Raw genomic sequence first — 65,945 nt, forward strand, 5'->3', positions numbered from 1 at the left:
AATCCTCCTGCCTCAGCCTCTTGAGTGCTAGGGTTACAGGTGTGTACACTACACCCAGCTACAGTATTCTTAATACTCTTAGGAATGTACAAGTGAGGACCCAGTAAGGAAAGCAAAACAGGTCTAGGGAGTGAAGGGCACTGTGACCTTGGGGGGGGGGCTTTGACTGTATTTTAAAGCTGCAATTTTCTCAAAATTATGATTTTCTTGTCTCTTTCCTACCAATCTTTGTTTCTTCCATCCTACCTGTCACAGCATCTGTAACCAAATTCTAGTCCCTCACCTTCTGGCTGTGTCTGCTGGCAAGTCATTCCCAGACTCAAATCAGCTGACTCCAGGATAAACTGAGGCACGGGAGCCTTCAAGAAGCGATGATAATGGTACCTGCCTTGCAGAACATATGAGTGGTTTAAGGATGAAATCTACCCAAAGGGCTTAGCCCAGCACCCAGCACAGAGGTCTCTCATAACCAAGCGCAGGCTTGGGCATCACCAGGCCCTAGCCTGTTCTAGCCCTGTTTCCTCCTGCACTCTGTGTACCTTCCCCAAACCTTGGTTTCCTCATATACAAATCAATACAGAGGTCTTCCCTGGAGTTGTGAGGATGCTTACATATGGCTCAAGTTGATGACAAGACAGGTTAGACCTGCAATTCATTCACTCGAGTGGATGCTGGAGAGGGCTTTTATTTCATTGTTCCTGAGGATTAGATCCAGGGCCTTTGCTACACTTCCAATCCTTTGTATCTTTTATTTTGAAACAAGGTCTTGCTAAGTTGCCCAGGATGAGCTCAAACATGTAATCCTCCTGCCTCAGCCACCCAAAGTTTTAGGATTACAGGTGTACACCACCACAACCAGTTCCATCTTTATTATTTAATGCATTACCCACACTATCTGTACTGTACCTGGCACTTAGCACATACTCAATAATTATTTGTGGAAGCAAAGACAGAAGGGACAGTGGGAGGAGAAAACAGAAGTGGTATTATGAGCAGCAAAAGAGAAGGTACTGGGGATTGAACCTGGTTCTCCAAAGAATCACAGGCATCTCATGAGCTCTGGCTCAGTCTCCCAGTCACCTTGCATCAACCCACTAGGGTGCACAATTTGCTTGTATCACACTGTCTCCAACCAAAGTGCTGCATGCCACATCCTGGAGAGCCCCGCCTGTCACAGCCTATATTTCCAAGAAATGTCACATTCACCCTGAGGCCACAGAGGGAGGTCATTCAGAGGCCGAGTTCCAGTGGGAATTTTCTGGTTTGTTTTCATGGTACTGAGGATTGAACTCAGGTCCTTCTCACCAGGCTACATCCTCCATCCTTTTTGAGGCAGAGCCTCACTAAGTTACTAGGTAGCCCTGACTGGGATCAAATTTGGAATCTTCCTGCCTGAACCTTCCAGAGTGCTGAGATTACAGGTGCATGCTGCCATGCCTGGCTCCTGTGGGGATTTTGTGCATGTGTATGTGTGTGGGAGGAAGTAACATTTTATTGGCCCAGTGAAGCCTGCGCATTGGAATCCTGACTGAAGGAAAGTTTACCAAAAGTTCCACAGAGGATACCTCTGGAACTGTACCAGCACAGAGAATGACCAAGGATTAGTGGCTGAGCAGAGACTTGGGACTGCACCACAGAGGGAAGAGGACTCTGAGCAAAGCGACTGTGACAACTGGACAAAACAATTGTCCCTCTGTTGCAAGGCACTACCTCTTAGGACAAGGAGCAGGGTTTGAGTTACATCAACAGTTTTCCCAAACTGTTTTCCAGAGTTCACTAACCAATGCCCTGCAGCTGGTTCTTAGCTTTGTCCTTGGTGCCATTTTAGCTAAGCGCTGTATCCTAGCCCATGTGGCTGTTATCACAAACTACCACAGGCTGCGCAACTTATAAACAATAGACATTTATTTCTCGAAGTTCTGGAGGTTGGGAGTGGGCGAGGAGGGCACCAGCACAGCTGGGATCTGGAGAGGGCCCTTTCCTGGTTAGAAGATGGCCACCTTCCTGCTGCTTCTGCCCCTGGGTCTCTGGAATCTAAGGACACTAATGCCACTCAGGAGGACACCATCATCACACCCCAAAGGCCTCACCTCAAAATACCATCATCGAGGCATGGGAGTGGGGGCACAAACGTTGTCTATTGTGTGTAAGTTTATTTGTTCTCCTATAAAATCCCAAGGTTGCCGAGCCTAGTATATGAAGAGGAGATTTCCTGTTCCCATGGAGAATGGTTTGAACTTGAATTTGACTCTCTGCTGATGAGCTACTGTCTCTTGGGAGGAAGGAGATGGCTTGTGGTCTTCCAGTGCAGATCAGAGAAAGACCAGTACAAGCATCCTTACAGTTGGAGGCCACAAGTCTTCCTATCTCCTCGAGAGGGTTTCTGCCAGCAGCCACGGAGCCTGACTTGGCCACCTGCCCCCCATACACATCTGCGCCCTAGGTGGGCTCTGCGAGGGGACCTCTATCTTGTCTGGGCTTCTTCTCTCTGCTGATGCTAAACTCCGAGATCCGGGTTGCAGCAGGCTCCCAGGGTCCCAGACATGGAGCAGGCTGTGTCCTGCTCATGGATGGTGGCCGATGCTTTTCTGTTTTCAGCATTTCTGTCTAACAGAGGCACCACTGGTGAGGCTAGGAGAGTAAGGAAAGAGCAGAAGAGGGGGCTCAGTCGTCCTCATCCTCGTCCTCGTCGTCGGCATCTTTGTTGGGGGCGCACCTCTGGAAACACTGCACCACAGTGGCCAGGAAGAAGCTGGAGATGATGGCGGCAATGGACACAACCACGCCCGAGAAGATGATGATGCACAGGTCCGTGAGCGACAGGCTGAACTTGCACTCGCTGAAGCTGGCCTCAGACAGCTCGCGCAGGGCCACCCGCCGGCTCTCAGTGGGCAGGGAGCACTGGATCCCATCCAGGCCTGTGGGGCGAGGGTGGAACAAGATAGGTTTAGGACACAGCTCATGACTGTCCAGCAGTTCCTGAGGTGGGTACCCCTCATGGGGAGCAGAGCAAGCGATCCCTCCAAAAGAAAAGGAGGGAAAGCTGGTCTGAGTGGAATTTAAATCCTTCTTACAACTTTTTACTTGGTGGCACTGGGGGCTGAAGCCAGGGCCTCACATACGTTCAGCAAGTGTTGGACCTCTTGAGCTACAGCCCCAGGTCGGAAATCTTTTTTTTGTTTGTTTGTTTGTTTGTTTTTTGAAAGCCTTAGGGTAATCTTCATGGGAAAAATCAGAACATGCTGATCTTGACCTATTTTTTTTCCCAATCCTGGGGACTGAACCCAGGACCTTTACAGTGAGCTGCACCTCCCATCCCTTTGTTGTTGTTGTTTTCCTTTTCTTTTCTTTTTTAAACACTAAATCACTAAATCATTAAGTTGCCCAAGCTGGGCTCAAACTTGTGATCATCCTACCTCAGCCTCCCAGAGTGCTGGGCTGACAAGTGTGTACCACCACGCCTGGCTAAGACTTAGTACTGTTCTGATCTGAAATTATTCAGGGCAGGGAAAGAACAGCACCATACTCTGTCTAGGGTTCAGAAATCTGTAGAATTCATTCCAGACCTGGGTAATAGTCAACCATGGTGGGGGAGCCAGGCGGCAGCAGGTGCCGGTGGGTAACCACGAAGTGTCAGCCAATGAAAGGACCCTACAGTCTGCAGTGCAGCTTCCCCAGCTGGGTGCCACCCTTCTTTTCCCTGTCCTCAGGGCAGAAAGGAACAGGGGATCTGCACAGCACTGTAGATACCCCATGGGTGGCTCCTTGACAGCAGCGGGAAAGTGTAGCTACGAGGTCTCCTTGGACAGGTGCAGAGGATACAGCTGGTGGCGGCCTCCTCATGGTACTCAGTGCTCAACAGCCGGGGTGCAGATTCTATATGCTGAAGTCACCTGAAGTCTGTGCTACAGTGCAGGACCCCCAGTGACACCCCTAGAGCAAGGCACCCAGGAGCTCAAGGCAGGGACCCCAAGGTTGCATTTTTAATAATGGGGCACTGCTGCTGGGCCCGAGGTGGGCTCTGTGAGGGATCATTGAAAAGCACTGTTCCCTAGCTGTCCAGGGGGAGTGTAAGGGGTCTGAGACCTTCCAGGACACTTATCCCCAGTACGGACAGCATGCCTCTTAGATTCTTTTATCTCCTGGGAGGTCTGTAAGGGTTCACATGAAGGGAGCACAACAGAGTTAAGAAGTTTGAAATCCTCCAGTCTAGAAATACAAGACACATGTGCTGATTACGTGCTCCACAATCACACCGCGCCACCACACCACAGTGTACACCACACAGAACTTCCTGTTTGAAGCACTTCACATCCATGAATTGTGTAACCCCTCCAAAGCGTCCAGGGGACAGGTCCCAATCTCATCCTCATTTCTGGGTGAGGAACCGGCTCAGATAGGAAGGAACCATCACAGAGAGAGGATGTAACTTGCCCGGAGCTGCACTATAGTACATATGCAGGTGAGCCTGGGGTCCAACTCACCCAAATCAGGGCCCAGAGTCCTGGGCAATAGCCACAATGGCTCCAAAAGGAAGAAAAGGGAAAGAAAGACCACGGAGCAAGGGGCCTGGGAGGAGGGGTGGCCTGCGTTCTTGGAAGAAAGCCAGGGCCTGCCTGTGAGTGGGAGCCACAAAAGGTGCAGATGTGGTGAATTTAAGACACTTTAGAGTCACCTCCAATGACTCTTCCCTCATCACGAAGCTGTTCTCTGAGGGAACCCTGTCTGCCATCAAGTGAAGAAGATAGCTGCACAAACTGCAGGTAGGTGAGTCCACTCTTCCCTCCATTTAGATGAGCCTCATGGGAGATTTGCCTGAGACTCAGAGAAACTGAGCACTGTGAGACATGGCACTTACTCATTCATTCAACAAACATGTATTCAGCAATTTGCCTGTGCCAAGTGATTGATACAAAGCAAACAAGGCTCCTAAGCTCTCAGAGTATAAGTTCTAGTGGGAGAAGATAGACATTTGTTCATTCATTCATTCATCCACAGCCTGGCAGGTGAAGGCCTATAATCCCACCACTGGGGAGACTGAGGGCAGAGGATCACCAAGAATTCAAGGCCAGCCTGAACTATGTAGTGAGACCCTGTCATAAAAACAAAACAAAACAAAAACATTCAGGCTTGTGAAACACAGCAGCAGACAGAGCAGGAGAGAATTTTCTGTGATCCAGCCTGGTAGAGGTGGATACATGTTAAGATGAAGCCTCTGACAGCCAGGGCTTCTGAGTGAACACTATGAACATAACCCCATCCCCACCACCAGAGTTCACTGGACATGAACCAAAAACACAGACTTGGGAAGGGTTGAGCCACCAGGACTGCTTGTTACCAAGCACAATCTACCCATCTTGACTGACACATGTACAATATAAACTGTACAAACCCAAAAGACTGCCATGATTCTACATAGCTCAGAAGTAAGAGTACGTGTGAAATTCAGATACAAGCTGGATGTGATAGTGCATCCCTATAATCCCAGCATTCTAGGAGGCTGAGGGAAGAGGATCACAATTTTGAGTCTACCCTGGGCAACTTGGTGACTTAGTGAAACCCTGTTTCAAAATATATAAAAGACTGGGGATGTTGCTCAGTGAGAAGGATCTAGGTTCAATCTCCCATACTGCAAAACAGAAAAGAAAAAGAAAAAGTAGATAGAGCTAATGAGCTTAGTTCTTCTGTTTCTGATCTGGAGCAAGAAAGCAAAATGATCACAGCAGTGGCAACAGTGAGTCACACTGAGCTCACTATGTGTAGACACTGGGGCTCTAAGCGCTGCGTACAGGGTTGGGATTATAGCTCAGTGGATAACACTTGCCTGGCGTGCACAAGGCCCTGGGTTTAATCCCCTAGCACTGCAAAGGAAGAAGAATATTCCAAGAAAAGGCTGCCTAACTCTAATTCTCAGACACCCCTGTGAGGTAGGTACTCCTGTGCACATTTTATGGGTGAGAAAAGTGAAGCACAGCTTCAGGGCAGCAAAGCTAGGATTTGAGCCCAGGCACCCAGCTCTGGAGGCTGATTCACACCCTTGGGTGATAAAGTGCCCTTCCCCAGTGGAAGAAATGGGAGATATGAGGACACCGTTTTGACTTTAAGCTTCAATTGAGACTGCCTCTGGCTTCCCACCACCTCGCAGGAAAACGTCCACTTGCTCTCTTTTTTTGGTGCTGCTTGGTTCCAAAGAGCTGACCTTCAATTCACTTCCAGCACTATCTGAGAGTCAAAATGACCTCTTCACATCTTGCTAACAAATCAGCCTGTCTCAGCATGAGCAGCCCTGTGGATCCCCCAGCACCTTTGAAAGCTTTGGGGTTCTTGCGAGTTTTTCCTTTTCTGGCTCAGCAACAGAAGACAGAGGAAGACCAGTTTTCTGGTCCCTTCTGTGCTGGCCCATGGCTTTAGGGGTGCACAGCCAACCCACTGGTGCTTTCCAAGCCATGGGAACTACTGCCTGGCAACCAGACTCCTCACTCTTCTCCTTAAATCATGCCTGCTTATATAGATCCAAGCACTGGATGGACCACAGCCCAGAGGACTTCCACAGTTCACACCCAACCACAATTTCTGATTGCTGCTTTTTCTTCAAGAGGCCCAACTTGTGCTTACTTCCCAGCATTTTAAGTGCATGCAAATACAGGAGGAATGGTTTCATCAGTAGTTACATGGGGGCTTCCCTGCAGTCACTGATTTCTTCAGTGGAAAAGTGGAAAAACCAACTAACTTCTGCCTCTGCTTAACAGCCCACCCCCAGCCACAGACCTCTTGAAAATAACAGCAGACATGAGGTCCAGGGCGTTTCTAGAGCCAAAAGATTACCTGCAACCCTTAAACTGGCAACAGGTCATGAGTTAGCCAGGAAATCCTCATCTTTCCTGAGCAATATTAACTGGGAAACAACCACCACACACACAAGGCCACGGTGTTGCCATTTAAATCCAGGCTTCACTGGCCGTGACTCTTTCAGTCAATTTTGATTTCCACAATGCTCTTTGTACTTTGAGATTAGTCTTGGCATTTTTACAAAGTGACGATTTTAGAAAATGTCATGTCACATTTCTCTGTGGCTGGAAGAAAAGGACTTGTTTGGAAAATGCTACACACAAGCCTATCAGGGGTGAGGGACTGGGGCCGAAGCTGGGTGCACCTATCATGATAAGATCCACTGACTGAATGGCCTTCTGCAGCTCACAAAGGACAGGGAAATAAGATGACTGGGACAAAGAGCCAGTCAGTCAGCAGCCTTGCAGAAGGGGGGCTGCAAAAGCACCTGAGACTGCAGAGTTCTGGAGTTGGGGTATCTGACTTTCCGGTCCTTTATTCTCTCCTGCAGAATCTTGTTTTGCTTTGGTTTTTGGTATCGGGTATTTGAACTCACAACCTTGCATTTGTCAGGCAGGTGCTGTGCCACTCAGCCACATCCCTGGCCCTCTCCTGCAGAATCTTACTGTAGACCAGGGTTTCTCAGTCTCAGCACTGGACATTGGGACTGCAAGGCTCTTGGCAGTGGGGAACTATCCCATGCCCTCAAGGTTTAATTTTTGTTTTGTTTTGGTTTGGTTTTTTGAGACAGTGTTTCATTATGTAGTTCAGACTAGTCTTAAACTATTTAGCATTGACTGGCTTTGAACTTGCAGCAATCCTCCTGCCTCAGCCTCTGAGTGCTGGGATTACAGACATATACCAAGGACGATATTGATGATCTCTAACCTTTAGCTGCCAGATTCCAAGGCACTCCCTGCTCAGTGTGGCAGTCAACACTGTCTCCAGGTCTGTCAACACCTCCTAGATGGGGAAACTAGTCTCCTGGGGAGAGAACCACTGGTTTAAGTTCAAATGCTATGCTAAGGAGATTGTCCTTATGGACAGAAAGTTTTTCTTTTTGGTGATACTGGGGAATGAACCTAGAGCTTTCACCTCAAGCTAAATCCACAGCACTTTTCTATTTTTTATTTGAGACAGAGTCTCATTAAGTTACTAAGATGCTTAAATACATGACCCTCCCATTCCAGCATCCCTGAGTACTGGGATTACAGGCATGCACCATCATGCACATCAGGTTTCTCAGCACCCTACAACAGTCACAGTTCCATTCCCGGGTCTGGAACCGAATGAATGAATGAATGAATGAAGTATAGAGTCAGAAAAGGGGGGGGCTGGAGGTTTAGCTCAGCGGCATAAGCACCTGCCTTGGAAGCAGGCAGTCGTGAGTTCAATCCCCGGTACTGATAAAAAAACGAAAAAGCCAAAAAAAAAAAAAAAAAAAAAATAGAGTCAGAAAAGGGAGGCATACCACCACACAGCTGCTTTCTTGCCTCTACCTTCTAGGGTGCCAGTTCCCCCCTTCCCAGCCGGAATGGATCTTTTAGAGACTGTATTAGTCGCCTGCCCATTGCAGGGGCAGAACACCTGAGGTATACAATTTAAAGAGGGGTTTACATTGGCTCATGGTTTCAGAGGGTTTGTCCATGATGCACTGGCTTGGAAGCAAGAAGGGCATGGTAAAGGACAGCTGCTCACACTGGCATTCAGGAAGCAGAAAGGGTGAGAAAGAGCCAGAAAGGAAGGGGTCAGGGGCCAGCTGTAGTCCCCAAGGTCACGCCCCCATGACCCACTGAGACACACCCAGATAGATATGCATCCTACGCTCCCAGGCATCTCTCAAAACAATCAAGCTGACAATCAAGATTCACTATCACACAGAGAAGCTTGTATCTCAGCACACTGCTCAACACCCCCTGTCCTATGCCCCCATCTCTCCTAAAATTAAATTCCTAGTCCTCATCACCTCCTCTGTACCCCTTCACTCTGTTGCCTTTCCTCACACTCCTCCAGCTAGCACAAGCTAACCTCAGGGCGTTGCACCTGTCCCTTTGCCTGGCCCCTTCACTTCCTTCAGATCTCTGTTCAGATGTCTCTTTGCCCCAAGAAACCTCCATTACCCCAACTAAAGCAGCTTTCCATGCTTCCTCCACTACCATTCGCTAACTCTGTTCCCAACCTGGCTTTACTTGCTGTCTGCCTGGGTACCCCTGGCATGCCTTATATGCACTGGTTTATTTTCTGTTTCCCTGCCTTTGCCATCACTTAGCAGCTCTGTGGGGTTAGGCAGCTTCCTTTACTGCTGTTTTTCCTATACTCAGTGTGCAGACAATACTTTTAAGGAATGCATAAATAAAGATAGAGTCTGAGATGCAGGGGCACAAGAGGCTTCCCAAACCAGCTGCCCCAACAGCCAGGCCCACCTACCCACGGCCCAGGGCTGGACAAGGCCCTGCACTGCAGGATAGAAGTCCTGTCCTCCAAATTCACCAGCAGATAGCTCATCACTCCCTTGGAAAAAGAAAAGCTGTACATCGTTCTCCCTCATGGGACAGGAAAGTCTCATCTCTGGAAATAAGAGTTGAGGTCAACCCAGCTCACTCCTCTCTCAGTCATCTCATGGGCCAGAGTGTCCTGTGAGCACTCTCTACTGGCCCTATTCCTTTAACTCATAAAACAAATCACAGCTACCCACAGTGATCATAGATCACAAAGAAAGAAACCAAACAGGTGTGTCATATGCTTAATGTTTCCCACTATGAATGGTGGTACCAAGAACTACAACCAGGCAATCTGTCCCTGGGCTGGTACAATTAGCCATTTCACCCTTCATTGCCTTAAAAATGCTTGTTCAAATGACTGCTGGGAGAGCAAGACCCAGAGTGTCACAGAATCACACAAAGCTATACAGGAGACGTGTGCCCATGCTACCTCCAGTGGCAGTCTGAGCCCAGAACACGCAGAGGCAAGAGCATTAATGGGTCATTCCAAATACAGCCTTGAGTGCTGAGTTCATAAGGGCTGCTACAACAAACCACACACTGGTTAGATTAAAACAAATGTGCTGCCTCTTAGTTCCAGAGGCCAGAATTCTGAAATCAGAATCAGGGTATCCACAGCTCTGGTTCCCTCTGAAGCCTCCAAGGGAGAAGCTTGCTTTCCTCTTCCAACTTCTGGTGACTCCAGACATTGCTTGTCTTGTGGCTGCAATACTTCAGGCTCTGTCCACCTTCACATGACCTTTTGCTTTGCTTCTGCTTGCAAATCTCCCTCTGCTTTTTTTATAAGGATACCTGTTCGTGAATCTAGGCAGCCCTGCCTTCAACCCAAGATGACCTCACTAGATTCTCAAGTTTAATTACATCTGCAGAGACTCCTTCCAAATAAGGCCCCTTTTGCAGGTGCCACATGGTCTGGACCTGTCTCTCAGGGAGACACATTCAATCCACCCCCAGTGCATCATGGGATAGTCCCTGTTGCCCATGGACTACTCCTAGGTTTCTCTAGGCCAAGTAACTCTTGTCCATTGGGTATATCTTGGTACAGCTTTCCTGGTCAGGGTTCTGTACATGGCCTTCTCTGGGCCAGGTCTCTCTGTGTCAGGACATCAGTCTTATCTGCACCACTCAAATAATGGCTGGGGTTCATTTGGTCCAGTAGTTCCTCTACAGAGAGACCAGGAGCATATTCCCCCAATGACAGCACACTCAGAAGGGACTGGCATCTCCCTTGGGCTGGGTGGCTTGGGGGTCCTGTTGTCACCATCTGCCAGGCTCCCTTCCCTTGACTGGTGACTTCTGCCCAGCAGCTGCCATCTGAGCTGGAGAGGGTGGAGAGCTGCCATCCTCCAGAAATAGGTGGTGACACAGCAGATGGTGGACTGAGATTAATCTCTTGCGTCCCAGACGGCCCTTCGCCAACTGAGAGGCTGCAGCCAGGGATCTCTCAGAGCCTTTCCCCTGACCTGGCCTCCCAGGGACTGCCGCGCTCAGGCTGGTGACAGGCTCTCATAAGCATTTTTTGTTGCTAAAGATATATTTGTGTTTTCCCACGTCCACGTATAGGTAAAGCTTGCATCCACACTGAGACAACACAAATACAAAGAAAGGGGACAAACGAATACATAAATGCAGTCACCGTGTTAGTTTATACCTTTCTAAATTTTTTTCTATGTGTACATGTATGTGAATGTGCCAAGTAGAAATATACCCTGTCATTGAGCCTGCTGACTGTGTTGGGAACATCTTCCTTTTCCATTTCTAGCAGCTGCAGGGCATTTTCTTGAGTAGAGCGACCAAGGATGTTCTTCCCAAGCCCAAGAATGATTCCCAGTTTTTCTTACTAAAAGCAATGCTGCTATGGTCATCCTTCTTTGCTTTCTTCATTATTTCCTGAAGTTTCATCCCCACAAGTTGAAGACTGTGTGTGAGTTCTTGGATTTGTGCCAACAGTGGATTTTGACACTTTCATCCTTTTCAACCTGAGAAGCCATAAGGGGGGACACTGTTGACCTGTTTTGCATTGCCCTGATGGTCAGCAGAGCTACACATCATAATGCATGTTCAGTGGCCATTTGTCCTTACCCAAACTGGCTGCCCAAGACTCTAATGTGGCCTTTGCAAGTCTTCCCAGGGTGTAAGAAGCTCTTGTGACAAGAAGAAATTAGAGAGAGAGCATGCAGATGTGTCCCCAGCTCACTGCTGGGGCTGCAACTTCCAGGGGAGGGTCACTCTCCATAGCACACTTAGAGGAAAGACGGATGTGAAGGGTTCTACAGGGACCCCTGGACTCTGGTCCATTGCTCTTGTAGGTTAACGCTCTTCCTTGCCCTTCCTGCTCATCTCCCAGAACTCCAGAGGTCTTTAGAGGCTTTTCACATCACAGCCAGGCTTCCCACCAGCCTATTCTCCTCTTACACATCACACAAGGTTAGACTGAAGGCACCTTGGACACCTTCTAGTCTCACTCCCGTCCTGCCTCCCTTCTCATTTCACAGAGAGGCCCAGAGAAGTTGGATAAGAGGTCTAAAGCCACCTGGATCCTCAACTGGAACCTGGGTCTGCTGACTCCCTGTTGACTGCTCTGTCCAGGCATTGATGGTTCTTAGTTCACTCAGCACCTGGAGCAGGTGCTAATGCTGTGGCCTCTGGGTGCCAAGAAGGGTGCTACACAAGGAGGACAGTGAGAGGTGTTGCCCTGCTCCTGGCGTGCCCAGAACACCGGCTCTAATTTCTTATAGTACTAACCTTTGTTTTCCACCTTCACTTTCATTAAATATTGACTGCCACACCAGGGAAAGTCCCAATTATCCTCCCTGTCTCAGCCAGCAGACACTTCGTCTGATTAAGTAATAAGCTGATTTCACTAAGTGGAAGGCATCTCTGCTGCATCAGCTCAAGGGCTCATCCTGGCTCTGCAGAGTGTCCTGTAGAAGAGACAGTATGATCACATGGATCCCCCCAGAGTGAGACGTGTGTCTGGATCCTGTGCTTCAGCTTGGCTCCCACCCCTCACTTCAAAATAGCAAGCTCAGCTGCAACCCAGGGTGGAAACTCAACAGAGCCCCGGTGTGGTTTCCCTAACCTGGCTTCCCCCTGGCAGGAAATGAGCGGAGGGCAGAACACATCACTCTCCAGGATGGCAGCTTAAGAATTTCCACCATCACGGCCAATATCACAATTGCTGCTGTCGCCCTGACTATCACCACAGCTGCTGCCACAGTTCTATCACTACCTCGTCCCCAGCTGTGATGTCCACCTCCGCCACTTCTATCACCTCTACCACAACCACAGCCACTGTCACCACCACGTGGACCTGTACCACAATCACTATCACGTTGCCCACCGTAACATGAGTTGGATCTACATCTCCACCATTTTTACCATCACAGCCACTTTGATCATCAATAACAAACTCTGACTTGGGCCCTGTGCTGGGTCCTAAGGATACTAACCTGTGTTGAGCTACCACTGATGATCTGGTTATTGAGAATCTCCTGCCAAGGTCGGTATGAGGAAACCTGAGCACAGTCCATAGCATGTTCCCATCATGCCTCAGCATGGAGATAGAGAACCACACTGCCTCTAGAGGCCCAAGAGCCTTCTGCAACTCCCTCCCCAGATCTGTCCTCTAATCACCCAATGTCCCAAGTGTGTCTTGGCTAGAGAGCTCGCTGGCCAGCTGGAGTGAGAAACATGCTGGGTGTCTGGGGATTGGAGGGGTGTGGGTCCCTCTTGTGATGTTGTACTCAAAATGCCATTGTGTTGGGAAAAATATTTACTGAAACTCCTACTGTTTATCAGGAACTATGATAAAAACTTCACTGTCTATCATCCTTTCTTTCAACAATCTTTCAGAGTACTGGCTCTCGACTCGTGTGATTTTGTCCTACAGGGGACATTTGCTGGTTTCTAGAGATATTTCTGGTTGTCACAGTGGGTGTATAAGACAAGGATGCAGCTAAACTTCTTATAATGCACAAGTGTGTCAGCTTTTCATCATTGTGACCAAATACACCAGAAAAGCAACTCCAAGAAAGAGAATTTTATTTTGGCTCACTGTTTCCAATGGTCTAGTTCATGGCAAGCTGGCTCCATGGTGTAAAGGTCACAATGGAAGGGCATGGTAGAAAAAAGCTGCTCCCCTCATAGCAGCCAGAAAGCAAAGCTAGGGAGAAATGGAGTAGGGACAAGACACAGTCCCCAAGGTCATACCCTGTGACTCACTCCCTTCAACTAAGCCCCATCTCCTAAGTTTTCATCACCTCTCAATAATGCCATCAAATTAACTAATCCAGAATCAGAGTTCTCATGAGCTAATCTTCCAAAGCCCCACCTCTGTTATATTTATGGTTTTCCTGCTATATTTATGGGTTTTCCAAAGGCTGACTTAGGATCATTCACAGCTGACAGCTGCCCCTGGTGGTCTGAGTAAGCCCTGGTGCTGTGGCCACTGCCATCACTGTGCCCGAAGTTGTGGGGGTGTGGGGAAGTGACTGCAAAGGGGACCATGGGAGAAAGGAGCCTGTACAGACAGAACAACCCACATGTCACCTGCCCCTCTCCGTTCACAGGTGGAAAAATGCAAGGAGTGAAGTCACTTACTGTTACACACAGAATAGAGATCCCTGGAGACTTCCATATCCTAATTCCCGGAACCTGTGAACATATTATCTTTCCACTAGGACAAAAGGGCTCCAAAGATCAAATTAAGGATCTGAAGATGGTGAGGCGATCTTGGATTGTCCAAGGGCAGATATGACCACAGGGCCTAATGAGAGGGCCAGGAGGGTGGAGTCAGAGGAGGAGATCTACCAATGGACAGAGAGGCCAGAGGGGTCAGACTCAGGGCCAAGGGGCAAGCACAGCTTTCTGAAGCTGGAAAAGGTGATGGGAATGCAGACACTTTGATCTTAGCCCATCAGACCTGTCTGACCACATGGGTCCGGGTCCGTCAGAGCTGCGAGAGAATAGATATGTGGTGGCTTAAGCCGTGAAGTTTATGCGATTTGTTCCAGCAGCAAGAAGAAACTCACACATCCCCAGATGATATGGTGAGCCAGGGGCAGGGCCAGGCCTGGGAAGGAAGGGTAACTTACTCTCCGCTTCACCCACTCTCAGCAATACCACGTAACACCAGAAGGGTGACGCCCTGGAACAGGTCCACTGGGTGACAGTGCAGATGCTGCCTGACTTACCACCATGCTGATGCAAACAGTGGCATTTATGATCCTTTTCCAAGTACCAGGCATGGTGCTAAAGCTTATCTCTTCAGAGCTCACAAGAGACACGTATAACTGTCCACCTTTTTACACACAAGAAAAGGAGACACAGTGATGCTAAGCAATCTGCCAGGCTCACACAGCTAGTAACTAAAGCAGCTGGACTCAAACTGGGATGGATCTGAATCCAAAGCCTGTGCTTGTATTTTCACCCCCGTAATCACTACTATATGCTATGGGCAAGCGGAGAGGACAGAGAGCTTGGCTCCAGGCTCGGCTTTTCACTAGTTGTCTGTGTGGCTTTGGGAAGTCATTTGACATCTGAGTCACAGGTTCCTGTATGAAAAGATGGCCGAGTAGATTTTGTTGGGGCTTGACCTGCTCTGGCTTCAGCATACATGTTCCTGTCACCTTGGATCTATTCTCTCCAAGGTCAGCCTCTGAGGCAGAGAAGCTCACCCGAAGTTTGCTATGAGTCCAAAGCAGATGCTGTGCAGCCAAAGGTGTGGGCTGGCTGCTCGGAGGATTCTGTTTTCTTTTTCTCCAGTACTGTTACCCTTGGGTCACCAGGGCCACACTAAGTCACTAAGTTGCCCAGGCAGGGCTTGAGTTTGTGATCCTCCTGTCTTAGCTTCCAAGAGTGCTGGGATGACAGGCGAGCCTAGTGGGATTCTATTTTCTGACAGGTTTAAGAGGCTATGGACTGGTGAGTGACATAAGTCCTAGAGCCAGTGGCCCTGAGGCACAGAGCCAAAGCATGACAAATATTCATGAGTGAATGAACGAATGAGCCTGTGGTACTCACAGCAGGACTGCCCTGGCCTCCCTGAAAGCCCAGGTCACATGGGCACATGGGGAGGGCCACAGAAATTCCATGTCCTGCCACCAGGGAAGATGGATGTGACCTGAACACACTTGATACATGGGTAGATATGGATTCCAGGAGCTGCAGGTGACCTGAGTTCTGACAACGATTAGGTTGGAACAAAGTGAAACCTGAAACATGACAAAGGCTCCAAATTTCGTTTTTTCTCTGTGGCACAGCATAGAGCTTTGCCTGTTTAGATTCAGAAAGAAACACAGACGAAGGAACAGAAAGGCAAGGAAAGGAGAGATTGTTCCAAGCATCAGGCAAGAGATGAAGGTCCCCTGGAACCTCTTTAGGATCTGTTTAACCAACAGATCAGGGAGTGGACAAGAAGCCCCAGAAATTCAGAATCAGAGGACTGACATATCCTGGGAGAAATCTCAGCCAGTACCTGATGCTCCGTGCAGTGCCACAGAGCAATCATTTGGACTCTGCCTGAATCCCTCCAGGGACGGCCACTTCACTGCCTCTCTTGGCAGCCCCGTTCCAAACCTGTAATGGCTGGACCTTTCTCCTTATGGTACATCAAAATCAGTTTCCCTGGAGTTCCCAAGCAGGGGTCAAGTTTCCTGCGCTGAGTCACTGCCCCTCATATATCTTGAGTCAGGGACCATGTTCTTCAGAGTTTCTACTTCTGACAAGTAAATACCAATTCACAGAGAGATCTTCATCCACATGTATTACTACAGAGCATCTGCTGTTTTCTAATAGGTGCAAATTCCAGGCAACTGTTTATCAGCTGCAACTCAAAGGAGCTGGAGGCCTCAATCTTCCCCTCCCAGGGCTCCCCCATCTAAGGGTTACCATGTCTGAAATTCTGGGAAGATTCATGCCCTAGAGAGCAGTAGACCAGATATACACACACTTAACAGATCCCACTGGATTTAGGAATAGTCACCCGTTCAACCCCAAGTGTCTGACCATACTAGAGGGCCCAATCTGCTTTACCAGTACTCAGTCTGTCTCCCTGACTTAACATCTGCCAGTCAACAAGTCCCCCAGTATCTCATCATCTGCCCCTCACAGCTCCTCATGATGGGGGTCAAGGGCAGCAAGTCATGTCCTTGAAGGTGCTATGAGCCACTCAGGAACCAGGAGCTGCTGCCAGGGACCAAGCCCTACCACAGAGCCAGGGTCACTGTCGCTTGCATCTAATTGAGAGGCCCAGGAGGTATGCATCAGAGAGCCAACTATAAGCACTGCCTCCATCACAAATACCCCTCCATGGAACTGCCCAGCCTTTTTCTGTCCCACTCTCTACACTCAGCCTCATGACAACCTGACAAGCTCTCGGATCCACTGTGTACAGTGTCACTCCATCCACTCCCCTGCTGCCTAAGCCAAGAGAGAGGGACATCACCCACACGGAGCCAGACGGAGCCTCCTAAAAGGATTAAGAAAACAGTCCTGCTGACCTTCGCCAGTCCCTTGGGCTGGTGGATGACAGTGCAGGGAGAAAGCCCATCAGTATAGACACAGGGGGACACAGGTGAGTGATATGACTGTTTAAATCTTAACATCAGTAGTGAAAGACATTCTGCCATGAATCCATCTCAAAATACTCCCCCATCCTTCTTGTCACTTTGTGAAGCAGTTCTGGAAACCCTCTTTTGTGCACGTCTTTTCATGACCGTTTCATCTTGCAGTGACTCAAATCCTTTATGGCAGTTTCTGTTAAACAACATTACGGTGTGTTTTTACCCAGCTGACTCACTGCAAATCTGGCATTGCATGACTTCAGGCTCTTACCTAAAGTCAAAATGATCATGAAAGCTACACATTTTGAATCAACTGAGGACCTCAAAGTAGCCACCACAGTGAAACTAAAGACACTGACAAAATACTTTCAGAACTGCTTCAGACAGTAGCAAGAGCCAGGAAGGATTACAAACCTGTAATCCCAGCACTCAGGAAGCTGAGGCAGGAAGATCACCTTGAGTTTAGGTTGGGTTTAGGCTACATATGGGTTATGAGTTCAAGACCTGTCTGAACTACATAGCAAGACACTGTCTCAAAACAAAACAAAATAAAACAAAAACAGCTCTGGGCATGGTGGCACACACATGTAATCCCAGCACTCAGGAGGCTAAGGCAGGAGGACTGATGAAGGTTCAAGGCCAGTTTGGAGTTCAGGGACAGCCTGACCTATACAGCCAGGCCCTGTCTCAAAAAAAAAAAAATCCCCAACAAATCTCAGAGCAAGAGGGAGGTTTTGGGTTTGTTTGTTTGGTTGTTTTTGTTTTTGTTTTTGTTTTTTTTGAGGGGGTTGAATACGTCTTTTACTACAATGAATTTTTCTTAAACACTCTTTGACCATACCTCCTGCTGTAGTGTGAGAAGGAGTAGGGGCACAAGACAGAGGGGTGCTGTGCTCCTGTGACCCCCAGTTCTCAATGCCTTAGCTCCCAGGGCTCTACTGCAGGACCCAGGGTTCCTGGGCAACCCTACATCTATACAAAGAGCCCTGCTATCTGCCCCGCTCATCAGGCTGCTTCTGTCTCTGCGAACTGACAGGCAAGGTGTCCCACTCAGCAAGGCCAGGGTCAGGGCAGCCCCCTGAAGATCTGAGGAACACACGTTTACCTCTCAGTCTTCCCTGCAGTCCCACTAAGGGCCATAGAGCTGCAGGGAAGGCTCTCATACTGGGCTTTCAGAGCTGCCTTTCTGGGGTGACGGGTGGGGGAGACTACAGACTAGATCCTGCGGGCCTTGGGAGTGTGGATACAAACCCTACAAGGAGATGTGGCTAACAGTGATGGGGCAGGAAAGCAGGGAAGGTTCTGGAAGGTGTCTTGGTGTTAGGAGATCTCTTGGGAGGCACTTTATGGGCAATGAGCAGCAAGCTCAGAGGCCTGGCTGGACACTGGGCTGGACTCCTTCCAGGGTCAGAGGGAGGCTCTCCTGAGCCAGGCTGAGAGGAGGGAGAGAGGAGAAATTGGTGTGGTGTGAGGGGCTCTGGGATAGGAGCAGGAACCGGGTTTATCCTAAAATGTAATGGAAGCCATTAGCGTTCCCAAATGTGTCATCTATTGTACTAGCCACCAGTAATTTAAAGAGGAACAAGCACATCCTGTGTCCCCCAAAAGGACCAGATATGTATTCGGAAGTCAGCAGTGGTCCTAGAATGACTAGGAGCCAAGATCTCACAAGACAAGCTCCAGATCCAGAGAAGGAAACCCTGGAAACCAAGCAGGACCAGTAATGTAGAGAAGTCAAGGTAGAGAAGGGGGAGGAAAAAGAGGGGGCTCCCAGGAATGCGCAACCCCAGGTCACAGCTGGGCTCAAGAAGGCAAAAGCAGCACACTCAACTGTGTCCCACATTGGCCACATTCAAGACATGATTTAACTCAGAACAGTGAATGTGGCCCATCCAGGGACTCACCACAACCTGCATGACATGGAGGTTCCCATGCACCTTGATGGCCACCACCTGCCCAAAGGCTGGCAAGACCTGCCAAACGCGTCTGGACCCCAGACGACACTGGTGCACAAGATGGGAGCAGCAGGAACTGGACGGTCACTTGCTGAAAAGGCTCAACCCTTTAGGATCTGAGTCAGCTGGCAAACTACTTAATGACAGCCAACAGTGACACTGTCCTGCCCAAAGCAGAACCCCAGCTGTGTCCCCAACGCTGTTCACCCTGGAGCTAACTGACAGCATGACATGAAAAACATAACATTTTCAGAAAGGCCTATGAGTGGGACCAGAGCAGAACGACTCACCAAGGCCACGTGCGAGGTGGCCCCTCACTGGAACTCCAGCCCATGTGCTGCAAAAGCTGACACCCAGCCCTGGATGTGAAAGGTGACACCCTACGGTGTCAACTCTATGAAAATCTGAAAAGGCAGTAGGCCTGTAACATGCACGGCATGTACAGACACACCAAAGACGGGACGCAGCCACTGGCAGGGGCATCTGAGACCTCAGCCAGCCTCTCAGCCCCAGAACTGATTCTCTCGGGGAGAAGGGAAACCACCCAGAACCTTCCCTCCACCAGCAAGCATGGAATGCAAACGGAAGAGTAAGAGATGCCATTTAACTTCTTTAAAATGTCCATATGGCTGGGAAAGGTGTGTTGATACCTGAACTCTTTGCTAATTGTGCCATTTTTCTAGGGGAAAATGTAACCAGGGGTTTAAAAAAGCTATAGACCTTCACTGTGCATTTCTACCCTGAAGAAATAGCCAGGGGTCATTTACATGCATGAGGCTGTCCAGGTGAGCATGGCTTCCACGCAAAAAAATGAATACAAACATCTCTTCTTTTTCCCTTTATTTCCTTCTCCTCTCTCCCTCCCTCCTCTTCTCTCTCTCTCTCTCTCTCTCTCTCTCTCTCTCTCTCTCTCTCTCTCTCTCTCTCTCTCTCTCTCTCTCTCTTTCTCTTTCTTTCTCTCTCTTTCTTTTTTTTTTTAATATCGGGCTGGAATCCAGGACCCCCACCTAGAGCCACATCCCCAGCCCATGTCACTTTTTGAGACAGTCTCACTTCACTGATCAGGGCTCAAACTTACAGTCCTCCTGCCTCACCCTCCCAGAGTGTAGGCCCTGGGATTGAGGTGTGTGCCACTGTGCCCAGTCATAACACACATTTCTAATAACAGGAGAAAGTTCCAATTCATGTACCTACAAATTGACCTATTCCCAGGGATGTTAAATTTGAATTTTCAAAGAACCATAACGACGGGAAATTCGCACAGTTCAATAAGAGAAAAAAATCTGTATAAAAGGTAATAGTATAATGTCGATGTCTATAAAATACAGATGGGCATAATAAAGCCAAAATAAAATACAGCCAAGATGTGATAGTAATGGGATTATGAGGTTTTCATTTTTATTTTTATTTTCTTCATGATACTTAACTACATTTCTCCAGACTAATTGTAGGAGCTTGTCATTTTTATGATCAGAGAAACTAAAATTGCTTTTATTTTTTTAAAGAAAGAGATCATTACTTTGCAGTCTCCTCGGAGAAAGTACCCCTGTAAGCTTTAGGCAAGTGTCACTTTGGCTTGTCAGGTGAGACACTGTATTTTACTTCATAGGACAAGAAATCTCCACATGATGTAGCTCAGCGGTATAAGTGCCTGCCTGGCAAGCACAAGGTTCTGAGTTCAATTTCTGGTACAAAAAAAAAGGCCCTCCCAGTGAGTGACAGCTGAGAAGCAGTGTGTGGAAGACAGGGGGTGGGTTCCCCATGAGTCCCAGGTCAGGTCAGGTAAGCAGGCAGAGACATTCTAATTCCATGAGCGCCCTGCCTGCCACTGCGCCCCCTCCCAGCAGGATCCTGGCCCGCGAGGCTCCCACTCCCTGAATGCCAGGACGCTCCAGCAAATCTAGAGGAGGCCATCCCTCCCAGGAGCCAGGGCCAGCACAGCCAAGGCGTGACACATGACCCTGCGTCATTCTACCCTCCACCTCCTCCCAGCTCTACACCCCACACCTCCATGTGTCAACGTGACAGGGCAAGAAACTCAGCTCGCCTCTCCTCCTCGGCAGTGTTCACGTGTGGCCCTGGATACAAAGAAAAGTGCAAGTGGGTGCCCCACTGGCGCAGCCTCTCCCCTTGAGACCTTCCTGTGACACATTCTCAGGACTGGTATGGGCTGTGTCACCTGCTCCCTGACTTCCAGACTCAAGCACAGAGTTATATCCCTGCACCCATCAGGTTCAGCTTCCCAAACCCAGTGGCCTTTTTGCCCAGTAGCTCAAGGATCAAGGCTGAGGACAGAAAGTGGAAAGCCTTCCATGCTATGACAGCATCTCAGCCTGTGAGTTCAGGGTCCCACACTGTCTGTCTAGGTGTTCTGGTCCTCTTCCCACTGCAGAGCCCACAGCTCCCTGAATTCCAGCAGATGGGTGGGTCACTGACGGGTCTCTGCCTCCCCCGCCTCAGCGTCTCAATTTTTGAAACCAGAATAATATTCCCTGGTCTTAAAGTCACAGAATATGAGACTCGGAACACAGAAAGTTAGACAAATTCTTTCACTTCTACTCCTTTGCTTGCAGAAGGAAAAGCTCAAGGCCCAGACACAGCAGGCAACCCAGAGAAGGGAAAACAGTTAATGAGTTAAGGTGGCACAGATGTAGCCCTCCCTGCGTGACAGCATTTCTTAGGCTTGTGTGTGCACACGAGAGCCCTGGAGGGGGCTCCTTCCAATGCAGATCTCCAGGTCCTCCTCACAGATGCTTATTCAAGAAGCCCGGGGGCCCGGGATTCTGCATTTCAACCAAGATCCCTGCGCCTCTCAGCCAGATGGCTCTCAGGTGTGACATACCACTGTGTTCATTTTCATGTCTAATTCCTGCTCACTTCTTGGGCTGCTGTAAAGGGAAGAAAATGTGCTCAATGGGAAGACTTTAAGGAACACAGCCTTCGTGATTGAGGTGTCATAATCACTGTTGCCTCTTATTGGCTCCCCCAGAGCCTCCATATTTTCTCCATCTCTTCCCTGGCCCCAGTCACTCAAGGGAATTCCCAGGTATCTGGCTCATAGGTCTGGAAGCCTTTCTATTCCAAGCAAAAGCATTATGGTCCCCTGAGTCCTAACTGTCTAGGTTTTTCATAAGAAAACCACCAGAACAAGTGTAAAATTGAGGGCTGGAAGAAGGGAGAGGCCACTGTCACTGGTGGGGGGGGGGACCAGAAGAGAAGGTGGTGTTGGGGTGGCCTCACTCTCCCTTTCCACACCCCTCACAGAGAGCAGCCTTGGGGCTGGATCCTTCCCAAGTTCAGGTATCGACCTCGTGCCAATGGCTTCTTGCAGCTCATTTGTTTTCTGTCAGGCAAGTTGCAGGCCAAGGTACCCGGCGGGCACGGCTGCTGTATTAAGAGATGGCACCTGTCAACTACAAAGTGCCTCACTTAAGGCCCCGGGTGAGGGCTGCCAGATAACACACAGGACATCCAATTAATGCATTAGTATGTCCCACATAAGTATGTCCCACATGCTTACATTATAACACTATTTGTGCTTTCTCCGAAATTCAACATTAATTGGGCACCCTGAGTTTTTATTTGTTTTGCTATTTGTTGTTTTATTTGGGGTTTTGCCAGCTGGCAGGTGGCATGCTGGCAGACTCTGGCCCTCTTCCCTTCAGCAGGGAAGGTCATTCTCAGACCTTGGACCCCAGTCTCCTGGCCTTAAAGGAGCCTAGGGGAGATCAGAGGTCCTTGCAGCCTGAACGCTCCCCACCATGCTGAGGCCACAGGGGAGGTACACCTGGCAGACAACACATTTTGCAACTGTCACGACTAGTCAAGGTCGTGGAAAAAAGCTCTGGCTCTGTCCTGCTCCTCTGGGGCGGGGGGCAGGGAAGGAAGGCGAGGAGAAATGAAAGGGTCCTCTGCTCCTTCCTCTGAAGTCCTTCCCTGAAGAGGCCAGGCACTGGCCTAGAAAGCCCTGAGTTTGTAACCTGGTGGGCAACTGTCTGGCAGAAAGCCTGGTCAGCGTGGCAGGGGCTGGGAACTAGATGCCGGTGCATCTCTGAGCTCTGCTGCACGTTGCATGACTTGGGTAGATTAACCTGTTTGACGGAGCCTTCTAGTTACAGCGGGACAACAACAGCAGCAGCACTTACACGGTAACCGGAGTGTACAGGTGCCCACTGAACTCTTAATAAACAATCGAGCAATCTCACACAGCACATACTGTGTCACCCCATTTTACAGGTGAGGAACCGGGGATACAAAAAGAATAGACAGCAGGGAAAAGTCCAAAACTCAGGAGGTTCTTAACACTTGACCTTCGCTTCTGAGAAAGCTGCAGGCCAGGAAGAGGGGGTGAGACGGGGGGAAGGTGTGGTAACAGGTACCAAAACACAGCCACCTGGGAGGAATACATTCTGGTGGCACTATCATTCACGACGGTTTACTTTGTATTTGGAAAAGCATTAGAACAGATGAGTTAGAAGATTCCCAGCACAAAGAAACAATAAATGTTTAAGAAGCCAGAAATGCCAGTTGCCCTGATTTGATCGCTACACATTACATGCATGTATCAAATGAGCGCTTTGTGCCCATAAATACATGCAATTGCTCTGTATGAATTAAAATTTTTAAAAATGTCTTTTAAGGATCAGACGCAGCACACATTCAGGAACCCAGGGGACAGACACCTGCTGAAAGGCCGATACTTTGCTCGGTGCTGCTATGCCCTTCACAGGGTCAGGCTCACTGAAACACAGCAAGTAGAGGATGCTCCCTAAATTCTGATGTTAAGCGCAGGGAAACTGAGGCTCAGGGAGGTCAAGGATTTCCCAGGGTCATAAATTTGAGTCCAGATCTGAACACAGGTCTTGCATTTTAAGGCCTGTGCAGTTCCTCCACCCCCCGCCCGGCCTCTGGAGCAGTTTAGGGACACTGCGCTGGCCACACAACATGGGCAGCTGTGATGAGATTGGAGCTGCCCCGGGCACTGTGCCCTGAGGTGCCCTCAAGCTGCCTCTGTCCTCCCTCAACTGGGTGACACCAGCCCTCCCCTTACCCTGCCCTTTCCCTAGGGACATGGACACCTTCTTCTCTGAACCGGTCTGTCTTTCTCCCCAGCCTTCCACACTTCCCTGGTGTCCATTGTCTTCTCTATAATCTGCAGATTTCAGAAATCTACTAAACTAAACTACCTTGAGATGAGGAAACTGAGGCACAAAAAGGATAATAAATGGCTTTCCAAGGTCCCAGTCACCCAGGCATTTATGGAGCACAAGGTACACTTCTGACTCCAGGATACCATACCAACCCCAAGACCATGTGGGTTTAATGGAGCCAACCATACCTGCCAACCATGGGGTAAATGATGCCAGCTCCACACAGCCCAGTGCCAGGAACAACCAGAACCAAGGAGAGCCCATCCCCAGTGATCTGGGGAAACAGGCAGGAGGCTGAGGACTAAGTTTAAAGTAGGAGAATCTTACACCTTGCAAGCAGGATCTTCCTAGGATTTGCTCAAGGTAATGAAAGTTCCAGCACAGAGGCCTGTACCGCTGGGTGGCCATCCTGATGCACCAGTGCGAGCCTGTGAGCCAGGTAATGCATAAAACAGCCCAGGAATTCTATACACGGAGCGGCTTGAGTTCAGAATAAATGAAATAAAAGATTCTGAAGCTCAACCTGCATCTGTGTTACCTTTTATAATGGGTGATCCCAATTCTGCCAAGTCTTAAGGGCAAGGTGGGAGGTGGGATCTAGCTCTGAGAGGTTACAATGGGCACTGATGGCACACAGCCTGAAGTCCACCCAGACTATGGACATCCACCTGTCCCAATCGCACACTGGTGCAATTCCTATGAGTATTAGGATATCCTGCTTCTCAGTCCCCACCTTTGCCTCTCTCCTGCAGGCCTTCCCTGGGGGCCCTGCACTCCCCGTGTCCTCGGGCTCACTATGCAGATGGAGAGTTTTGTCCTGGAGGGCACCAGAAGGGGCTCCAGAAAAGCAGGGAAGGCACCTGACTGCAACGTTTCTGTATGACTTTTCACATCTGGGCTGAAAAGCCACAGAGCCATAAATCATGACTGCATGCCTGGCTTGCCGCGGGTCCCCTCACCAGGAATATCCTCACCCTTTTCATCAGAAGAGCAAAGCTGAGCTGGCAAGCAACAGAGACCAGAGCCACAGAACTGGCCGGCTTCTCTCCATCTTCTGGGTACCCAGGTAGGGGAAAGGAGCTGCGTTTCCCACATGGTAGCGTGCCTTCGGCTCAGTAAGGTTATTGGATGACCCACACCTATCAGTCCTAGACACAAAGCTGGGTCAGATGATCTTCTCCTGGACATGGGGTGCACCAGCAGGCCCCTTACTTGGGAAGGTAAGTTAACAGAGGAAGAAGGAAGGACGCACTGCTTTATCTCCCAGAAACTCAGGAGCATTTGGGCTGTGTCCCTCCGTACCCTTTCCCAGCAGAAATGCGGGAGAACTCCAAGCTAGAAACCTTGAGGAGTTGCACCCTGAGCATTCTCACCCAAGCCATCTCAACCTGACTTTAGCGGGTGGGTGGGGGGTCTCTCCCTGCTCCCTCCAGAGCCCCACTTAGGCCAGCTTTCCTGCTCACCTTTGGGCAGTTTGGACGCGTTCTCCTGAATCCAGGAGAAGAGGTGGGCGAAGTCACAGTCGCACAGCCAGGGGTTCCCGTCCAGGCGCAGGGTGCGCAGCGCGGGTAGCGCATCGAGGGCGGCCACGCTGAGGCTGCGCAGGTTGTTGTCGTTGAGCTCCAGCACCTGCAGCGACTCCAGGGTGTCGAAGGCGGCCTCGTGCACGCCCGCCAGGTTGTTGTTGGCCAGGCTCAACTTGACCAGCCTTCCGGCGGAGCGGAAGACCCCGGCGCCCAGCTGGGTGAGGTTGTTGTAGCTGAGGTCGAGGAAGGCGAGCTTGGCCGAGCCACTGAACGTGCCCTCCTCCAGCGAGCGCAGAGAGTTGTTCCTGAAGTCCAGGTACACCAGGTCGCCGTAGAAGATGAAGAAGTCTTCGGGAATCTGCTGAATGCGGTTGCCGGCCACCAACAGCTTGCGCACGTCCAGCGGGAAGGGGTCGGGCACGCTGGGCAGCCCGCGATCGCGGCAGTCCACAGTGTGCGGGTCCGTGCAGGTGCAGCCTGCGGGGCACGAGAGCCCGGGCCCGAGCAGCAGCAAGAGGTTGCAGAGCGCAAGCGCCGCGGCGGGGCGGCGGGGGACAGCGCGGGGGCGCATGGCCAGGACCCCCGGGCGGCGACCAGACGACGGGTACTCGGCTCCTGGGGCGAGCAAGGCTGACGGCGTGGGGAGCCGGAGGGCGCGCAGGGGCGAAGGAGAGCAGCGCGGACCGACCGCGGAGTCAGGCAGCTGGGTAGGAGGAGGCGGAGGCGGGAGGGAGGGGAGTTACCCGGGCACCCGGGCAGGAAATTAACCCGCTGGACAAACCCGCAGAGCCCAGGCCGCTGCGGGGGTGCGCGACCGGGGAATTAAGACTTGTCTGGCAGACTTAGCCAGTGGCGCTCGACTACTAAGTTCAATTGCCCAGCCCAGGAGCGGGTTCCATAGGGAGTGTCCAGGGCATGTACCCAGCATCCCCGTGCCAAAGCGCTCTCCCCGCTCACCACCTCTGCTGCCAAAGGGAGCGGGATAGTCCCCTGGGGTTATGGGACCGCGGGGGTTTGGGGTGGAGGCCCTGCCAATCAGAGTTGGGGCAGTTAGGGCAGGGCGGGGCCACAGGGTGACCCGTCTCCTCTCCTTCCTCTTCCCTGCACTTGACCCACCCAGCGAGGGGGAGTGGAGGGGGAGCAAGGCCTGGGCTGCCAAGGCCCCTGCTGTGGGAAGGACAGCCAGGGCCACTCAGCACTTTCCATGCTGGCTCGAGCTTTAGGATGGACTTCAGTTCCTCCGGGCGCATCTGCCTCAGGTCTGACAGGGGTCCAAAGGAAGAAGCACCATGCCCCAGGTTCCCAGCTCCGTGGCCTGGGACCAGCGTTTCCACCTCTCTGAACCCAGTGAGCCTCATCCGTGAAATAGGAAAGGCCAGTGCGTGTCTCCCTCACTCTAGCAGTTCCAGAGGGTTAGGGAGGTTGGAAAAGTGTTCAGAAATTTCCTTCTGTCTCAGCCACTGCCAGCTCTGGTGGCCGGGACAGGAGATCAGGTCAACCTTATACATTTACCAGGAGAATCCCCTCTCCATCAATCCGCACGCAGCCCCTCTCCATTCTAGCAAATTTTTTTCTTGGGGAGGTCCCCAGGAGCCACCAGGAGATTGTGCTGCCCGCTGGCTATTTTGGTCTAAACACCCTGGAATTGACAAGCTCCCCCGGACCAAAATAACTGAGGGAACAGCTGTCAGGGCAACAGGCCCCCAGAGACCCTGGCCTGGCCTGCTGGGGATTGGTGGAGCCAGGGATTCTGAAGCCCAGCGCTAAGCCCCGGCCTTTTTCCAAAGGCACTGGCAGTTGGTGCCTTTTAGCCCAGGGATCAAAGGCTGAGCCTTTGGGACTAAGCCAAGGGCTCTGAGAGGAGAGCATTTGCAGAACCTTGCTGAGGGGCAGGGGAACCTGGAGGAGGGCAGCTCTTTCTCTTCTTATTCCACAGCCAGTAAGCCACACCTCTGGAGTCCTAGTCTCCACATTTTTAGGTTCCCAGCCTGCCTTTGTTGTCCCCAACTTCAGGCCCTCAGCTCCTCCTCTATGGTCTCCCCTCTGGAAGAGGTAGGGATAGACTGGAGCTGGTCTCAAAGCACCCAGATCCGCCAAAGCTGTATCAAAAGATAACAGGAAACAAGGAGATGGATCTTTGCAAAAAGGAGAGGGACCGAGAGATGGAAGGGGAAGAAGGGAGGAAGGGAAGGAGATAAACAAAGAATTAAGGTGTGTGTTAGGTACAGGTACCAGCTCCCCAAAATGAATGTGATCATTACATACTACAAACATGGACTTGTAAAGGTTTTTTTCAGTTTTAAAAAGGACATGTGATTGAAGCACAGACAGGGGGCAAAATAAACCTCCACCCCACCTGCCACCACTCTACAGACGCTTCCTTGAAAAGTTAGTGTTCCTCCTTCCAACTTCAAGCTCTGTTCTGGCTGCTCACCCCAATATTGAGGAGTTTTCTTTCCTGGTTTGAGCTTGAACAACCTGATCCCTGCCTTTGGGTGGGCTCCTGTCTTACACACGTGTCCGCATGCCTGTGGGTGTGAGTGTGCACACACAAGCTCTCCTGTCAAGTGGCCGGGATGCCTGGAGTCCTGGGCCATGTGCCAGGACCATTTTCTAGGCTTGGCCCCACCATTAGCCACAGAATCTTTCACAGGTCACTTGGTCTTTATGATGACCGCTCAGTCTGGCTCCTTTGAAGATAAATTCTTCAAATTTCCAAAAAGGTCTGGAGGAAATTGGGCCTTTTTGTAGGAGTGGTCACCCAGATTAAACACTGCAATTTTTGGTAGCGAACCCAGTGGTAGTGCTAGTTCTTTTGTACTGGGCAGAAACTTTACGTGGCACTCATTGGTGACAACATCAATGAAAACAATGTATTTTTACCTAACACATGCAGAGAATTTAACCAACAAGGGCTTGCAGAACAGAAGACCTCTTGGTAGCTAAATCATAAAAGAGGCTTCTGGTAGTGAAACGGCTGGGAAATACCACTCTTAGCTTTGATGCCCTCATCCTGAAAGAAGAGAGAAAACATTTTCCTGCCCTAGCACTGACAAGGTGGGGGCCACAGGGGGTCATTTGCATGGGGACCCAATTTGAAACACTTGGGGAAACCATTGCAAATAAAAGTGCCCACAGCAGGAGATATTAGCTTTTTGCTTTGAACGTCCCCAAAGTCCCTTGGATCCAAATCTAAATTATTTTCATTAATACCAGTGTGCATAGTCACATCTGGGGTCCATAGGGAGCAAGAGGGTCCCCCAGATTCTAGGGTTCCCGGCCCTTGGGAAAATGCAAACTTTGCGGCCTCTCATTTTTTTCCCCACAGCAAGAAGCACAGAGCTGTGACCTCAGCAAGGTCACATCATGAGTCAGTGATAGGAGCTGGAAATAGAACACGGGCATTGTGAGTCCCCACCTGCACCACTTAGCCGCTCGCCCCACACCCTCCCTGGGAGACAGCCTCGTGGACTGGAGGACAGACATGGCAGGTGGAGAGACAGACAGATGACAGGCTTTCGGAGATTGCATTTGCAGGCTCTGCTTTTCTTCATTTATTTTCAGGGCAACACACGCAGCTTTCTGTTCAAGAGGCTGTGAGCAGGGATGTGCCAAGTGCCCAAGGTCTCCCGATGTTTTGAAAAACCCACATCATGCCTTCTCCGACTCTGCCCTCATCCCCAGAATCCTCACCCTCTTCCCCATGTTCCCCTTCCTGTCTTGTCTTACCCTATTCTTGTCTGATTGATTCCCCACAAGGCAGGGGCCTGGAGAGCTGTGGAGGTCCCCAGGAAAATCAGTGCCCTACATGGAGCCTGGACCGCAGATCAAAATCAGTCCAGTAAGCTTTCCCCTTCTGTGACCAGCCTGACAGCCCAATGAGGCCAAGGCCATGCACTGCAGCCAGCGATGCCTGTATGTTTCGCGTTGGAGTGAGAATTTGAGTGGGGAGGCCGCCTTTGAATAAGAATGTGGCTGGTATTTGGTGATGTCATTTGGGTTACTGACATGAATCACATCAGTTCAGCACCAGGCAGCCTGGCACGAGGACATCCCTGGGCCCCAGGAAAGGAGGCACACTGACTGAATGGCTCTGCTGGGTCTTAGTTTCCCACCAAATAGCATGGCAGAACTACAGCTCCTACCCCACTGCCCTTCCCGGCTGCCACCACCAGGGGGGGCACCACCTGCTGACTGCAGTGATCAGAGCTTGAGCCCACTTCAGAAGGAGCACTCCTGCCCTCCTATCTTTCCACTCTGGAACTAGTAACTAGTAAATAAACTTTCCAACCACCTAAAAGGGAGGAGGTTGGGTGGCAGTAGCAGTTGGGAACATGAGTTTGGAGTCTAACAGACCTGGGCCAAATTCAAGCAGTGTTTCTGGAGCAAGTTACTGAATTTCTCTAATTTCCCTTTTTCCCTCTCTCCCTCTCCAGCCACAGCTAGAGGTACCTCTCTTCCCCCTGCCCCCTTGCTCCCTGGCCTGTTTGGCCTAAATGTGAGCAGGCTAATGAGACTGAGGACAGGGCAGCGAGTGTTGGTTCTTGGCCTGGCACAAAGACTCCAAACCCCATAGTTCTAATGCTGGCCAACTCCCTAGAAAATGTGCAGCCTTGGGAAAGACTGGAGGAGGGAAGGAGCCAATCATGTCCCAGGAGGAAAACAAAATCTCAAGGCAGGATTACCCCATGGGCTGGGGGCACATGGCCCAGCGAGCCCTGGTGTAGTCCAACCCCAGGTCCGCTTCTCTTCCTCCAGTTCCATCCATTGGCAAGACTCCTTAGCCTAACTTCTCTGTCCCTCCAGTGTTGCCTGTTTAGTCCAAAACTATGAATCCACAGATGCTTTTAGATCAATGTGTTTTGTTCTAAACTATTAAATTTGGAGGTTATTTGTTATACGGCCTTAGCTAACTAATACACTGTGGCACTTGGAATAAAACCCTCCCAGACCCTGCATGGTCTGGCCCTACATATTTTCCAACCCAACACTGGATTGTATTTTTTTTTCTTTTTTGGTACTGAGGATTGAACCCAGGTCTTTACACTGAACTACTATTGTAAGATGAGGTCTCAGTTGCTAAGTTGCCTGGGGTGGGCTTGAACTTATGATCTTTTTTGCCTCAGCCTCTGAGAATGCTGGGATTACAGGTTCAGAGGGTGCGTGGCTACTTGGACTCTTTTCCCTCATGGTGCACTCTCTAGCCACTTTGGTCTTCTATCTAATTTCCTGTGTTGTTCTTACCACAGAGTCTTTGCCCTTGCTGTCTGTCCTCTTCTTGGATGACTTTTTGCCAACTCTTGACCCTGTTGATGCCATTTAGTCATTCAGAATTTCTCAACCCAGATGTCAGTTCCTCCCTCAGATGGGCCTTCTTAGACTCCCCATCCTGCCCCAGTTACTCTGCCCTCCCATGTTTTCTTTTCTCCAAAACACCTATGACCACCTGGCGTGACCACCCTCTACCTCCCCCTAGTAAAATGGACCCTCTACGGAGGGAGCCCGATACTTCATCTCATTTCCTAGAATTAAACCCAGAACACAATCAGCACTCAAGCAATGCTTCATTCATTGACTGTTGCCTGCAATGTTGCTTTACCACTGGGCTGCCCATTTCCGGTGGCTTCCGGTGATGACTCCCCTAGAGATGTCTCACCCAGAGGTACACTTCCTGGTGGAACGAGAGCCTTCATCCCTCTAGGAAGTCATGGGGAGAACACAGAGCACTCTGGCTGTACCCTTGCAGTAGCTGAGTAGAAAGTACGTTTCTAGCTCTTCTATCAGAATCCCTTAAAACCCACAAATGACTTATTCTCATCCCCCCCTTGAGCCCTTGTCCATACCCTCTGTTCTGCTTGCCTCTCACTGTCGGAAAACTTGGCCTCCTCCTGGGAGCCCTTCCAGAGCTATTCTAGGCAAGTCTCTGCTCCCCTTTATTCTCCACCTAAGTGCAATGCAAGGTGGGGGTAAATAGATGGAGCAGGTGCAGCCCCCAGCTCAAGGAGCCCATGATTAAGGAAAAGGCCATAAGAACTAAGCAAGATTTGCTTAGAGCTCAAGACTTACATTCTGGTCTGTAAAACTCAGGTTCACATCATTATACCAAGATCACTGAAATAGGTGCATTAAATTTGGGTAGAGTTGGAGCTCAAAGCATCAGTCTTAGACCAGTCCACCTGCACCAAAGCATAGGCTCATCGCTTCCAGGTACTCCTCCTCTGCATGCAAGGCAGCCTCTCCAGGCCTCCATGGCTTCACCTGAAAAGGTGGCTCAGAGTATCTGCTTTGTAAGTAATTCCGAGGATTGAATGAGATAACATGCAAATTTGAACTTGGCGTGACACTGGAGGGATGCTCGATAAATACTGGCATCCTGATGATGGGAACAGTTTCATGTACTTGGACACCTCCAGCAACAACGTCTCTTGCCTGCTTAATATTCCAAAGGAAGGCACTGAGCTGGATCCCTGGGAGGAAAAGATAGCAGAGACAGCCTGGGCTCTCAGGTGATTCACACTCTCCTTGAAGAGACAGGACATTCACAGCAGCAGAGGACACATGCTACTCAAGGACTCACTGTCTACAGGGACTGCTAAACAACCACCATGGGCTAATAAATGTCTTAGGCATTTGCAGAATCAGGGATGCCGTGTGGCGTGACTGGGAAAGGTACATCTTGACATCATTGGCTGTGTTTTCCAAAGCAGATCTTGGAGCTCGTGGCCATGTGGCTTCATGCTTCTGTACCCTGGCACACAGCAAGCCTTCTGCCGGTCCACCTGGCAGATTCCTGCTCACCCTTGGAGATGCCATGCCTTCCTCTGTGTGGCCTTGACCTTCGCTGGTACAGCCAAATCTATCCTCCTTTGTATCCTTGCAGTCCAGGCGTTTGGGACCATCCCTTGTGGCGATGTGGTGTTCACTGATTACATGATTGTATCTGCTGCTGGATGATTACGGAGCTCTGGGGAGAGGTAAGGCAGGCATCTTCTCTATTTTTGTATCCTGGAACCCTGCAGAAGGCCCTGCCTAGAGTCATCAGTGCTCCTGTATCTTTGCTGAATGAATGAATGAATGAATGAATGAATGAATGAATGAATAATTTGCAGAGGCACATGAGGGTATTGTTAATGAATGGATGAATGAATGAATGAATGTATACAAGCAAGTGAGAACAAATGATTCTGCCATGTAGAATAACAGTTGGAAAACATATCTGAAAGCTAAATTACAATGGGAAACTCCAGGGTGTGCATCTCTGAACAGTGCTCCTGAACTGTCTGGTCACCACACCAGCACTGCCCGGTGGCTTCATAGCTCCCCCTCTTTGTTCAAGCCCCCTTTCACAACAACGATGGCGACCCCAATTACCCTCCTAACCACAGAGGGGATGGCACAGCCCTTCTCCACCTACAGCAGTTGCCAGGTGGGCAGACCACAGGTCATCAATGCCCATTTTCCAGAAAGTGAGCCGCAGGTGGCTCAGCTTTACACAGCCAGGAAGCCCAAGGACATGTGACTTTTCAAACTAGGAACAAGTTTCTCCAAGCTCCCTTTGCAGTTCTCATGGCAGTGCCTGCAGGGTCACATGATAACACGAGGTTGGGGGACGCTGTTGGTTAGATGGAGGACTGGTTGGCGGTAGGGCCTCAGAATCAGGAATTTTACCAATTTATTTTGGATCAATCATGCATACCTGACGACTGAGCAGTATTTAAACTGTCATAAGCCACACCCACGTGCACACACCCACATGCACACCTCTTTTCTCCCAGATGTTTCTTTTTGGGAGCAAATTGGAAACCTGATATAACTGGAATAATATAAAACCACCAGAATTCTTTCTAGTAATTTGCGGAGGCACATGAGGGTATTGTTATGTGAATTTGATCTGCATACATTTGCATGTGGTTTCCCAAAGCTGTCACACTGAGTTCACGAAAGAGATAATTTCTAGGTGAAGCCACTTCATCCGTGCCAGCCACTGGCAAAGACAGGCACTGTTACCACCCAAGCAGCCAGCACTTCCTACTTGGAGTTCTACTAATTTGACATGAAATCACTTCAGTAGGGCTGAAAACCCCAAAGAAAAGCCTTCAAAAGCCTTGATCTTCATGGAGTTCCGCATGCTTTTTGTTAAAGTATTCTTATTTTATCAGTCATTTTATTCTTGCTTTTAAAATCCTTTAAAGTAGCTAGGGCAGATATTGAGGCTATGGAAAATGTGGCATTTATGCAATCTTAAAAATGATATCTGTTATATGTCAGGAAACTGTTCTATGAACTTTAAACATAGTGCCTTAATCTCAGTAATTCAAAAGACTGAGTCATATTTTAGCCCCATTTTACAGGTGAGGAAACTGTGGTCCACAAAGTTAAAACCACATGGCATCAGTGATTCAGATTCAGGGATTCCAGCTCCATTCTTGAGTGTGGTATTAGAATAAGCATCTGCTGGGAGCCCAGAATTAGATAAATGAAAATGACCAAGTCCTGGTTGTCATGAAGAATTCACTGGCATTAGTTAGGGTTGGATGGGTTGCCATAAGAAAGAGACCCCAAAATAAAGACACAGAAGTGAATGTCCCTAATTCCAGGTACATGTTCTAAGCTTGGGCAACAGGCTCTGTCTGGTGAAAAACAATGAAAGAAACAAACCAGAAGGAGATGTGGTTGTGTTTTCAAACAAAGTCATCAGCTCTTAATCCCTGTCTTCAGCTGAGCCAGGTCACGCAGAGAACCAGGTTCCTTCCCTGTCATCACTCTGCAAAGTGCCTAGGAGGCTGTCTTCATCTGCCTGGGTGACGCTGCTGCTCCATCCTGGGTGGCAGCAGTGGGATATGAGGTCCAAGCAGGGCCACAGCCAGCATGCTAAACCCAGGCTGGGAGGGGCAGCTGTCATCTCTGTTTCCTTCCTGTGAGTGCTGACCTCAGCCCATGGCATATCCGATCTGGAGAGGGACCAGGGAAGGGGTGAGGCCAAGGGCCCGGGACAAAGGGAGGGGCAGATCAGGATGGCAGCCGAGGCTTTTGCCACAGCAGAACATTCGCGTGGCAAGCGTGTGTGTTTATGGGATGATTTCCAGTGATGAAAAACACAGTGAAGCAAAGCAGACAGGAAGGAGATGAAGTTATGTTTTCAAAGTCATCAGCTCTTAAGCCCTGCCTCTAGCTGACCCAGGTCACACCCATGAGCACAGGGAGATGCCTCAGGCACTTCCTGGACCAAATAAAGTCAACTCATGCCCAAGCTGAGTGGCCAAGTGCCCAGGGAGAGCAAGCCTTCAACGGCCTTGACCTTCAGGGAGTCTCGCATGCCTTCTGCTAAAGTGTTCTTTTATTTGTCATTTTATTCTTGCTATTAAAATCTTTTAAAGTAGCTGAAGCAGGTATTTTCATCTCCTTATGATCAGAGGGGAACTGGAGACTTGGAATACTGAGTTCAGTATTTCAGTAAAAATACACTGTATGGGGAGCTCTTACAGGCCAGGGAACTGGGGGGAAAAAAGCAACTTAACTTAGACATGGTTCCCTCAGGCACCTTGACAAGCACACCTTGGTGTGATGTGCAGACGTATAAGCAAATAATTTGCAAAGCAATGGTAGAAGTATGTATAAAGCAGAGTGGGCCACTGCAGGAAAGCAATAATCCTACCTGGGGGGAGAGTATCCCAGAACAGGGAAGCCAGACTAGGTTGTGTTAGTCAGCTCCTTTGCATTAATACACCTGCCTGGTACTTAAGTGAAAACAGCTTAAAGGCGAAAGGGTTTGTTTTGGCTTATGGTTTCAGAGGCTTAGGTCCATGGATGCTGGGGTCTTTTGCTTCTGGGCCCATGATGAGGCAAGGAGTGTGTTGTAGAGAAAGTGAGGGAGAAAAGCCAAGAACAAGATAAAGACCTACCTCCTCTAACTGGGCATGGAATGGAAAAGGAAAACAGGTGCTACCAGATCCCACAGCTGCTCACCAGGTGTGTCCCCCAGAACACCTCAGAATGTGTCCAGAGAGGCTGAGGCAGGAGGATCACTTAAACCCAGAGTCTGAGTTCAGCTTGGGCAACATAGGGAGACCTTATCTCAGAAACAGAAACAAAAACAGACACTCAGGCTGATGTTCCCACAGCTTGGCTCATAACACTCCCCAGATGGAAACAACCCAGATGTTCTTTGGTCAATGAACAGATACAAAAAAATGTGGCCCATTAGTGGGATACCACAGGATACTGTTTCACAATGAAAACAACTTTCAGTATCTGTTACAAGGGTGGAGCTCAGAAACACTGCACTAAAGGAACAGAGCCAGGCAGGAAAGACTACCTGCTGTGTGGTTCTGCTTCTGTGAAATGTTCAGAGATGGCAGCTCTGTAGGGACAAAAAGCAGAGTTGTGCAGAGTTGTGCGGAGTTGGGAGCTGGGGAGCTGGTTAACTGCCACTGAATGTGAGGGGACTTCTGTGGGGTGGTGGAAATGGAAATGTTCTCAAACTGGATTGTGCAACTCTACATTTATCAAAAATCACTGATGTGAGGCAAATGCAGTGGCACATGGCTATAATCCTGAGGCAGGAGAGTCACAAGTTCAAGGCTGGCCTACGCAACTTAGTAAGTTTAAACCATGTCTTAAAATATTGTTCAATTTTTCACTTAAAAAAAGTCAGCTTTATGGTATGTAGAATATAGTTCCATTAAGTTGTTTCTTAAAGAGTGATCAAGGGGTCCTAAGCTGTGGTCTGGACCCTGATGGGGCTGGAAGTTTCTGAAGGGAGATATGAAGTAGACAGTGTCAAGGCCCTGCCACCGTGGGTCTGACCAAGCTATCTTCTGCTCTCAGGACACCTGACTCTGCCTGGCTTGTCCTCTTTGCTCACACATCATCCTCAAGCCAGAGCCCAGGGAAAAGTGGGCAGGGGCAGTGCCAAATGCTGCCATTCATGTGCAGAGGGCATCAGGGGAGCCACGAGGTGCTGGAGTTGGAGAGTGGTGGGTTTGCACTATGCACCATGGGGCCATTTGCTAACTGTGGGAATCAGCGTGCTGCTTATTACTACTGAGCCTCAGGCTCCTTACCTATGAAATGGGCCAACATCCCTCCTCTGTGTGACTGTTGTGAGGGTTAAACAAAGGCCTGCACATGGAAAGTCCCCAGTATATGCCAGACTTTTCCTTCCATTCTCTGCTGCTGTCATTTGCCCCCCACTTCCTGTCCAAAGAGTTCATGCATTGGAAAGCTCATCTCTATTTGTGGTGTTTAAAGGTGGAGGCTTTAAGTAGTGGAGCCTTGTGGAAAGGAATTGGGTTATGGGGATGTTCTCTCCAAATGGATTAACATAGGCCTCTTGGAGTTGCTATCAAAGAGCAAGCCTGACCTGTCTTCCTGTCTCACCATGTGATCTCTCCCTCCTCTATATGTCCGCCATGATGCTATCTGCCATGTTGTGACACAGCCATGAGTATCTTCACCAGAGGCTGAACTGATGGGATTACAGTGTCTTGACTTTCAGCCTCTGAGACTGTTAGCTAAGTAAACCTCTTTTCTTTATATAGTACCCAGCCTCAGGTGTTTCATTATTGCAACACAAAATGCACTAACACACATGCCCATTACACTTCTAAGCTCTCAGCAACCCTCACCTTCCTAGCCATTGGAGTTCGTGGAGACTTCGCTGACTTTTTGATTTCCAAGGATTGCTGAGTCTATAGTACCTCTAAGAATGCCCAACATTCCGTCATCCTCACCTTCCTTCATCACATCAAACAGGCCTACATCCTGGCCCTGGAGCCTACCTTCTTTGGGGAGGACCTGCCGATGCATGGATGAGTCCTACTAGTATACTGGGTAAAATTGGTTTAATAATCTTCCCTCCCCAGGAAACACATTGGTATCAAACAAAGTGCTTCTAGAAACAATGACCAAAGTCAGTGTCTGTTCAGCACCACTTGGCACCCTCCAAAATGACCTCCTGTGAGACCCACAGGACCGTCTTTGTGTTTCTGGCAGTGGGGGACGAGGGGGTGCAGTTCATTGGTCTCACAGCTTGCCACAGGCAGATGTCAGCAATCAGGCTTAACGGGTGATCTATATAAAGAGAACAATTATGGGCAAGGACGTGGCAAGTACTGGCAGTGGCTTAAGGAGTACAGAGGTCTGGGTGGCGGTGCCCTTCATGGAACTAGCAGAAGATAAACAGAGAGGCAAGAACAGAAAGAGGGAGGGACTTGGGGCCACGTGCATCTGGATGCCCCTTGAGGTCACTGCAGTCCAGGTGACTGCCTGCTCTACCCACCCTCAGGTAGGGGAATCAGATAAAGGAGGGAGACACATATGCAGATGGATGCTGAAGTTAGGTTTCAAAGGCTGCTAACAGCACTTCCCTAGTGGCATCTCACATGCACCATCATCATGGTGACAGCAATGGCCCAGGTCAGCTGGGCGGGCAGCTGCCTGTCTGTACCCTGAGCTCTCCAGCCCAGTGGCGCTGAGTGGTAGACTATGAATGTGTACACAGCAAAGCTCCACAAAGCTCTTAGAAATCTGGCTTCAAAGAAAAGGAAGAGGGAGGCAGACGAGGAAAGAAAGAGAAGAAATCTTGTTTCAGAAGAGCAGAGACATGCAAAGTCATGTGACAATGTGAAAACAGTGTTTACAAAACCTCATAGGCAGGAGAGCCGTACCACCCATACAGACACACACACACAGGAGAAAAAAGGAACAAATACTGTCACAGCTCACCCCAGCATTGGAATTTCTAAATTCCAATTTATGGAATTAGATAAAATACAGAATGATGTAGAAATCAAGTAAATACTTTCACGATGGCTTTGGCCTTTAGAGGAAGCCCAGACAGGTATGCAGGCTTTTGCTGTCCAGATGTGACCTGGGCTCCCACCTTCATCCCCAGCCACCCTCTCTTATTTCCCACGCCTTTGCCCTGCAGGGGTCTCCACACAGGATGCTCTTCCCTGCTCTGTTTTGCCCCGTTGCTCTGCAGGACAGAATGAGTGGTTTCTTGTATGAGCACCTGAGGCTTCCTACCACCCAGAGCAGCAGGTGCCTGCTCCAGCATGGTGTCACCTCCAGCACTGAGCCAGGAGACCTGGGAGGAGAGAGACGCCAGCACCCACCCCAGCCCAGCTCCTGAGCACACGGCACAGGTGCTCAGACAAGGCCCACTGTCTTTTTATCATGGGAACCCCTATTCCAAGCCAGGAATAGATACAAAATCTCTGTGGTGTCAAGATCAAAGAAATACCATCTTGTAACCTAACTTCATTAAAATATTAAGTCAGTCTTCGCTGGCACTTCTAGAATAACATTAAAGAAGATCCAAGTAATAAGCCAGAGCAACTCTTTAAAAATCAATTTCCCTCTCCCACTCTTTCTCATTCTGTGCTCTCCAATGTGCACAGCTGTTCCAGACTCCAACGCCCTCCTCCCCCTCCATGCTCACCTTCTCTGTCCTTTCCTGTCCGGCGTTCTGCCTTTCTCTCTGCTCCTTGTCCCAATTCAGTATCTCGATGCCCAGAATTCAGGCTAGAGCAAAAGATTAGAAGGGGAAGAAGGCAGAGCTGAGCAGGCAGAGACCCAGTTACTCTTTAGCCCCTGGGGCTGAGGAGGTGAAAGGGCACTTGTCCCCATTCAGGGTTCTGGAAGGCTTACTGTAATACACTCAGCCAGACACATGCACTGCAGCTGGCCGTGTAACAGCTGCAGGGCCAAGGTCACGGCCAACGTGGGGAAGTGAGGCTGCCCAGCCCGGCCCATTGCTCTCTCTTTCAGGGATCTTGCTCCTCCGAGCTGGGGGTCTGCAGAGGCAGTTCTGCCTGAGAAGTGGTGAGGCCTAGACCTGGGCAGGTAGATCTGTCCTTTTCTGTCTTATGCTGTGCCCGGTCCTGGGATGCAGGCCACCTTCCAGTGGCAGCTTTTGTAGTGATAAAGTTCCAGTCCTCAGTCCACAAATGGTTCCCTTTTATTCAGTTGATACAGAGCCCAGGTGTGGATAAAGGGTGGTATTTATCCTCAGCCCCTGCCCCAAGCTCGTGTCTCCCTCCCAGTTCTCTTCCCAGCAGCCCTGATCCAGGCAGGGATATTATCTTTCTTTCCTAAGCCATTGCAGTGCCCCCGTATCCGAGCACCCATTAGTGCATGAGTGAATGTGTGTGTGTGTGTGTGTGTGTGTGTGTGTGTGTGTGTGGTGCTGGGGCCTGGATTCAGGGCCTTCACACTAAACTACATTCCCCAGCTCTTTTTATTTCTTATTTTTTGAGACAGAATCTTGTTAAGTTCCCCAGACTGGGCTCCAGCTCGAGATTCTCCTGCCTCAGTTTCCCAGAGTGCTGGGGTTATAGACCTGCAGCTTTATTCCTGGCCACACTCTCACTTCTGTTGCATGGTTTCATTTACTTTTGGTCCATCACACTCCGAAAAGATTACATGGACAATTCCAGGGAAAAAATGATTCATAAGCTTTAAATTGCATACCTGCCTGCTGCTTCCTACCCAGGACACAAATCACTCCTTTGTCCAGTGTATCCGTGCTGCACACACTGCCTGGCCTTTAGCAATGCAGTAGCCAGCTAGGTTATCTCGTGTCATCCAGGACTGTGGTGCATGAGTGAAAATAAACCTTCCAGCACAGTCCAGCGCAACCTCACCAAGCTGCATCCTTTCTTTGCCTTGTCATATAGGCGCTGGACAGAGGAAGACGGCCTGGCATGGTACGATAACGACAAATAACAAATTTCATATAATTTTTAAGTATACTACAACTGTTCCATTTTATTATTAGTCATCGCTGTTAATCTCTTGCTGTACCTAAGTTTAAATTAAGTTTTGTATTAGGCAAAGTGATAGGGAAAAGTAGACTAAACATGGATTGGTCCTATCCAAGGTCTCAGGCATCTGCCGAGGGAGGGAGCCTGGGAGCACATCGACCACAGAGAGGGGAGCATAGCTGTATACAGTTGCTAGCTTTACCATTCTTCTGGAAGCTACCCTCTTCACCTCTGGGCACTAGGATCATTAGACAATTCCTAGTGCAATTTCCTTATCCTTGAATCTGTTGAATGCTTTTTGGCTAGAGAGCTAACCTGTTTTTTTTCCCTAGACTTGCATGAGGCTGGACCAGTCATCTTCTCCTTCTGAGCACATCTCCTCACCCAAGTAGAATAACATCCTCATCTCAAAATTGCTCCCAGAATTAGCTTGAATGATCCGGGAAGCTCCTGGGAAATTCTAAAATGCTTCACTGAGACAAAAGTCTCCTTCCTCCCAGGACTTTGAGGACTAGACACATCCATCCTTCACTCAAGAACATAGGAACAGAAAAGCTAAACATCCGATTTTTACTGCAAAAGTCCTCTGCCCAGTGTGGCATGATAAATAGCACCAGCCCTGTGGAGGTCTGCAAAAGAACACATAATACTGGTACTTTTGTGGAAATCCTACCAAACTCCTCACACAAATGATTAGGAATTTTTCTGACAGCATAGGTTATGTGGGGGCAAATTATTTGCTTTGAATTTGCTGGGATGTACTCTAGCCAAGATGCAAAGGTTGTTTTGCTTATTCGTCTAAACATCAAACAACTTGATCCCCAATTGATCTCAGAGGTGAGGGAATTTCAAGAACATACAATAGATAGGCATTCCAAGTAAGGAAAATAGATTCATCTCTGCTGGCAGGTGGAAATAAATGAAGCCTACTTTTTCCATAAACTGCAGCCCTGTCTATTCTCAGAGCTGCCAACCTCCTGCTTCTGGTCTTGATAATTTATAATAGTCCTGGTGAGATCGACACATTTGGAAGAATTTTTCATACACTGCACCCATTTAAGCTGAGCCCTATCAGACCTAAAAATGTGGTGTAGCCAGCAATGTACTGATAACTGTTTATTGACTCTATGGGAAAAAAATAGATGTATATGTGTATGCATAAATAAATATTGGTTTTGCTGACAGAGAAGAATCATATCGGACAATTTAAAGATAATAAGTTATAAATACTCTATTGTAACTTCCACGTAGCCAACTGACTCTCACAGAATACTTTTGCTGAATTCATGATGTTGGGCCAATATATGGCCACTGTTCCACCATGTCTTGATAGCATGGTTGCCAATAACTGCTTGGTCAGAGTCTGCTATAGCAAAGAATTGCTTGCACCATTGGCTATTGCATGAAGCTGCAGTATGAACATTCACTGGACGCTTCATCTGTGTGAGTGAATCACACAGAAGTGAAATAAGATATATCAGAATTTCATTCACCATGTAACTTCTGTGCTGAGTCAGGCACCAGCGCTGGATGCTGGACTATTCCCTAGAGTTTTCATGTTAATCACAATGTAGAAGCTGCAGAATTTTTTAAAATTTAATTCCTGGGGTGATGTTTGTAAGTTGCATAGGGTGGGTTGCTTTATTGGTAGTATTTAGGATCCGTAGGTGACACTACTTCTCTGAGGAATCTTCCAGGGGTAGCTGGTTTCTGGATTTTGAGTCTGCTAGAAGATCTGTCCTCTTCAGTTTGTTGGACATGAGAAGCTGTCACTTGTTCGGCCCTGGTTCTTCGGCACTGTGCCATCCTATTTTCTGTGGCCCTTAGGTAATCTCAGTCGTGGATTATCAGGACCAACAGCGCCAGCCAGTGCAGTCCTCCACATCTACTGCTCCCCACCACTGCTGCATGTCTGCAGAGGCCTCTGGAGTCACCAGCCACCACTGTCACCGTGACCGTGCGTCCCCAGGGTCCAACAGCTCCTCTCACAGTGAGTCCCGTCTCACGCCAGCTACCATCTTCTTCCTTGAAACTTCTCTTTTTACCCTCTGTGGGCTTCAACTCACACTTCAGCCTCTTCCTAGGTCCGGGGGGCCCACTCCCTCCTCCTCATCTTCCTCACGATGCTGTCTTCCAGTGTCTGGACGGGGACTCTCAGAGAGGCTACTTCCTGCTGCTCGCTGCTCGGCCACCTTCCCGGAAGTCCAGAGCTACAGACTCGACCACTTTTCATTTTAACCTGCATTATCAACATTTCCTCTGTCACTTCCTTAAATCTATAGAACTGTTTTAAAAAACAACGTAGTTGCTCCTGGTTTGTAGCATTTCCCACTTTCTGTGATGGAAACATGGCCAAAAAGCTGATCCCAACTGCTGGTGGGTTTTGTCTGAGCATGTATGTGACCCCACCTCAGAAACAACCTCAAAAATACACACAATGCCAAAAGTAGCAAAATAATTAAGAAATGAGGGACATGGAGTATCTACTCCTGTTTCCTTTCTGACTGTGTCACTGTGTGCAATTCAGGATCATGACGTGCTTACTCGGTGTTGTACAGCCGTCAACACTGTTTAGCAGCAGACGTGGCCCCATCCTCGTTCCCCTGGGAATCACTCACCTGCTTGTCATCTGCTTGTGGATTCGCTTACCTAGAAATTTCGTGTGAATGGGATCACCCAATATGTGGGCTTTTGTGTCTGGCTTCTTTCACTGAATATAATGTTTTTAGAGTTCACCAGTGTTGTAGGATGGTCTGCCCTCCTTCCCTACCTAATTCATTTGTTCCTTTCCTCTGTCTCTCTTTTTCTTTCAGAGTACCAGTGATTGAAACTGGTACTCTGGTCTTTGCACAGATTACATCCTCATGGCCTTAACACCCTCTCCCTTTTTTTTGTTTTTTGTTTTTTGAGACAGAGTCTTACTGCACAGTTCAAGCTTGTCTTGAACTCACTATGCAGCCCAGACTGTCCTCAAACTCACACTGATCTTCCTGACTCAGCCTCTTGGGCACTAGGATTACAGGCATGCACCATCACACCCAGCCCTCTGCCTTTTTTTATTTCCTGTTTTCTTGTTTTTTACTATTTTTTATTTTCTATTGCAGTAAAGATGGCAGGTTGGTCTCAAACTTGTGATCCTCCTGCTTCAGCCTCCCAGAGTGCTGGGATCATAGGCACACCTGCCCCACCTCTTTTTATGACTAAGTAATATTTCTCTGTTTATAAAAGGTGATAGGAAAAATAGTTAAATTATATTTTAAAAAACATATTATAGCAAAAGACACATTGCTATTAAGTTTCCCTCAAAATACTCTCCCTGGCTTCAAATACTCTTCTCTCATCACTCTTGCCACTTTCTGGAGCAGTTCTAAAAGTTGTATTCATGAGTGTCTTTACCAGGTGCCATAAAATATTCATGAATGCTTGCACTGAGGCCGTCCAACAGAAGGGCAGGCTCCCAAAAACATCCCGGTGCATCCTTGTCCATTTTACTCACTGCATCGGGCACTGTGAGACTTCTGATCCATCCCAAAGTCAAAGTAACTACGAAAGCCAATTTTTATCAATTCAGTTCAGGACATGAAAGCAGCCATGACAGAGCCACTAAAGACGTTCACAAAAGGGGACTAAGGAACTGCTTCAGAAAGGGGCAACAATGACAGGACAAGTATATTCCAAGAGAGGGAAAATATTTGGGGGGACTTTAGGGATGATATGTTCTTTACTGTAATTTTTTCTAATAATTTAATCACACATTGTATTTTTCCATCACTCTTTATAGATAGACCCCCCCTTTACCGACCTGTTGATGGATATTTGGGATATTTCCACCTTTCAGCTCTTATAAATAATGCTAGCATTCATAATTACTGTCCTTTTAATAGACTTTATGTAATTATGACTTTACATGTATGGCACAATTGTGGGTAACAACAGAGTTCCCAATGGACTTGCAGACGTCCTGAACGTTCGTTCGCTGACTGTCCTGGGCGTGGGCATCAGTGGGCTGCAGCACACACTGAACGTCACCATCAGCTCCAGGCCGGCTACTCGGCCTTGAACTCTGTCTGAGTCAGCAGCTCTGTGCTCTAGGGCCGGCACAGCCTCTAATTCATTTTGTCATTCTGAGCAAGTCGCTAACATCTCCTGTCTCCAGCCTCATCTCTAAAAAGCGAGGGCCTTTTGGGGGCATCTTCTCACTAACAAGTGGCCGCTCTGGATCCACAGATGAGACAAACCCACGTGAATTTGCCACCCAGCAGTTCAGGGGGCTGAATTCTGTCTTAGACTGTTTTGAGTTGCTGTAGCAGAGCGCCCGGAAGGGAGTGATTTCTAAAGAAGAGAGATTTACTTGGTTTAGTTCTGCAGGCTGGGAAGTTCAAGGCCAAGGAGTCTATAGCTGGTCAGGGACTTCTTGCTGTGTCAACCCAGGCTGGAAGGTGGAGGATGAGAGGGGAGGTGTGCACACATTTGAGGGTCAGACACATACTTTTCATGGGTAACAATAACACTGATCCATCGGGAAAGGCCGAACCCTCCTCACCTAACCACTTCCTGAATCTGTCATCTTCCAGCACTTTGCATGAGCTATGGAGGTGCATTCAGTCTACAGCAAGCACCATTCATCTGTCTTTAGGGTCACTCATCTCAGCCCCACAGGTTTTGTGCATGTTTTGATCTCCACCCAGCTCTGTGTTTCCCGCCCCTGCAGTGAATCAGCCCTTTACCATTCCTGTCCTTGGCTTTGGGTACTGCCATGCAAGATGACCCTGCAGAGGCTGGTGATACAGATGGTAAAAGAATCTACTAAGAGCAGAATAAGAAAATACAAGAATTTATTTGGCTGCACTGTTGAAAGGGTCCTCAAAAGGGAGGGCTGCACACAGGAACAGGGGCAGCGCTGTTTTTAAAAAGAAAGATATGGGCTGGGAGGAGGGGGTGGCCTAGACAAAGGACAAGAAGAAGAAATGCTGGGGAGACAGGACCTGCCTTCTTCGACTTCTTGAGGCCAGTGATACACTTATCTTTATACTAAGGTAGGGACCAGGCTACGGGGCAATGTGACATTCATGCTAGGTCACAGGAAGGGATGCCAGTGGCTGTTTTGCTCCAAGTTTCTGAAGCAGCTCATCCTGAAGCAGAGGATGTGACTCTGACATGGGGCAGAATGGAGAACAGATGGTTACCTGCATTTACCTCCAGTGATCTCTGATCACTGACCTGATAGAGACATTTTTCTTGACCAAACCCCTGCTCTGGGCTCTTTGTCAACTCAATCTCCTTTTTGCTGTAGCCTCAAGAGACCTATTTTAGCAAGAACCCTGCTCAGCTGGCCTAGTGGGATTCTCCACCCTCACATCTGAGTAGGTTCCTCATCCTCTAACCATGGCCCCGGGGCCAGCGGGTCCTGTGCCTGTCTTCAGCAAAAATCCTGCAGGGTCTGCTCACCCAGAAGCCTCCTCACCAGGATGCCTCCTTCCTCTTGGTGCTTTTGCATCCACTCCCACCAAACCCTGCTCTTCTGCTGGAAAGTTTCCTTGTTTCCCCAGAAAGCAGGGCAATCTCTACCCCTGCTGCAAACTCCCAGCACAGCAGTCACATAAGGAGCTTTGCTCTTTACAGACCTGCCACTTCCCTAGGTGACTGAGTCAGGCCTGGGGGTGGACCCAGAGGGCTCCAAAGAGATGTCCACAGCTCTTTCCTGAGGCTCTGAGAACAAGAAGCATCCTTTCCTCCATGGAGAAGCTATGGTGTGAAGATTTGGTGCTTACAGTTTCCCAGGCCATTTGTGAATGTGGAAGCATTTATTATGCACCACATGTGTGCACGTGGGACCTGACCCTGTATGAAGTCTGTGCACAAAGTGAAGAGAGCATAGATGGTAAAAAGCCGCCTGCCTCTGTCTTTCTCAGGTGCAGGAGTGGACAGAGTCCTGTTTTTACCAGATCCTATTGGAAGTTTGAACCAGGTCTTCCATGTCTTGTTGCCGGACAAACGACAGCAAACAAATCATTTTCTCTCAGTGAAGTGGCTTTGATTAGAAGCAGCAGCTGGAGAAAAAAAAGCACATTTAGGGAACCCACCCAAAGAGGGACTGTGCTGACTGAGGACTGAAAGGTCACCTTTGCAGACTGATATTTAACAACAACAACAAAAAAAAAAAAAAAACCAAAAAACATATTTTGCTCTTTGTCCCTGGTTCCTGGCACAGAGCTCTGAAAACCCTTGCAATGTCCTGATAGGAGCATCTTTTTTGTTATTCATGATGAGCCCTAGAAAAAATGCTCTGTGCTACTGTGATGGCTAAGGGTGGGGGGCCCCCACCCCCCTCACACACACCCTACTCCTCCCTCCCCATTTCAGGAAAGGGCTGGTCATTAGAGAGCAAGGCGTTAGAGGATGGGGATTCCCAGCCTCCACCACAACCAACACCACCACCAGCAGCAACCTCCAGAGTAGGGACAGAGGCTGGCACTTGAGTTCTGTACAGCCTGGTCATGAGATTCAGAGAACCTCAGTGTTAGTGGACACAGACTCGCTGGGAGATTGCTAAGTTCTGTGATCCTTTCTAGCAACCTGTTGACTCAAAGGAGCAGGGATCACCGGATTCCCAGATTTATAGCCTGTGTGTCAGAAGTCCTGGTGGTCTGAGATTCAAACCTGGAATCTGCAGTGGGGGGCTATGAGGTAGAACCTTTGACTGTGGGACCTCAGTCTAACGCCAGGTAGACAGTGTTGCTATAGAGGAACAAAACTCCCGACCTTCTAGATATCTAGGATGAGCTCATGTTCTCTAAAATCAAAGAATGACTATTAGGAACAACAGAGGTTAAAGGCAGAATATATTTATGGAAAGAAAGCTTCTGTCTAAGAGACAGGAGGGGTCCTGAGCAGGTTGCCAAAGATTCTGTCTTTTCTAGGGACTTCTATAGAGTAAAACCACAAAGTGAGGCAGATGTAAGGTGGGGAAAACAGGAACCCTCAAGGTGGGCATAACGTGGGACAGAAGTATGGTCAACCAATAAGGGTAACTGCTCAGGTAAAATTAGGTTGGAAACAAATGGGGGAGTGAGTCACTAGCAAGCAGGCACACTTAAAAAGCAGTGACTCTTCCTGGAGGGGTTGGGATGGCAACTCTTGACTTCCCCAAATAGAGAGCTGTTTGGACTATCAGTCCTTAGGATGTGGGTGTATTTGCTTGATCTTTTGCTTTGAGATCTGGCTCAGAGTGGGAGGTGTTTGTTTCCTCCAAGGTTGCAAGGTATCTGGTCTTCTGTCTCCTTTGAGGGCCGAGCCCTGTCTGACTGCCAGTAATATTTCTAACTCAGTCGCCTCTAACAGTGTCACCATGCCACTGAGTTCTTGGAAGACCAACTGGTGGTGGAGAAAATGCACCATGGCTTCAAAACAGAGTTCATTACAATCTTCCCCCTCATTAATTTCTAATCTAGAGTAAAATTCACCAAAGAAGACATGAAATGAGTAACTAGACATAAATGATGTCAGACATTTAATCCACCTATGTTCCAGGAAGCATGCCCTGGTTTCCTTTCTCCCAAGGCCACCCAGGCATCCATGCCCAGAACTCCAGAAATGCCCAATTTCTCTGACCTTAGGGTCAGACTGGCCAGGTCCTCATTTCTGTCACTTTCTGGTAGTGTGGCTTGGGCAACTCAGTCTCCCTCCTTTGTAATCCATCCTCTGTACACAGGAGGACACACATTCCTCAAAGCAGCATTGTTGAGAGACGTGTTCTTCTAGTCTCTGTTGCTTTTCTTTTCTTTTCTTTTCTTTTTGATACTGGGATCGAACTCACAATCAGGCATTTGCAAAGCAGGCGCTTATGCTACTGAGCTAAATCCCTGCTCTACTCTGTTCTCTAACAAAGTCCCCAGCCCTCCAAAGTCCTAAAGATGTCTCTGGCAGCTGGAAGGTCCCCACAGCATGGCACGGCATCCTGGTGAGAGTATCTTGGCTGCAACATGACATGGCGGAGAGTGAAAAAGGAACCTGCCGTGCAGGGAAGGGGCACGTATGTAAGAAGTAAGCAAGAGACCTGAGACGTGAGCCACTTCACGAGACCAGCTTGAATCTCTTTGGGGGGGGGGGAGCCCCATGACCTGATTCCCCTCCAGCAGGATGTGTCTCTTAAAGGTCACTATCTAAACACCACCACCCTGGGACCAAGCTGCCAGCACAGGGACTGCAGGAGCACAGACATGTTCTAGCCCCATCAGGGGAATTTAACTGGGCCAAGCTCTGTGTGCATGTCAGGGGCACTTTGTTCTCTCCCCAGACCCCTGTCACCCTCTTCACTCCAGGCTCATGCACTTTCCCAGCCCATCTCTGAAGTAGATAAATAAATCCACTGGGCACGGTGCTATGTATCTGTAATTCCAGCACTGTGAGAAGCTGAGGCAGGAACGTAAGTTTGAGCCCAAGGCAATTTGACAATTTAGAAAGAGCTCATCTCTTAAAAAAATAAAAAAAGGATTGAGGATGTAACTCAGTGCAAAGGGCTTGCGTTTAATCTCTAGTAACACACACACACACACACACACACACACACACACACACGAAGAAGACAGGTCATTCAGAGAGAGCTTGGAAGAAAGGACAATAATTTGTGACTTCTCCTGTGGTCAGCAGGCAGCAGAACCAAGGTTCTGCTTGGTGGAGCCTTTGATGAAAGAAGCAGAGAAAGCCTCAGTGACCCAGTAACAGAAGAAAAGGTGGGCGGGGCACAGGCAAGGGCAGAGTCACTGAAGGAGAGAAACAGATTGAGCAAAATGAGTTAACAATGCGTGCAAAGGCATTCAGTCAGAAAGCATTTGTTGAGCACCTGCTGAGTGCACACAGGGCCTTGATCAGCCCGGGACCCTGTACTTGGGAGGGGAGGAGGGGAATGGAAGGTTCAGTTCAGAGCCCCAGACCTGAGTCTGTGCTCCGCCCCCCCAGGACCTGCCCTCTGATCTAATGAAGTCGCTCATCCAGGCAGGGTCCTTAATCACCACTGGAATGCAAGAAGTACCTAGGCAGGGCCACTCAAGCCGGATAAGAGGGGCTGACTTGAGACCCTCTCCAGTGGCTAAGAGGAGACCAGCTGTCAGATTCTTTAGGGGGCAAAAGACCTCAGCTGAGGGTGAATTTTCTCACCCGGAAGGATGGGAGTGAGGATGGTACCAATTCCCCATCTTTTTTCCAGGTCCTAAAGCCGAGTCCTTCTGGGCATCTGGTCTACCCTCCACCCCCAGTGCAAGTCCCACAAGACAGGCAAGGTGAACTGGGGCTCTCTCCTCAGCGTAATCACAAGCCCCGTTAGAGCAGAAAATGAGTTCTGAATTGTGATGCTCTGCTTCCCTCTCCTGATTAGTTATTCCGGAGCTACGGACGGTGACACTTGCCTCGGAGTTACGGTGACTTTCAATATCCTGAATTGGGGAAATCAGAGAGGGAGTCCTCTGCCCTGAATGACAATGCATATTGGAATGAAGAAGAAAAAAAGCAAGTTTGTCACCTTGAAAACAGGAATGTATCTGATAAGCAAACACTTCGCAGAGGAGAACCCCAGAAAAGAAATGTTGAGACGATTGTTTCTAAGACAACACTGCTGCCAACAGGAGGTTATTTTCCTAAAGATCCCACCTGCACAGAAAAGGGATGAGGAGGCCCTGTATCTCATCTGGGACATTCCTGCCCCTCACTTGAGGGACAAGATGTGTTCCTGAAAAGTTGGCTGCAAATTAGAATTTTATAGCCCAAACCATTTTTTTTTCCATTACTCTCCTTGCAAAAATTGGTCTTCAGAATATTTTCAGACTCTCAGATATAATAAAACTACAGCTAGGACCGCAGCAAACCTTCAAACATTATCACTTTTATAGCTAGAACTGGCCATTTTCTTATATTAAAAAGTCACATTCCAAAAAACATAACAGAAGCCAGCGAGGGTTGTTTCTGTGTGTGGTAGGACAGTTTCTTTTCTTTTTTTTTTTTTTTTTAAAGCCAGTCAAATTTAGCAGTGCGGAGTGGTGGTATACCAACTTTAGTGACACTAATGTTAATAAGTTCTGATAACCCACTGCCATCGGACCAGCCGACAGGACAGTTTCGACGTGAGCAACTGTTGACTGAATCATTTCTGTTTGGGCCACCAGGTAAGACATGTTTACATGGCACTAATGTAATTTGTACCACAGGTCTGTGAGCCAGATATTAACCTCCTTATTATTTTTTAATCCAATAATCAAGTTTAGAGTAATTAGCAATTTGCCCATGCCCATAACTGGAAGTAGCAAAGCTAGAATCCAAGTCTGGATCTGAACAGCTCTAGGTTTGTTAGACTCCCTGTTTAGAAGTCTAGTCTAATGTAAGAAAGCAAATCAGCAATCACCCCAATCTCAGCCACCTCAGTTACTAAATAAAACAAAGCAGGCTGGTTTCTAACAATTCCTTTCCCAGAGCTGTCCAGAGAAGCTGAGAAACTATTCACCATCTTGGTGTTCAGACCTTGGGTCCATCCTGTATAAAGAAATGGGTTGTGTTTCATGAGAGTTGGGTCCAAGATGAATGGGGAATAAAATAAGACCCAACCATTCAAAGCCAACTTGGGAAGAGCCAAGCTAGAAGCATCTTTCTGGAGTCCACGATGGCAGTGAAGCTCAGAGCTGAAACTCCTGGAGGCCTATAGAGTCTAGGAAACCAAGCTAAAGGCTCTAGGTTTGAAACTGGGATGTCCAAAGTGCTCCTGTTGAGTGGATTGCCCCTTTCCAAGATGGCGCCCAATGGGCTCCACTCCTGGTCTCCACATCACTGTGCAGTACCTCCCTATCCAGTGCTGGGATTAATCACATAGGAATATTAGTCAGTCCTGATGTTAGGTTATGTAAAAGCTACAGCTTCCACCCTGAGTGCTCACTCGCCTCTTGTTTCCTTCATGTTATAGTCTCTGGGAGAAGCCAGCATCCTCCATGTGGAGAAGACACCTAGGCAGTCATGAAGGGCTTCTACACACAGCCAAGAAAACTCACCAGGTGAGTGAGCTTGGAGGTAGAGTCTCCCACCCTGGACAATTGCAGTGCCATCTGACATTTTCACTGCAGCTCCAGGAGAGATCTCAAGCCAGAACTACCCAGCTGAGATGCACAAGGATTCCTTACCCACAGAACATATGATAAAAATAAATGATCACAATTTTAAGCATTTAACAATGGAGATCATTTGTTATGAAGTGATAGCTAACTAATACAAGTTGTTTTCTTTCCTAGTGGTGGCATTGACTCCTATCTGACCAGGCTGCACTTATCCCACATCATCCCTCTCTTCCTTCTTCCAGCTCACTTCAATCCCTCTCAATCCCTTTATTGCTTGATTCATTGATTACATATTGCATGTACAGTCCTGGGGATCCTAGGCAAGTGCTTTGGTGTAGCACTGAGCTATATCTCTGGCCTCATCCTCCCTTTTTAAAACATTGAGACAGTGCCTCACAAAGTCACCTGACCTAGCCTCAAACTTGTGATGCAAGTTCTAAAAAGATGCTAGTGTGAAGCTCTTGGACTTTCCAGCTTTCAGAACCATGAGTCAAATAAACTTTATAAATTATCCATCTCAGCGTGGCAACAGAAAATGGACTGAGACCAAAAATTATGTGACTTACAACTCACCCTTCTCTATGAGTGTCCAGCCAGCACTGTACCAGAAAAACTGCCCCCAAAAGATTTTCTGCTGGATGGAGCAAATGGAGGAGGAAATCCCTCCCATGAGAGGTAGTATAAGGTGACTCATCTCCACAAAGCGTGGTGGGCCCGGCCCAAAACTTTAGTTCCTCATCTATCTTTCTGTCTCAGCGTAGGGCCTGCAGGGCACGAAGGGCTGCTGGTCAGGGCTTGAGCAGCAGAGGTGGACAAACAGGCCCAGTCCCCGAAGTCCACATATCAGCTGGGTGCGCCCATCTGTTTCATGTTACTATAATGAAATACCTGGGACTGGGTACTCATAAAGAAAAGAAATTTACTTAGCTCACAGTTCTGGGGCTTCAAGGGTAGGGCACTGCATCCATTTGACTCTAATGAAGATTGCATGGCAATGATATCACCTTGGCAGGGATGTTCTGGAGAGGGAGAGATCAACTCATGAGAGAGGAAGGTAGAGACAAATACATAGCCAGTTAAGAACCAATCAGGGGTCCCTCAAGAGCCCTCTAGTTCCATCTCCAGTGACCTAAGGACCCACTAAGCCACCTCTCAGAGGTTCCCTCCCATTGCCACCATGCTGAGGACCAAGATTCCAGCACACACACTTGAGCTACATTGCACTCAAACTATAGTGCTGGGCAACTCAGCTGCCTCTAGGGCTCAGCTGCACCATGTCTGCTGTCCAGTAGGGAAAATACTGAGACCCCATGGCAGGGCACATGGTGCTTGCACACATACCGGACCCAGTTCCATGCCTGAGCTCGAGGAGCTCTTAAATTAACTGGATCAGAGGCTCCCTACGTCTATAAAGGGGATCCAGATCTGAAATGAATTGACAACCAGCAGCCGCAACTACTACAAAGTCACATTTTAACCTAAATACTTCAATACAAGTGAACGCTTTGTCTCCAAAGCTTTGGCCTTTGATTGAGCTATTTTTTCCACTACTGGAGAAATTCCAAAAGAAACCTCATCTGTTACTGAAACACAGCCTCGGAGCAGCAGCAGCAGCGGCATCTAGGCAGATCTAGGTGCCCTGCGAGGCCTGATGTGGGAAAGCCTACCCCAAGCTGGACGCTTAGTAACAGCCCTGACCCAGCAGCTCAGACGCCCGTGCGGGCTGGGCGCCTCCTCAGTCCCCAGACCACATCTCAGTGGCTGCCAGTGGCAATGAGGGCTCTATCATTTTCTTCTTAACTTTGGGACTTGGGGTACACCAAGCACTGGTGTCAGGGAGGAGCTCCCTCCCTCTGGTTCTGGTCTAGAATTTCACGGCTCTCCACATCAAGGAAGCCTGTACTACATCCTGGGAAGCAAGCAAGCCTGGATGGAGAAGCTGCCCTGCCTGGGCCTCCACACTGGTGTTGAGTAAATATATAAAAAAAAGAGAGAAACCCAGCACACCTTGGCCCCTGAGGAGGCTGAGGCAGAAAAATCACTTGAACCCAGGAGTTTGAGACCAACATGAGCAACCTACTGAACTCTGTCTCAAAAACAGAGGAAAAATAATCTGGCATGGTGGCACACACCTGTAATCCCAGCACTTGGGAGGCTGAGGCAGGAGGATCCGTGTGAGTTCAAGGCCAGCCTGAGCTACCAAATGAGTTCAAAGCCAGCCTGAACTGAATGGGTAGACCCTGTCTCAAAAAGACAAATAAATAATAAAATAAAAAGTGCCCAACTCAGTTGTCCGCTAGAGGAAAGGGAAGCTCCAATAATCAAACCCCATCCGCCAAACCAGATAGTACAGGAATGGCTCTGATCGCCCAGTGGTTTGGACAGCAAAGGTTTTTCCTTCCTGTTATTGACCCGGATGTTAACCGCGGGGGGGGGGGGGGGGGGCGGGGACGTAAAGAAAACTGAGATGTGTTAGGTCCGTGTACCAAGTCCCCGTGATGAATGTAATCACTATGTGCTGTAAACAGTACTAATACAATTTTTAAAAATTTTTTAAAAGAACGCATGCGTGGCGAGAGGCCAAGGAGGCAGAATCTGAAAGCCGGGAAAGAGAAAGGACAGGGACCTGCAAGGCCTGCGCCTGAGAGGAAGCTGATCTGATTAATATTTGTGAAGTGCCCACGGCTCCCTGGGTGGAGGCTTGCAGGCAGGTGACTGAGGAGGGGCAGGGAGCCAGGTGAGCAGCCCCAAGTGTCTGGGGGTGGTAGATGGGCATGGACTGCCCTCTGCTCCTGGCAGCCACTGGGGGGTCTGCGCTGTCCCGCTGGCTGCCCTCTGACGTGCGGAGCGCTAACCCTCTTCGCCCGGCACACCTGGCCCACCCGTCAGCTCCATCTGTGAACCACAGCCCCTGCCTCAGCCCCAGGCACAGGGCACCACCTCCCAGCTCCCGGGAGTCCTCTGAGCTCCAGGGGCACGTGGTACTACACACGCGGTAATTAGCTCCGGGTGAATGAATGCATTTGAATGCATTTAGTAATTCCTGTTAGAAGGAACAGCCTGGCTCCAGCCAGGCAAATCTGAGCCCAGACCTTGACCTGACAAAGGAGATTTCTATTTCCAAACACAGTACCTTTCCCTCTCATTAAATGTTTTTTAAAAAGTCACAAAAAGAAAGAGAAGAAGCTGACATCTGAGGCTGCGGCTCCTAAATTGCAGGCTCTGAGTGTTGTTTACTCTATATTTGTCCTGTCTCCAAGCGTCATTTTGGGGACAGGGAGGAAACGCCAAATCCAATCCTCCCGGGCTTCAGAGCTCCAGACGGAGTGGTCCCCTGTCTCCCTCTTGTGGTCATGATGAGAATTGCACCAGCCCCCAGAGCAAGGGCTTCCCAAGATGTACAAAGCCCCCTTGCATTGATGGTGAATGAGGCAGAAGGGGGTCTGTGGTGCTGAGACCTCGGCCAATGTTTACCCTGGGCCCTCTCATAATTCTAGGCCTGCTGAGCTGCACAGTAGCCGGGTGACAGCTCCCCAGGCAGGGGACTTGCAACGCCTTTCTAGAGGGACTCTGAGCCTTTACAGCGCATTTTATGGCCCCTTGGCAGGGCTGTTTTGTTTACCTGCTGAGTGGATGAGGCCTCAGAAAAAACCAGACCCAGCATGTAATTTGCAGCTAAGTACAGACGGATGCTCCGAGATTTAAAATTAGCCAAGACGACTTAATACTGAGCCATCATGCTTGCTTCCAAGCGCCTGAATGTCTAAAGTATTCACCAGGGGACAACTCTTGATAAAATAATCAGACTCTGTCTTTCCTGGCAATATAAAGGAGCCAGTTGTCCCAAAGGTCCTCCCACCAAGTCAGTGAGTCAAGCCGGTGTGCATCCGCCATGCCCCACATGAGAGATTAGTTTATGTTTGCACAAATTAAAGTGAGATGTAGGGCGATTTGCAGAAGGCAAATACGAATTTGCAACTTTATAAATATATCCCACTTAGCTTTGAAAACCAAAGTCCTCCTCTCTCCCCACCCAAAGGTAGGGCGAATAAGGGGACGATGAAGAGGGGCCCCCCTTGGCTGGCACTTCCGGTGACTTCACGCTATGGTGGCGTCGATTTGCATGAATGGCTGACACGTGGGGGAGCTCGTCCGCTGTGCTCTCTGCACACGTGATTTCATTTCATCCCTACAATGACTTTACACGTCATTTACAAGTCGTTTACAGTAAGTGTCTCCATTTTTTAAAGGGAGAAGTTGAGAGAGGCTACCTGATGTGCCCACGATCATGCTGAACCTAGGAACTGCCAGATCTTGGATTCAAATTCAAATTCAGGTTTGCCTGACGGTGTGTGTGTGTGTGTGTGTGTGTGTGTGTGTGTGTGTGTGTGTGTAATACACTGCTGTCTTCTCCCAGAACAGAGTGGAATCCACCAGCTGTTACATCTATGTCTTAGTTATTTCTCTTGTCACTGGGATACAACACCCAAAGTCCATAACTTAAAGGAGAGGTTAATTTTGCTGCATCTTAGAAGTTTTGGTTCTTGCGTGGTTGGCTGGCTCCGAGACAGAGGGGCAGGGTGAAGGAGAGCCGCTCACAGCCCGCAGCACAGAAAGCAGAGAGAGAAGTGAGACCGACTCTTCCAGGCCACGCCCACCTTTACCAGTGACCGCATTTACCAGTGACCACAGCCTGACTCCAGAACTGCAAGCCAGCTATTCCACTCCATCACACAGTTGCCTACGAGCCAGCGCATGAGGCTTTGGGGGGCAGTCTAGATCTAAACCATAACAGCTCTGGCTGTGTCATTTGTTGGGCTTGCCCAAATCCGATCAGTATTACCTTGCAGTACCTGTTGGAAGGTGGTATGCTCAGTTGAAAAATGCACTGTATCCTTGTTTGCACCATGACACAAATCAGTATCAAATTAGGCAGCTTCCAACAAAAGTACTATCTCACAGTTCCTGAGGGTCAGGAATTTGAGGCAGATTCCCTCCAGGGCCCTTAGAAGATTGCTGATAAGATGTCAGCCAGGGCTGCTGGTGGCTCACAGCCAGGTGGAATTGGAGGGCCACTCCCAGCCTCACGCCCTCTTGCCCTGAGGGCTTCAGAAGGCTGCTCAGCAGGTGGGTGCTGGCTTCCCCAAGGAGAGAAGACATGGAAGGAGGAAAAAAGGAACATCCCCTCAGAATGGCATTACCAGGCCACTTCTGATACCATGTGGCATGTCACACAGGCACAAATGCCAGGAGACCAGGATTCTTGGGTACTATTTTGCAGGGTAGCTACTCTGTAGACAGAGAAGCTAGAAAGGGAGCAAAACAGTGGCTTTAAAACAAACAAACAAACAAAAAATGGCATCAGAGGCCATGGCACAAACATGTGGCCACAAAGGACTTCGCAGTACTTCATCTCCGATGCAGTCACCTTAGCCACCTGGTCACAGCTGGGGCTGGGGAAGCACAACAAGCCAGGTAGGCTTAAAGCATGGAAGTAGAGAGACAGCCCATGGAGGGCAGGACAATCGGCCAAGAGAGAGGGTTGAGCCAGGATCGAGCTTGGCAGTGTCCCCCACTGCCTGTTCCATGTCACCCCTCTCCTCCCACATCTGACCCTCCCACACCAGGGAACAGACATCTCATGGGACCATCCATCTCTGGTCCCATCTACCCTCTGTTCCAGCACTTTCTGCTACCTCTGATCATGAGCCATTTGTCACTGACATTGGTGTCCCCAGACCCTAATGTGGTACGTGCCGTGTGCCATCATCTCTGTCATCACCGTCCTCTTCCTCCTCCTCCATCACTGGGTGCCAAGGATGCACTAAGCAATGTGTCTGCTCCTCCCCTGGTGAGATCCCACCAGATCTCCACAGCCCACCAAGCCAGACACTCGGCCACCATCAGGTAATGACATGGCAAGTCAGAAGGTGACAAGCCCAGGGTCAGACACTTAGCACAGGGCAGAGGTGGGCTTCGAAGACAGTCAGTGCACCCCGCAGCCTTGCTTGTAAGCCTGTTGCTGGAGAGGCTGTTTAGTAAATATCTGTCAAAGTAGATGAATTTATTTGTAATCAAATTTTATTGGTACATTTTAGATACTCATGATGATCACATTCATCATAGATGAATACCTGTATATGATATAATTTGGTTTATTTTCCCCGTTCCCTTCCCCTCCTTCAAGCCCTCCTAACCCTTTCCATTTACAAAATCTTTGTTTCCATGTTTCCTTTCTTTTCTCTTTTTCTTTCTTTCTTTCTCTCCCTTCCTTTCCTTTCTCCCTCCTCCCTCTGTTTCCCTCTCTATTTGAATATTTTCTTCCTATTTTACAATACTTATTATGCATTTTGGTGCATATTTACATAAAGTAGATGAATTTAAAAATAACTATTGACTTTAAAAAGGAGAGAGAGCCTGATTAAGTTAGAAATACCAAACCACAGCAAATTCTAGAGAGAACCTAACCCATACAGTGCTTTTTTCCAGGTCTTAGGAATAAACAAAGTTACAAAAAGAAAAAGCATCTTAGAAATAAACACTTAGTTTCCAAAAGGCAGCAGCAGGATTCAGAAAGCCACTTCCCTTTGGCTTAGATCTCTTCTCTCAGCCATCCAGCTCCATGCACACAGCCTCTGGGATGACACAGGAATGGGTGAGACCTTGGCGAGGAAGAACTGGCAGGCACCTTCTTCCCTCAGTGTCAGGGCTGAGCACCTGTTGGCTCTAAGCACCAGAACGTGGGTGTGGGTCTCTACTCTGCTTCCAAGATGCAGCATTCCGAAGTGTGTGTGAGAGACAACTAGGTGAAACCGAGAGACAAAGCCACTCAGGGTCTGCATGCCACCACCCAGATGCTTTAAGAAGGAAACGACCCTGAGGAGACATGTCACAGCTTGTTTGCTGTTGTGCTCGGTTCCCTACCACCCCAATGCTCCCAAATTACACCAGCTCCTCTGATGTCCAAACCCAGGCAGAGCTGGCCCACCAGTGCCAGAGCACTAAGTATGTGTAAGGCAAGGTTTGTGGGGATCAAGGTCTGGAGGGAGACTAGGGGAATTCGGTCACACAAGGACCAGGTGAAAGAGACCAGGAGACAGAAGGGACCACTTGTCCTGTGGGGTGTTGGGTATAGGGTTTCATCTGATCATAAGGAGCTCATTTCAATCTTGGGGTGAGTTGGGTGCAGGACGTATAATAAAGGAGTGACCAGCAGGAGAGGCCCGTGGCTTTCTTTGGATGCCCTGAGGAAGGAGAAAGGGCTGGGGTTGGGCTGGGGAGAGGACATGGCATCGGGGAATTGGGGTGATGTCCACCACTATGATCCACCCTCATTCCCATGTGATTCTGCAATACTGTATAACAACCTGGGCTGCATTTATTGTATGATTCTTTAAATTGAATCATTTTTTCATAGAAATTAATTCAGCTTTAAAGACATTTCATACCACGGTGGTAAAAAGTAGATAGAAAAACAATATTGCCTGGGATAGCTCAACAAAACCTTATGATAAAGAGAATCAAAACAAAATAATTATATTAAATTCTAGGGGTGGCAGTGCCAGGGGTAATGCTTGCCTGGCATGCATGAGACCCTGGGTTCCATCCCCGGTGACATAGTTGGATGATAGATAGAGAGGTAGATAGATAGATAATAGATAGATAGTAGATGATAGACTCATAAGTGCTCTTATAGGTGAAGACTAACTCTTAATAAGAATTAAAAAGGTGTTATACACACAGAGAGGGGTCGTGAATGTAACTCAGTGGTACAGCGTTGGCCTAGCATGTGCCCAGCCTTGAGTTTCACGCCCTGGTACTGCAAAAATAAATTTTTTAGAACATTTTTTTAAAAAACACAAGAACACTTAATGCAGATATTCTCCTTGAAATAATATAAAGATTTTTTAAATGCCCTGAATTCTTCCAGGAGCATGATGGGTCAGTCTGCCGGAAGGACCCTTTTGCTGTTATACAACTAGGTCTTTGGAAAATGATGCTAAGCACTTTCCTATGCATTGCTTGGCTCCTCGGAAAATAAGGACAGTCTCCAAGGTCAGCGAGGGATAGGAGGGGTGTATGGTATTGACGAGACAGTGAGCAAAGGTATTGGCGGGGCTGGGGGTGCAGGGGCAGCTCTGGTCTCTGAGGATGCTGAATTCCGAGCTCCCCGCGCTGCAGGAGAAGAAAATCAGAGACTCCCCAGGAAGCCTGGGCTGTCGCTGAGCTCAGGGTGCACCGCATGGTGACAGTCTAGGCTCTGGAGAAAACATGAATCCCCAAAGAAACCTCACCCAGGATCCCAACAGACTAAGGTTCAACGGATATCAGTTCACAGTCAAAAAATCCCAAATGCTTCAGAGTGGGGAAGACAGCATGAACAGAACAGAGATTCAGCATCCTGTGAATTTTCATTCCGGGATCTCAAAAGACAAAATGTGAAGTGTGAAATGTTTAAGAGGAAAAAAAAAATATGTGCAACTTAAACAGTGAGCCAACAACGTGGAGATCACAAAAACTGACTAAACTGACTGGAAAAAAAAACAAATAGAAGTTTTAAAAATGAAAAAAAAAAATCTCGCCATTGACTCAAAGGCTGAGCTATTAAGCAGCAGACAGGACAGAGAGAGAGGCCCTGAGATGGCTCAAGAAAGCTTCAGAATGCCAAAGGGGGCAAAAAATGGGAAATAGGAAAAGGAAGAAATTTGTAAGGAGAAAGTGTTAGATACACCAAATTAAATTTGTCAATATATTCAAAGCACTAGGATTAGTGGCTAAGGATTAATATCAACCAAATGCTAGTTCTTTGGAAAAAAAAACAAATATTGGTCTATTGTTTTCTTCTGGTACCGGGAATCAAACCCTCAACCTCACATTTGCTAGGCAGGTGCTGGGCCCCTGAGCTGTATCCCCAGCTGAATGCTGGCTCTTCGGATAAGGGCTGTGATATAGCTCGGTGTGCTTGCCTCGCATGCATGAGGCTCTGTGTTCAATCTTCAGCAATGCAAAAATAAAAGAAAGAAATATTTTTAACCTCTGTCTAGGTCAATCAAAAAAAAAAGATGGGCTGGGGATTTAGCTCAGTGGCAAAAGCACCTGCCTTGCAAGGGCATGGTCCTGAGTTCGATCCCCGGTATGGATGGGGGTGGGAGGGGGACTGCTAAATAAACAAGACCTGGAGGCTGCAGCAGCCCCAGGGGAAGAACCACCAGCGTCTCCTGAGATCCACACCATCTTGGAACATAGGACGCTGGGAAACCAAGCAAGCAGCCTGCCTCGCTATTAAGCAATAGTGAGCCTACTGGTGTACGGCCTAGAGTCAAACATCCCACTTCCCTTACCCGCCTTGCCATGGCCCACTTTAGCAAATGGGAACCAGAAATCTGAGCATCTGTTGGGAAGTTGACCATATGCAATACAGCAAACAAGGGAGATTTCCTTCTACCATCTTTTTGAAGGCAAATATTTTTACTACTGTTTTGCTTTAGTCTGGTTAATGGTACTGTTCTATTCAAAATTCTGTTTTGATAAGTTCTGTGATGGTCTGTACATCATTTTATCGTGCTATACATGATTGAGAGAACAACTAATGTGATGATAACGAGATATACTGTGGTACCTATTACTGTTATCCCGGTAACCTGCTGTGACGTTCTGTACCAATTTCACTGCACTGTCTCAAATGGCTTTGTTCTGTCTTGTTCTGTTGTATTGTACTACCTTTAAAATAATTTTTTAAAAAAACACAAGACCTGGTATAAGAAAAGAAGCACAGAGGTGGCCGCAATGAAAAAGATATAGGCATATGACATAAACATGCCAAGAAATTGGAAAAAATAGATGAAATATACACATAAATAGAAATTTCAGCTCCCTAAAACTGAGCAGTAGGAAATTTGACAATCACATAGCCATTCAGGAAATTAAAAACAATTAGTTAGAAATTGGAACTGGGGGCCATGTTGCAGCTTAGGGCGCTGGGCAACAAAGCAAACCACTCACCTTCCTGGTAGGCAGCCATGAGCCTACTGGTGCTGTGTGGGCTGACAGTCAACGACCACACGCCCACACCTTGTTAGCAAATGGGAGCCAGAGGTCTGAGCAGCTCTTGGGAGGGTGACCAGATGCAATATACCAAACATGGGGGATCTCCTTCTGCCATCTCTTTGAAGGCAAATATTGTCATCAGTACTTTGCTTTGTTTTGATTAATTGTATCGCTCTATCCAATACTCTGTTTTGCTGTTTTATGATGTTCTGTATTTGGTTTAATTTGCTATACTTGATTGTATGGACAACTATTGTGAAGATAACGAGATATACTGTGGTTCTTATTACTGTTATCCCATAACCTGCTGTGATGTTCTGGACCAATTTCACTGCATTGTCTCGACTGGCTTTGTTCTGCCTTTTTCTGTTGTATTTTACTACCTTCAAAATAAAAGAAAAAGCAAAGAAATTGGAAATGGGAGTGTAGCTCAGGGGTCTTGCGCATGTTTAACATGCATAAGGCCCTGGGTTTTTCTCCCCAGCACCAAATAATATGGTGGAAAACACTTGGCATCAGAAGTCAAAATTAAAAGCACTCAAGTCAGAGATAGGCGTGGAATGATGTTTTATTTATTTACTACAAAAGCGCCTACCTAGACTGAGACCCCAGAGCACTGGAGGAACTTAACACTCTAGCTCTGGCCCACTTGGTCTCCTGGCTCGGTCAGCAGCCACACCACCCTAAACAGGCCAAATCCATCTGATCACTGGTACAAAGCAGGAGCTTAGCATTTGGCTGGGGATTTTTTGATCAATCCCTTCTCTTTTTAAGAAACTCTCCATTGCTCAGAGTTCATCTCTTCAAATGATACCTCGATGCAGAAGAGCGTCCAATGTCTTGTGAGGACACTGGCGAGAGGTCCTGGGTGTTTTTGTTTTAAATACTTATTGGTGGGCTGGGGTGGCAGCCCAGTGGGAGAGCACTTTCTAGCATTCACAAAGTCCTGGGTTCAATCCTCCACGCTATAAAAAGATACGTATACAATGCGCAACCTGATGTTTTAAAAATGTGCACACACTGTGGAATGGCCGAATGAAGTTAAATATGTCCTGCCCCTCACGCTGCTCTACGTGTGCAGGGAGAACAGGCAAAACCTCTCTCAGCTGTGTGCAGCAGGTTATTACTAACTGTAGGCACCACGGTACACACATCCCGAATGGAGATTTGTGTCCTTTGACCCACATCTCCCCGGTCCATCCTCTCCAATCCCATAATCCTACTTCCAGCTTCACAAATTTGACTTTTAGATTCTGCATATCGATGCAGTCATGTGGTATTGGTCTGTCTGTGCCTGGCCCATTTTGCTTGACACAAGGTACTCTAGGTGCTTCTGTACTGTTGAAAATAATGGCTTCTTCCTTTATTAAGGCCAAATAGTATTCCACTGTGGTATGCACTGTGTATTCTTTATCCCTTCGTACATTGGTACGCACTCAGGTTGATTCTGTACCTTGGGTTTCGCGTATAATGCTGAAATAAATTGAAATCAAATATTGCTTTGACATAACAATGTCCATTCCCTTGGAGACTTACCCAGAAGAGAGGTCACTAGACAACTCAGTAGTTCTATTTTTAAAACATTTTGGAGCCTTTATACAGTTTGCCATAATGACTGTGCTAATTATCAGACCTCTGGCTTCTCTGCATCTTCACCAACATGTTAACTTGTTCGACTGGACAATGGCGGGTCTGATATGGCTTTGCTTTAGGCTTCCAGCCTGCCTTGGGCGCTAGCTTCTGTTCTGGCTGAGCAAACTGGCGAGGTCACTGGTCCTTCCTGCCCCTAAGCCATGCGCTGGCATCTGCTGTTGCATCTCAGCTCTGCTGCTTGCTTGGACCATGAGGTCCCTGCTGGCTGAGGTCTCCCTGCCCCAATCCAAGCTCCCATCAGAATCACTGGTCCACTTAGCATCAGAGTGACACGAGGGGCCCACTGTGTTATTTCACGCACCTCTCTGAATCCTCTCCTCTGCCTTGCTTCCTGCTGGCCATGGTGAATTTTCCAGAAGCAGGACACCGGCCTGTCTGTCCTGGGGATGTGCATGCACTCAGGCTCTCTGGGGTGTCTGTCTTTGTCTGATCGCCCCTGACAATGTCACTTCTCCCCTTCCACTCCCTTCAGATCATTTTGAAACCATTCATTGCCTCCCTCCTAAGAACAGCTGTATCCATGTGTCCCACCCCGATTCTCTTTAACCACAGCCAAGAGGAAAACTCTGCCACTCCAGATGGTTGGGCTTGGCTGTTGTTGTCGTGAAAGGGCTGCTTAACATTGTTAGGTGTTTGCCATTTGGTTTGATTTTTCAAGATATTTTATGCTAAAATAGGTGCCTATTTTGAAAGACAAAAGCTGCACATCCCCTCCTTTCTCTGTGTATCCCCCAACCCCCCCAAATCCCCCAATCCCATTTCCCCAGAGCAGACAATGCTTGCCCCAGTGGTCTGTGGGGTGGGTGATGGTGGAGGATCTCTGATAATTTTAAATCCGTATTTCGTTGTCCCAGGAGAGTAGATGGCTGTGTGCGGCTGGTGTCTGATGGGTTGAAGCCAGGGTTGTTCCTAAATATCCTACAATGCACAGGACAGGCCCCACGAAAAAGAATTACTCCGTTCCAAGTATCCATTGTGCCAAAGTTGGGAAACCCTACTTTGTATGACAGGGACAAAGGCCACAAATAAATCAGGACACAACTGTCCCAGATGGTCCAGCCATATGCCTATTGTGCCAGCATGCTTGTCTCTAGCCATCTTCCCTATCTCCTCCTATAACCTAACCTCCATATCATGCGTTTCTCCAGCTGTCTGTCTCACTCAGGGCCTTTGCACCTGCTGGCTACCTCTGCCTAGAGTGATTTCCCTTTTCTCTGTACCCACCCCTCAGCAATCAGCTGACAGTAACCCTCCTCTATCTCCTTCCAGAAGATTCCTGCCTCAGTGAGCCACCTTCAGCTGCTCTGCACTCTGGGGGTCCTCAGATTGTTATGCTGCTTGGATATGCTTTAAAATATTTTCTATTTGTTTTGTTGTCTTGTTATGATCTGTTTTTCCCCTATAATACAGAAAGGATAAATATACATGTAGAGAGTCACACATGGGGACAATTTCTAAACTGTTTACAGGAACACATTATACAATGCATGACGTAATGAACAGACACTCTGAAGAAGAAGAGACACTAAGAAACCCAGTGCTAATTCTGTAGCATTATGATATAAAATCTAGCAATACTATTATTCATTGTTCAGAGTGATATTAGTCTAGTCTCTTATGTTCAATTTCAGCATACAGAAGATAAAGACAGCTACTACAAGAGAATAAGAGACATTATGGCAGTCATTATTGACTTCCCCAATGTCAGGTCTTGAAGACCTAAAAAGCCTTCACCATTCTGTTATGATTTGATTAGTTCTACAATGCTCAGTATGTATCCAATGCGTGTGAAGATGGGGACAACTATTTGGAAGAAAACTAGAGACAATAAGACAGGGAAGATCTCCAATGGACTTGTTTTTAAATCGGTGTTTCTTAAAACTGTTTCCTTATGATCTGTTTTGTTCTGTTGTTATGTTTAATTTTACCCTCTTTAAAATAAAAAAAATGAACAGCTAAAAAAAAATAAAATGCTTTCTAAGTTTGTGTGCCCTCTTTGCATGCTTTCAAGTTTATATTTAAAAATCCCTCATCACAAGGTTAGCTAGTTGCAAAAATAAATTTCTACTACAGTGCAACACTGACTTTTTAAAATAAATCATTCTATCACATGCTTAAATGTGTCCAAGAGAATCAGCAAAGTCACAGAAACCTGGTGCCTTTCTTCATCCATTTCAAAGAGTATATACTTTTATGCTGAAAATTGTTAGGTTAGCAATGTTATCTCAAAAATCTGTGTAAAATTGCAATGATCAGCTTTGAATTATTTAAGGCCAAGTTTCAGGATTGACTTATAAATAAGAGGAACTATGTTCACATAAAGAATATCAAAGGCCAGGGATGTAGCTCAGTGGTGGAAAGCTTGCCTGGCATGCACAGTCCAGTGTTCAATCCCCAATGCTAAAAAAACTTTTATGTGTGTGTGTGTGTAAGAAATTTTATCTTATTTGAACAGAATTTATCAAAGGTAAGTGTATATCAAAAGTTACATGGTAATAAATTGGTCAATGACAATTTAATGATGAGCATTGGATTAGATATTTTTCCTTCTCAGAGAAAAGGAAGTGGTTAGAAGCTGGGCCCAGTGATGTCTGCCTATAGTGCTAGCACTGAGGAAGGCTTAGGCAAGTTCAAGCCCAGTTTGAATAACTTAGTGAGACCCTGTCTCAAAACAAAAAAAAATTTTTAAAAAGACTAAGGCTGTATCTCAGTGCTGTAGCATCTTAGGTTCAATTTCTGACACTGCAAAAGAAAGAAAGAAATACCACACAGGAAAATGAGAGAGAGAGAGAGAGAGAGAGAGAGAGAGAGAGAGAGAGAGAGAGAGAGAGAGAGAGAAACTGCAAACCATTTGGTTTG

At 48.3% G+C, this 65,945-nt stretch overlaps 1 protein-coding gene across 1 annotated transcript; it reads right to left on the reverse strand.

Moving 5' to 3' along the window:
- Window positions 1-1,883: 1,883 nt before the first annotated feature.
- Window positions 1,884-26,536, reverse strand: Lrrc38 (leucine rich repeat containing 38). Its single transcript, XM_003471404.4, has 2 exons — window positions 25,463-26,536; window positions 1,884-2,918 (listed from the first exon to the last, which is right to left on the reverse strand). Exons 1-2 carry the CDS (start codon window positions 26,094-26,096, stop codon window positions 2,665-2,667), a joined length of 888 nt encoding a protein of 295 aa, XP_003471452.1. The 5' UTR covers window positions 26,097-26,536; the 3' UTR covers window positions 1,884-2,664.
- Window positions 26,537-65,945: the final 39,409 nt, after the last annotated feature.

The sequence above is a fragment of the Cavia porcellus genome, unplaced genomic scaffold (assembly GCF_034190915.1).
Source record: "Cavia porcellus strain 051 isolate PalLab524CR breed Dunkin Hartley unplaced genomic scaffold, mCavPor4.1 scaffold_25, whole genome shotgun sequence".
NCBI lineage: Eukaryota > Metazoa > Chordata > Mammalia > Rodentia > Caviidae > Cavia > Cavia porcellus.

What these genes read in the sequence shown, in the direction of transcription:
- Lrrc38 (XM_003471404.4), bottom strand. Translation starts at nt 26,096, where the DNA reads ATGCGCCCCCGCGCTGTCCCCCGCCGCCCCGCCGCGGCGCTTGCGCTC. An exon ending in CGCGTCCAAACTGCCCAAAG is followed by an intron (nt 2,919 to 25,462) that starts GTGAGCAGGAAA and finishes CTCGCCCCACAG; the next exon opens with GCCTGGATGGGATCCAGTGC.